General features: G+C 52.9%; 3 protein-coding genes across 30 annotated transcripts; 2 read left to right on the top strand and 1 right to left on the bottom strand.

The window, feature by feature from the left end:
• Positions 1–230: 230 nt before the first annotated feature.
• On the bottom strand, positions 231–2,758 carry NDUFB11 (NADH:ubiquinone oxidoreductase subunit B11). The gene is made up of 3 exons (XM_002719882.6): positions 2,540–2,758; positions 641–771; positions 231–455 (listed from the first exon to the last, which is right to left on the bottom strand). The coding sequence occupies exons 1-3, from the start codon at positions 2,744–2,746 to the stop codon at positions 329–331; spliced, it is 465 nt and encodes a 154-aa protein (XP_002719928.1). The 5' UTR covers positions 2,747–2,758; the 3' UTR covers positions 231–328.
• Positions 2,759–2,918: 160 nt separating this feature from the next.
• Positions 2,919–31,221, top strand: RBM10 (RNA binding motif protein 10). 21 transcript variants are annotated; one of them, XM_070066978.2, is made up of 24 exons: positions 2,919–3,534; positions 5,184–5,325; positions 15,366–15,549; positions 17,093–17,323; positions 19,229–19,298; positions 21,568–21,641; positions 23,090–23,176; positions 25,096–25,156; positions 25,318–25,494; positions 25,886–26,043; positions 26,220–26,317; positions 26,405–26,492; positions 27,252–27,438; positions 27,540–27,682; positions 27,777–27,894; positions 27,977–28,068; positions 28,167–28,331; positions 29,412–29,561; positions 29,654–29,719; positions 29,797–29,985; positions 30,074–30,148; positions 30,474–30,580; positions 30,656–30,785; positions 30,882–31,221. In XM_070066978.2, the coding sequence occupies exons 2-24, from the start codon at positions 5,309–5,311 to the stop codon at positions 31,005–31,007; spliced, it is 2,793 nt and encodes a 930-aa protein (XP_069923079.1). In that variant the 5' UTR covers positions 2,919–3,534; positions 5,184–5,308; the 3' UTR covers positions 31,008–31,221. The 21 variants fall into 21 exon arrangements, with proteins under 21 accessions (XP_069923079.1, XP_069923082.1, XP_089180550.1 ...); XM_008272539.5 differs by having other exon boundaries at positions 3,244–3,534; positions 25,886–26,046; XM_070066979.2 differs by having other exon boundaries at positions 3,263–3,534; positions 25,886–26,046; positions 27,324–27,438.
• A 6,377-nt stretch (positions 31,222–37,598) lies between these two features.
• Positions 37,599–60,489, top strand: UBA1 (ubiquitin like modifier activating enzyme 1). 8 transcript variants are annotated; one of them, XM_070066310.1, is made up of 27 exons: positions 37,599–37,780; positions 44,471–44,595; positions 44,752–44,868; positions 44,974–45,032; positions 45,135–45,303; positions 45,384–45,518; positions 46,484–46,590; positions 46,876–46,966; positions 47,071–47,203; positions 47,695–47,792; positions 47,911–48,057; positions 48,170–48,346; positions 48,447–48,551; positions 48,640–48,720; positions 49,048–49,203; positions 51,631–51,796; positions 51,914–52,110; positions 54,814–54,878; positions 55,116–55,311; positions 56,022–56,096; positions 56,217–56,406; positions 57,651–57,739; positions 58,040–58,132; positions 58,266–58,457; positions 59,688–59,789; positions 59,896–59,996; positions 60,163–60,489. In XM_070066310.1, the coding sequence occupies exons 3-27, from the start codon at positions 44,752–44,754 to the stop codon at positions 60,296–60,298; spliced, it is 3,177 nt and encodes a 1,058-aa protein (XP_069922411.1). In that variant the 5' UTR covers positions 37,599–37,780; positions 44,471–44,595; the 3' UTR covers positions 60,299–60,489.
• The last annotated feature ends 2,603 nt before the right edge of the window (positions 60,490–63,092 follow it).

Consider the following 63,092-nt stretch of genomic DNA (forward strand, 5'->3'; position numbering starts at 1 on the left):
ATTTAATCGCAACTACTTGGGAGCCCAAGAAGAACCACCTAGCTGAGCCCAGTCAACCCACAGGATAAAAGATAAAACTAAACTGAGGCTTTTAAGCCACCAAGTTTAAGGGTGTTTGTTACATGGCAATGGATAACTAAATCACCTAGGAAAGGCTGCAGCAGCCCTTGTAAGGTCTGTCACACCCCCACCCTCATATCCCCCTCAAAACAAAAGCAAACACTTGCCAATCAGACTTTCAGTCCCTTTAATTAGGAGCTCGGAGAAGACAGAACGGCAGGCGGGGGGAGGGCAGGGTGGTGTTTCTTGAGCCCCACTCAGCAACTGGTCAGTTCTCATCCTCTGGCAGCTGGATCTTGCTGGGATCGAAGCAGTTGGATTCCATAAGGGGGAGACCATTGGCCTCTCGGTATTTCACAAGCCTTTCTGCTTCCCGGCGCGCCCATTCTTGCATCCTGGAGGCAGCAGCAGTGGGGGAAGATGTGAGGAAGCCTCACTGGACACCAATCCCCCTTCTCACCTCCCCATTCCCCAGTGGCGCCGCGACAACAGGGTTCCTTGCAGACACCCTTTCACCCTCCACCCCTGCCTCTGCCTCTGCCTCCCTAGCCATCCCACTCTCTTGGCCCACCCTCTGTACCTGTAGTCTGGCAGATAAGCCACGAACGTGGTACCAAGGACCAGGACAATGGAGAAGCCAAAGAAAAAGACAGTCCGCATGTTCCAGAGGTCCACAACAGGGTCCTTGTCGTAACCGTGGGAGTCCGGGTTCTGTGGAGAAGGAAAGGTCAGAGGGCTTCTGCTGCTCCACAGAGCCTACACCGGCCCGCAGAACCTGCTCTCCCCTCTCACCCCAGCCCGAACCCTGCCTCCCCAGAGTCCTTCCTCATTCTCCTCTTGCTGCAAGACCTCTGTACTTGCTGTTCCCTCTGCCTGCAAAGCCTTTCCCCCAAATCTAGCCATGACTGGATCCATCTCCTCATTCAGGGCTTTGGGCTTCATCGTCACTTCCTTTAGGAGGCGTTCCCTAGTCACCCTATTACATTGACCCACAGGAAACCGAGAGTTTTATAGGTCAAAAGAGGTTAAATTGTGGCAATTCCCTCAGCTCAACCTAACAAAATAGTTGCTCTACCCCTCACAGTCACTCTGTATCCACTTACCCTGTTAAACCATGTTTCTAGCATTTAGTTACTAAAGTAGCACCACCCCAGATCCCTGGATCCCAATATCTTATATTACCCATCACATCCGTCTGCAGGACTGCTTTCTAATATATTACACATTTATTTTCTCTCTTCCTCATTATCTTGAAAGTTCTGAGAGGACAGGCTTTGCCTGACTTCCAGACTCCTGGATCCTTAGAGCCATGAACTGTGCCTGGTGTATGGCAAGGCCTCAGTACATAGTTACAGAATGAACGAATGAATGAGAATCCTATATACACAAGCTCCTAGACCAGAGGTTAGTACAGATGAGGTACTTATTATGTGCCAGGCCTTTTCTTTTACTTGTTTTTCCCCAAAGATTTATTTATGTATTTGAACGGCAGAGTTAAGAGAGGGAGAGAGATCCTTCATCCTGCTGGTTCACTTCCTAAATGGCCGCAATGGCAGGGGCCCAAATACTTGGGCCATCTTCAGCTGCCTTCCCAAACTCAATAGCAGGGAGCTGGATAGGAAGCAGAGCAGATGGCATTCGAATTGGCGCTCATATGGGATGCTAGCATCGCAAGCGGTCTTTCAACCCACTGCACCCATAAGGTGGGCCTGTGCCAGGTCTTTCACATACACAAACCTCCCAACAGCCCAGTGAAGTGAGCAGAAAGTGGCGATAATAATCCCCTAATGCTGAGAGATGACAGAGTGCCAACTGCTGTTCTGAGCATTTTGGACTCATTCCATTAGAGCAGACAGATGTAATGTTTCATTTTTTAAGAAGGTGTCCTATGAATTTTCCCATTTTACAGACAAAGAAACTGAGGTACCAAAGGATTAAATTATTTGCCCAAGGTCACACAGGTGAGTAACTGTCAGGGACCGTTCTGACTTCAGAGTCTCTGGTATTAATACAGCACAGCAGATCTGCTAATCCAGTTATTTGAGCTTGGGCAAGCCGTGTATCTCTGTGTTTCTATTTCCTCATCTGTAGAATGGGTGTTAATCAAAAGTGCCTACCTCAAGATTGGGTGGTTTTGAGGATTAGATGAGTTAATGTATCTAAAGTGCTTAGACATAGACTGGCACCGGGCAAGCACCACCTCGGGGCTTTTAGTATTAGCATGGTTACCCTACTATATTGCTTCCAGAGTGTTTACGGCATTTCCGACTTTAGGTTTGCAAAATAAGGCCAACCCTGCCTCTGGCCCCAGACCGTAGGTATCAGGGGACAAAGGAAGAAAATAAGTAACCAAAATTCCCACGTCTTTAAGGATTTCGCCAGCTGCGCAATCCGCAGCTGCCTCAGAACGTCCTCTGCGGCGCCCCGTCCGCCAGTCCCCAATTGGCCCTTTCGGCGTTCCGTCCTCCCTCCCTCTCACCTTCTCATAGAGGTTGTCGTCCTCGGGATCTGGGTCCTCCTGCCAGCGTATGGTCGGTTCTGCAGGCCGCTTTCCCGCCACAGCGGACGGGGCGACCACAGCCCTGGAGGAGCTGGATTGCCAGCGAGCGCGGACAGCCGGGAGCGCTCGCGTAGCCGCTGCGGCCCAAAAGCGGCGAGCGCACAAACCTAACATCCCGGCCGCCATGACGAAGAGTGCGGCAGGGTCTCAGGGGCGGAACGGAAATGCGACTGTGCGCAGCTGCAGTTGGTCCGAGCGCGATAATTGTCGCTCCACCCCGCCACACTAAATAGGTCCCAGGTCCGATTTTGTTTGCAAGTGAGGCGGGGCGTCGAGGAAGAGCCCCCTTACCCTCCTGTTGTCATGGCCTCTTGAGAAATTTGCTATTGCTAGGTCTGCACATAACTTGATAGGAAGGAAACAGTGACATTTGGGTGGCCACGGCTTCCAGCCAATCGCCCAGAGAGTTCCCTTGCCCTTTAGGGAAAGAGGTGGAGCTTCCGCCTGCCTTTCATCTTCAAAGGAAGCCAAGCTTCTAAAAAGCGGGCCTCGCTGGATTGGCCAATAGCGACTTTTTCTCGACTTGTGGGGCGTTCTCACGGGGAGTGGGGAGGTGGCCTACGCGTGCCAATCAGAGGCGGCCAGGGCTGGCCGACGGCGAGCGGCGACCAATAGAAGAGGCCGGCCAGAGCGCGCTCCCTTAGTAGGTGGATGGTGGTCGGAGCGCCGGCTGCCTTCTTGTCGTCGCCATTTTGTGCTGCTGATTGCGGCCGGCTGGGAGTAGGCGGCCGTGAGTTTCCCTGGGAGGGCAGCGCACTTGGCGCTTCTCCCTTCTCCTGCCCCTCCTTTCTGCCTCCAGCTTTGGACTTGATTGTTGCGCGCTCCGGCTCCGACTGAGCTGGGAGACTTGGAGGAGGTGGCGGCGGGCCGAGGTGATGCCTGGGAGCCCTCCCTTGACAGCCCGGGCCGAGAAGGTGAGCGTCGACGCTGGTCGTGGGGGCGGAGGTAAGGGGTCCCGGGCGGGGGGTTGCACAGATGAGGCGTTGAGGGCGGACTGCGGGCTCGGGGCACGCGTGGATCGCAGGGATGCGTGCACGGTCAGAATCCGGGAGGGGGTGTCTTCCCCCCCCCTCCTTGTGAAATCTAGGGCGCGTGCGCGATTGGGACACGGGATGGGTGCACGCGGGCTGGGGGAAGGGAGGGACGGATGGGAGTGGGTTACTGTAGCTGTGTTTGCTTGCAGAACTTTATGCAGGTGTCTGCGACTTGGGTGTTTATCCATAGGGGAAGAGGTGTGCTGGCTGCTCTCTGTGATACTTTGGCACTTACCGATCCATGGGGAAGTGCTCGGCGGCTCTGGTCCTTATTCATGGGGCGGGCACTGAGGGGAAAATGTGCAACTCTGGCCTTTATCCTTGGCGGGGCGAGGGGCGACTCTGGTCCTTATCCGTGTGGGGGGGGGGCTACCCTGTGACGGGCCCTTACTCATTGGATGGGAGAGGGGTGCAGAAAGCGTGTGTGTGTGGTGGTGGGGGGGGGAGAGACTTACCTCCCGTTCTTTTGAGGAGTTCATACCATTGAAACGGGGCTCTGTGTGTGATTAAGGCCCTCGCAGTGGGGTCTGGCTGTGATTTTGGCCAGTATCTGTTGTGGATGCCAGAGTCTGTTGAGGATTTCCCATCTGCCTTGCAATCGCCGGGGCCCCTGGTTGTGATTCTGACTTTACCCATTGGGAGCAGGTAACTCTGGTTCCCTGTGGTTTGGGGAGGAAGAGAAGATTGGTGTGTGTACATGGAGGAAAGGTGTGGTGGCGACGACCTCGTGTTGAGCAGGTGCTGTTACCCGCCTGGCTTCACCCGATTCCTGTTGAGAGGGAGGAGCCTGGAGATTGTGGGATACATTCCGACCCCTGCCTATGTTGTCACATAGTTATCAGGAGTCTTAGACCTTGCACAATCCCAAGGGTTGTATGAAGTGACTGCTCCAGCCCAGTAGAAAGGGCCTCCTTTTGCTTCTGGAACACTTGGGCTCAGAGCCCTAGGGAGCCAGCCACCTTGGGACCCGGCTGCACATCAGAGACAGGGCTGGGGGCTGAGCCAGTTGCCGTGCAAGAGCCAGGAGCCCAGGGAGGTAGCAGTTGTCCTGTTGCCGAGGTAGTCCCCTTCACACACACCTCCAGAGCCTTTCAGGGTGTCTTGCTGCCTCGCAGGGGGCAGCCAACATCTTGTTGGGAGAATGAAATGGTACCTTGGGGCTCATGGACAGAGCCCAGTGCCTGCCCGGATCTCCCACTATTGTAAAGTTTTGCCTCTGTGCCTAGACTTGAACATGTCTACCATGCTCAGATGGCAAAACCCTGGCCACACAATGACTGGCCCCACCAGGTCTCTCTGCAAGATGTCCCCTGTCTGATGAAGGCCTTGTCTTCCAGGGCTGTGGGCTCCAGTTTTGTGTTTGTGGGTAAAGGAAGGAGCAGCCCAAGTTGGGGCTGCCTTCTTGTAGCCTGATCCACACAAGCACTGGGCGTTGAAAAACAATATCCGTGGGCTACGGGACAGTAGAGAGCCTTGATAATGAGGGTTTCTCACTGCCTTGACCCCTTTCTTCCCTCTACTCTCCCCAGAATCCCTGCAGGAGGCATCACCCAGGCTGGCAGATCATGGTGGCAGCAGCGGGGGTGGCTGGGAAGTGAAACGGAGCCAGCGGCAGAGGAGGGGCCCCAGCAGCCCCCGCAGGTCCTATCAGGACATGGAGTATGAAAGACGGTGAGTTTTCTGCCCCCCCCCCCCGCCCTCCGAGGAGCCTCGGCTTGTCCCGGTGTGAGGATCCATCCAGGAAGGTGTGTCAGTAGGGGCCTTCCAAGCGAAGGATACAGTACAACAGGTGATTGGTTTCTTTTCAGCCGACGTGTGTTTGGCACCTGTTGTGAGACAGGATCTGTGCTCGGCTGTGAGAGTGCACTGATGAATGAGACAAATAAGAACGGCATCCCCTGTGCTCAGGATGTCACAAGGGGTGTCACACAGTTCATAACAGTTACAAAACAACTTGATGGGTAGTGTAGTTGGAGGTAAGGGCGGGAAGGGATCAAAAGAAAGGAGAGAATCGAGGCTGATGCCAGGTTTGCAGCTTGCGTGACCCGGATAGGTGTGTGGCACCATTCACCAAGGTGAAGGCAGACTCTGCAGGGGGAGGGGGAGGAGAAGAGGCAGGAGGTCAGGTCTGTAGACTTGGGTTTGAGGAATGGATGGGAATGCTGCCTTGAGTTAGGAATTTGGTCAGGCAAGCCAGGTCAGATAATGGGAGACTCCAGGGACAGAGGGGGCTGCACTGGGCATGATATTTTTCTTGAAATGGATACATTCACATGGTTATTTTTGTCAGCTGTGGTATGTGCAAGAAACAGTTGGAATGCTGGGTAAAATCCAGAAATCCTGGGTAAAATTCCATAGTCCTTTGCTATCCTGGTGGGTCACCCCAGGTAATTGTGAGGCAGGTGATACACCCATGATATTTTAAGATTGCCTGAGAAACCAGATCTAACTCTCTCAGAAAGCCTCTATTAAGAATCAACGGATTTATAAAAGGGGTGAGGAGAATTGAAAGATAAAGCTTAAAATATTTTCAAAGGATTTCTTCTACCATTAGCCCTCTTAAAAATGGAAAACAATATTTTGCTCTCTAAAAAAGGAGCCCATATTTGAGATATGATCTTCATCTAGTATCACTCAGTCTTGACCATCTTTTAAAATGGCTTTTGAAAGGCCTTTGATTTCGGACAGTATTCATTAGAAGTGATGTGTGGTCATTTCTGGGCTGGAGTAAGCGACATGCTTCTTCAGACTTTATCACCAAGTAAAGTGCTGCCTTTCCCTCAGCTTTTAAAGCGCCTCCAGTGCAGAGGTTTGAGTTAATCACACTTTCCAGTTCAAGGTAGGTTCTTATTATAGATCAGCACAAGACCTCCTCTTGCTATGTTTATGTTTTCATTTTTATTTCCAATTCCCACCTCTGTGGGCAGCTGCTCTGTTGTGTTGGATAGGTATCCTTCAAAAATAGGTAGTGTTGTTTTGAGTGTCTGTTTTCAATTTACACAGACAGCATAGTGCTACAGCCTTCGGTCTGTTTGCTGAACTTTGTGTTACTCAGCGCTGTTTAAGATTTATCTATATGGCAATGTGGGGATGTTAGTGCTCTGCTTCCAGTTGCTGCCAAGGGCACCATGGGGTGTGCCTACTGCATTTCACTTAGCAGTTTCTCCAAGAAGAGCACCTGTCCTTAATTTTTTGGAGTAGGGGGGCTTGCCATTTATTTATGACAGATATTCCACATCACGATTCTCTCCAATCAGAAGTTCTTTGAGAAGATGCCATCGGCCTTGATCAATGGGAGAATGTAGTCATCTGACTCACCCATCCTGCGAATGGCCTCTACAGATCAGGAATGTTTTAAACTGGCCATTAAGCCCGCCTGTGACCTTGTCAACCTCTGCTGCGTTCATCTGGATGGACGCATGGTCCTTGGCACAGATGATGTGTTTGCTGGTGGCACATTCCACCTGTTCTTAATTTTGATGTATTGAGATCATCCCTTTTTTGCCGTATGATGTATACTTTCACAGTCTTTCCTGCCTCAAATCACAATGATTCTTTCACTTTTAGTTTTACCTTTTGCATTCAGGTCTATAATCCAGCTAGAATCCACTTTTGAATGTGGCATAAGGTAGGTCCTGGTTTTGTTTTCCTCCATGTGGTAGACAGTTTTCCTGGTACCACCCCTCAATAGTCCATTCTTCTCTACTGATTTATAGTGCCTCACTGGATTTCAGGTTCCCCCTGTATGTACATAGATCTGTCTTGAGAGATCTGATTTGTTCCATTGCTCTGTTTGCTTATCCTTGTATCAGAACCTTACTGTTTTCATTATGATGGCTTTATATATTTTGTGTTAATGACTCCCTTTTTGCTCTTATTTTTCAAAGATGATTTAGCCCCTTGTGGAGCTTTATTCTACATAAAGTGTATGGAAACACTCAACAAGAATTTTGAACATGATTGCACTGGGGTTCTATATTAATTTGGAGAAAATGGTCAACTTTGTAAGTGGTCATCTCATCCAAGACCCGTATGGAGAATATTTTAAAATTTGTTTAGAGTGCATAAAAATCTGAATAAATCGAAGTACAGGTCTTGTGTATTTTTTGTCAAAGTAATCCCTAGGTACTGTAGTAGTTTTCATTGAAATCTCTATTTAAAATTATTTTCCCTGGAATTTGCTGGGACACACACACAAAAAAAATGTGCTGTGCTCCTTTGTTATTTATTTTTATTTATTTATTTATTTGAGACACAGAATGCCCCTGTCTTCTGGTTTACTCCCCAGATAGCTATAACTGCTGGCCAGGACTGGGCCAAGGCCAATGGCAGGAGCTGGGAATTCAGTCTAGGTCTCCCATGTGGGTGGCAGGAATCCAAGTATCTCCAGGGTACCCATTAGCTGGAGGCAAGTATCTTAACACCGGCACTCTGATGTGGGACATGGGGATCTTTACCTGGCACATTAACTTCGAGACCAAACACCTGTCTCACTCTTGTTATTTCTAGCAGTCCATTATTGGTTCCCACGGTGTTTCTAAATAGTTGGTCACATGTGCAAATCCATCCTGTCAGTGTTTCTTTCACTTACTTCATTCAAGACTTTAGCGCCATGGTAAATAGTGTCAGTGTTACTGGGTGCACACATTGATTCACTTCAGCTGGTTGTGACAGAAAATCTGAAGAACAGTGGCTTAAACAAAATGTCTGACTTTTCTTTTTCATAAAGGCAGTCTGCAGATAGGCGGTCAGTCCAAGGCTGATAGGTAGGCCTTTCTGCACAGCCACCCTCAGCACCAAGTACTTGAGGCAAAAGGAAAAAGGAAGGGGAATGAAAGGATGTGCCGCCTTATTCTAAGAACACTTCTTGGGAGTTTTATGTAATATTTCTATTTACTTCCCATTCCCCAGAATTCAGCCACATGATTTTTATTCTGGGTAGCCACATGTCCAGCTACCCACTGGGAATTCTGTGGTTGAGCATATCCAGGGCCAAGGGCAAGCTTTTGGTGCAGTGGTTAAGATGCCCCTTGGGATGCCCACCTCTCATATTGGAGTACCTAGGGTCAGGTCCCAGCTCAACTTCCGACACCAGTTTCTTGCTAATGTACAGCCTGGGAGGCAGCATGATATAGCACAAGTAGTTGAGTCCCTGACACCCATGTGAGAGATCTGGATTGAGTTCCCAGCTCCCCAGGCATTTGGGAAATGAACCAGCAGATGGGAGCCCTATCTGTATATCTGTCTGTCTGTGTCTCCCAAATAAAACAAATAAAGATTTAAAAAAGAATGTCCAAGGTCAGATACCATAGGTATCTTTATTTTGTCCCTGATCATAAAGAGAATGAGTCTAAATTTTCTCCATTAAGTGTGAATAGTACAGTAAGTTTTTTAATGTAGCCATTAATAAACCAAGAAAATTCTCTAATTTTAGCTAGCTAATATTGATCATATGTGAATATTGAACTTCATAATCGCATACTTTTTCTCCTTTTGTCTGTTAATTGATTACATAAATTGCATTAAATTACATCCTTGGCATTGAACTGTTCTTGATTGTGTGCGTGTGTGTCTCTGTGTGTGTGTATAACTTGTTTATTTAAAGATTGACTTATTTATTTGAAAGGCAGAATTACAGAGAGAGAGAAATTGATCTTCCTTCTGTTGATTTGATCCTCAAATGACCACAACAGCCAGGGCTAGGTCAGACCAAAATCAGGAACCTGGAACTTCATCTGGGACTCCTCCACTGGGGCCAGGGGCCCAAATACTTGGGCCATCTGCTGCTGCTTTCCCAGATGCCTTATCAGGGATCTAGAACAGAAGTGGAGCAGCTGGGACTTGTATGGAATGCTAGCCTCACAGATGGCAGCTCAGTAAGCTGCATCGTGTAGCTGGCCCTAACTCAGTTTCAAAAACATGTCAGATTTACAGAAAAGTTGCAAGAAAAAGTATAATGAGCTCTCATATATTCTCTACCGAGTCACTAATTCTAAATATTTTGCCACATGTGTTTATCACTCTTCTATACACATATACTCACATATATGTGACTTTTTTTGGAATCATTTGAGTTAATATAACCCTTTAAGTATGACAGCATGTACAAAGGATCTTCAAAAATCATAAAAGATGATACTGTGAAAAAACCATGCATATATATTTGAAAATCTTTTCAAAATAAAGTTACTCTCTTGAATTTTTATGTATTTGAGGCACAGGGAGAGAAAGACAGAACTTCAGTCCACTGGTTCACTCCTCACGATGGCTGGGGCTGAGCCAGGCTGGGAGCCAGAAACCAAGAGCCAGGGAATCAATCCAGGATGACAGGATTACTTGAGCCATCACTACTTCCTCCCAGAGTCTGCAGTATCAAGAAGCTAGGGTCAGAAGCCAGAGCCGGGAATTGAATCTAGGCACTCTGATGTGGGACGTGGGTGTCAAAACTGCTAGGCCGAAGTCCCACTTCAACTGGTCTTTTAATTCTGTTTCTCTATGAAAATTTTAAATACCCTCAGGAATGTCCTGAGAACAGAGTCTTTTTCTTTTACAGTAACATTATACTTACCAGTATCGGGAAATGTAACGATGATTTAAAAAAAAAAATTGATTCATTTATGTATTTGAAAGGCAGTTACAGAGAGTGAGGGAGAGACGGGTCTTCCAACTGCTGGTTCACTCACTGAAGGACCCAACTGCTGGGGCTGGCCCAGGCCCAGGCCCAAGGTTGAAGGCAGGAACCAGGAGCTTCATCTAGGTCTTCCACGTGGGTTGCAGGGACCCAAGGATTTGCGTGCACCATCTTCCGCTGCTTTCCCAGGCACATTAGCAGGAAGCTGAATCAGAAGTGGAGCAGTGGGACTCAACTTGCTGCTCAAAAGGGGTGCTCGGGGCTGGTGCTGTGGCACAGCGGGTTAAAGCCCTGGCCATATGGGTGCTGGTTTTAGTCCTGGCTGCTCCTCTTCCAATCCAACTCTCTGCTGATGGCCTGGGAAAGCAGTAGAAGATGGCCCATGTCCTTTGGCTCCTGCATCCACATGGGAGACCCGGAAGAAGCTCCTGACTTCAGATCAGCCCAGCTCCGGCCATTGCAACCAATTGGGGAGTGAACCAATGGATGGAAGACCTCTCTCTCTAACTCTGTCTTTCAAATAAGTAAAATAAATCTTTTTTTTTTTTTTAAAAAGAGGATGCTGGCGTTGCAGGCAGTGGCTTAACCTGAGCCACAATGCTGGCCCTGATATGATACTTTTATGCTTTCTTAATTATATTTTTAAATTTACTTTTAATTTGAAAATCAGGCAGACAGTTATCTTCCATCTGTTGTTTCATTCACCAAATGGCTACAGTAGGAAGGGCTGGGCCAGGCTGAGGCCAGGAACCTGGAACTCCATCCAGGTCTCCTCACACGAGTGGCAGGGATTTAAGTACTCAAGCCATCATCTGCTGCCTCCCAGGGTGCACATTATCAGGAAACTGGATGAGAAGCGAGTAACCGGAACTCAAACCAAGCACACCAATATGGGATGTAGGCAACCCAAGCAGCAACTTAATCATTGCCTCAAGCTCCCACCCTGACACTTTAAATGTACAAAGCCCATATTCAGATGTCCTCAGTTGTCTCAGTAATGTCCTTTATGGCTGGTTTTCCTCAACCCAGGATTCAGTTCACCATCACACATTGCATTGAGCTACTTTGTAATTTTGGCCTGTTTTAATCTTGAACAGTTATTCAGTCTTTGTCTTTTATGACTTTAACCTGTTTTAAGATATGTTGTTTTGTTGAATGTTTCTCAGTTTGGGTTTTATAATGTTTACTCAGAGATTTTTGACAGGTTATTTAAATGATTTGTGTGAATTTTTAAAACTGTTAGATTTGATTAGCTGTTATATTTTCTAAAATATTTGTGTCTGTGTTTTATCAGTGAAGTGGTCCTCTAATTTTATTTTCTGCTTTTATCTGACATTGGAATCAAGGTAGCCTTATGACATGAATTGAGCAGCCTTTGTTATTTATTTCTTTATTGGAGAAACTTGGATAAGAATTATCTGTACCTTGGGGCAGGTATTGTGGCTCAGTGAGATAAGCTGCCACTCAGGATGCCTGCATCTCAATATTGGGCCACCTGTTGGAGGCCCAGCCACTCCACTTCTGATCCAGTTTCCTGATAATGCATCCTGAGAGGCAGTGGATGATGGCCCAGTAATTGCATTCCTGTTGCAAGGAGACAGCAGGGTGGGAGACCTGGCTGGAGTTTCTGGCTCCTGGTTTCTGCCTGGCCCAGCACTGTCTGTTGGGTGCATTTGGGGAATCAACTGGTGGATGGAAAATCAATCCATCTCTGTTTCTGTCTCTGTCTCTCTCTCTACCTTTCAGGTAGACGAAAATAAATAACAAAATTTTCTTTAAAAAATATATCTGTACATTGAAAACTTTGGTGGAACTCACCCTTAATAGAACCCAGACCTGGGGTTTTTTATTACCATTTCGTCTCTTCTGCCAATTTTGGCATTTTATGTTTTTCTTAAATATACTCATTTTATGAGGGTCTCCATGTACTCATGTTGTGATTCAGTCAAACTTCCTAGAAGTGTATTATAAAAGGAGTCTCCCTTTGGAAGGTATTTGAATATTCACAGTGCCTTGTGGCCAATTATCTCTCACTACCTAAGTGTGTTCTCTTCCTGAGTCTTAGGTAGCAAGAATTCAGTAAATAAAATTCATTTGGCTCAGATCCTAGGTGTCAGAGAGTTCAGGATTTCATCTGCAATTAATGTCTGTTCAGTTCTTGAATTCTGATGACTGGAGTTCAAGTGACAAGGGATACCTATAGTAAACATACATAAAAAAAATCCTGAGTATCAGAAACCTTAAAGTTACTCATGCTGCTGATGGTGACTTCTTGTCTAGGTATTATCATATAGAAACAATATTTGGGTTCCAAGGCAAGCTCATGAGGCCAAGGACTTAATTTTGTTCATAGCAGCATCCCCAGTGCCCAGAACAGTGCCTAACGCATAGGAAATGTTATTTTGATATTTGTTTGCATGAATAAATGAATGAGAAGACAATTTTTAAACAATGGAAACCAGCAAAAGTGTCTGGGACACTTTAAAAGCTATTTCCCAGAGCAGGCCTTTAGCCTGGCTATTAAGAAGCCAATTGAGTTGCGTGGTGTCCCACATCAGAGTACCTGGGTTCAAGTACTGGCCTCTGGTTCCTGACTCCAGCTTCCTGCTAATGCAGACCCTGGGAGGCAACAGTGATGGCTCAAATGATTGGATCCCTGAGTTCCTGGCTTTGACTAGCCTCTGTGGGCATTTGGGGAATGTACCGACATGGAGTCCTCTTGCGTGTTTGTTCTCTCTCTCTCTCTCTGCCTCTCAAATAATAAACAGATTTTTTAAAAGAAGATATGTTCCTCATTTGTTACTTATCTTTTGACTTTACGGTGTTTTCTCAATATTTTAGTATGAAATTTCAAACATACAGTAAAGTTGAGAGAATTAGAGTGAATGTCTGTCTACCTATCCACTAGATTCTCCCATTAACATTTTACCATACTTGCTTTATCACATGTTTATTTCTGTTTATAGTCCTTTTTTCTGAAGATTTATTCATTTATTTAAAAGAGTGACAGAGAAAGGGAGGGGAGACAGAGAGAGAGATCCTCTGTTCTCTGGTTTACTCCCCAAATGGCCACTACAGCCAAGGCTGGACCAGGCCAAAGCCAGGAGCCTAGAACTCCATCCAGGTCTCCCAAGTGGGTGGCAGGGGCCCAAATACTTGGCCACCATCTTCTGCCTTCCAAGGTGCATTAGCAGAGATCTGGATCAGAAGTAGAACAGTTGGGACTTGAACTGGCACTCTGATATGCAGTGCCAACAAGCAGCATCTTAACCTGCTATGCCACATCACTGGCCACTGTTTATAGTATTTTTTTGATACTGTAGATATTTTTAAAATTTACTAAGGCACATGTACCCGCTTCTTCCCCTTTATGACTTCTGGGTTTTGTCTCACTGAGAATAGGCCTTACCCATTCTTACGGTGATAGATTTTGTTCCTAGGTTTTCTAATATTTTTATGATTTCTATTGGGGAATTAAATTTTTTTTACCCTTCTGAAATTTATTGAGTGAAAGAAGTAAGATAAACAACTTTATTTTCTTGGGAGTCAACACATTTTTTTTCCTGTAAAGGACCAGGTAGTAAATATTTTAGTGAATGATGTCTTTGCAAACATACAAGTATATCTGTGCATCAGATTCCCAGAACTAGGATTGTGAATCAGTGTACAGATTTAATTTTGCCGGCCATTGCCAAAGTCCCCTCTGTAAGGATTGTTCTACTTTTATTTCTACAGCAGTACAAATATGCTTATTTCTCATACCACCTTACCAGTGGAATTTGTTGTCAAACATTTGGACTTTGCAAATCTCTTGGGTTAAAAATGCTGTAACACAAATGAAGAATTCCAGATGATATATGCAGATACTTCCCCACCCAAGAAGTAGAGAAATTTTACGGGAGAGAAACCCAGCAGACAACTACCAAACCGGATCAAAGTGAACCTCACCAGTGATAAGTCATGTTGATACCATGTACTCCCTGCTAGGACACAGTCAGAAGGGTATCACACTTCTCTTGTGTGCTTCTCCAAACAAAAGCCCGTAATCCAAAGTCCAATCATACGAACACATTAGACAAAACCAATTTGAGGGGCATTCTACAGGCATTAGGGGGAAAAAAGCAGACATTTGGTATAGCAATTAAGACACCCACATCCTGCATGGGGGTTCCAGGTTCAGTTTGGGGAATATGGTGGTAAGCCAAGCAGATGTGGTCCCCTCATTTCCTGGAACTCACAGGCTAGAAACTTTTGGTCTCATCAAAGAAATGCTCCTGGCTTTGGCCTGGTCCAGGCTTGGCTGTAAACCAACTTTTTTTTTTTTTTTTTTTTTTTTTTTTTAAGAAAAAGATCTATTCGTTTGAAAGGCAGAGTGAGCCAGAGAGAGATCTTACATGCACTGGTTCACTCCCAAAATGCTTTCAACAACCAGTTCTGAACCAGGCTGAAGCCAGGAACCTGAAACTCTATCCGGGTCTCCCACGTGGGTGGTTGGGGCCCAGGGCCATCCTCCACTGCTTTCCCAGTGCATTATCCGGGAGCTGGATTCAACACTGATACGGGATGCCATTGTTGCAAGCAGTAGCTTAACCCAGTGTGCCACAATACCAGCCCCCTGAACCAACTAGGAGGTAATTATTTTACGATTATTGCAGTAGGAGAGAATTTAACAAAGGTGCTGCTGATGCTACTAGGTGACTGAAACCAAGGAGCAGGATGGCACAGCATACTGTGGGGGCAGGGAGAGAGGTGGGCAGGGACCAACCCTGTCAGCCTTGCAGGACCTTAGTGAGCATGTGGGTGTTTTATGAAGGCTAAGAGGGAGCCCCTGAAGGGAGCGATGTGATTGGGTTTGATTGGCTTTGCCTTAGAGAACACACAGGGACTTGGGGATTTGGAATGTAAAGCCTGAACTAGGGGTGGCCTGGGTGGATGTGAGGAAGCCAGGGGAGGGCTTTTGCACTGTCAGAGGTGGGAGTGAGGGCCTCAGTGACGTGAGTTGCCAGGACAGGGTCGCACCTGCCTCGTGCGCCTTTCAGAACAGGCGGCCCTCTAATGCCTCTCCGTCCTCCCTCCCCAGAGGTGGTCGGGGTGACAGGACTGGGCGCTATGGAGCCACTGACCGCTCACAGGATGATGGTGGGGAGAACCGCAGCCGAGACCACGACTACCGGGACATGGACTACCGCTCGTACCCTCGCGAGTACGGCGGCCAGGAGGGCAAGCACGACTACGACGACTCGTCTGAGGAGCAGAGTGCAGAGGTGAGGGCCGGCCGGGCCTGGGGCAGGGCTGCCACAGGGCCTTGGCATCTGGCTGCAGCACTTTGTGCGGGCAGCTCTCTGCTCCCGTGCCTTCAGACTCTGCTCAGTGGCTTTGCCTCACCCACAGGGTCTCTGCCCACTCCCTTCTCTGAGGACTCCTCTCCCAAGTAGGGTCTCCCTGGCTTCCACATGCTTGGCTCTGTACTTCCGAGGGCCCCTGGCCACTACCTCTTTCCCTTCTTCCTTGTTCAGTTTGGGCCCAGGGGTCATTGCAAGGCCGGTACTGCCTGCTCCCAGCCAGTTGGGGATACTTGAAGAGCTTCTTTGATGAGACCCGGCGTGTGGGGTTGGGAGGACAACTGGGAGATGGGATGTCACGAAACCGAGTAGCTCTGGGAGGCCAGTGGTGGGTACTCCCAGGGTCGACAGGACGCCCACACAGAAAGAAAGGACCCTTGCGGGAGCTAGTACCCTATTGGATAGTTGCCGTTAGCCTGACGGGCGAGGCGTGAGGCTCACCGTCAGGGAGCACCCAACCAGAGGTGAAGAAATGGCCTTGTGTTAGGGAAGCCCGTTTTAGGGGAGTGGTCAGGGTTGTGGCCTAAGCAAGCTGGCAGATCTCCCTGTCCAGCAGGATGGGAAGGATACGCTTGCAAGCCCAGCCCTGGGGGTTGGGTGGGGCAGGGTGTGAGCCCTTGGAGGGGTTCAGCGTAAAGACCCCCATGGTGGGGTCCAGAAGCAGAGCACAGCCAGGCTTCCCCTGTGGCGGCCATTGAGCTGTGCCTGCACGCCTGCAGGGGCCAAGTGGTCCCCGGGCAGACCTCTCGACAAGTGTGGCAATAAAGCACCCAGTTATCTGGCTCTGGCCCACTTGTGGGTAGGAGGGGCATAGCCCCTGGCCTGGCCTGCTTTAGTCCTGCAATGGATGCTTTGGGCAATAGCTAGGAACCTGGTAACCACACCCTGATCTGAAGGAGGCTGGTGGTGATAGGGCTGGCTAGGGGTGAGGAGCAGGAGCCAAGGGAGTGTGTCCATGACCCTCATGCCTTCACCAGCCCCTGCGGGCTGGCTCTAACCCGGATCTGAAGCTGTTCCTACACCCCCAGCTTGGTTGCAGGGCCCAGGCCGGGAATCCTAGGAAACTTGTGGCCTTCAGTGGCACAGGAAACCATTGTGCACATGCCCGCTGAGTTGGCGAGGGGGGGGGGGGGAGAAATCCAGGGTAGCGTCTGGTTGCCAACCCCAGCTGATCCACCCGAAGGAGGTTCAAGTTGTGTCTTAGCACCTTCCTTGGGGACTTCCTCCCCTTATGCCAATACTGTCATTCCTGTAGGCAGCTCCCCAAAAGTATCCCATGGAGAATTTCTAGCCCCAGAAGCATCGCAGGGCAGGGCCCTCCCACTCTGCCTGCCTGAGCCTTTAGCCGGAGCCCGCGCACCCCTGGCTTTCAGAGCCTGCCTGCCTCAGAGAGCCCGTGGCCAGCCCCTAGGCCCGCCCAGACTGACTGCCCGTCTGGTGTCTCTCGTCTCATTCTGTCGGCCAGGATTCCTACGAGGCCTCCCCGGGCTCCGAGACTCAGCGTAGGCGGCGGCGGCGGCACAGGCACAGCCCCACCGGCCCGCCAGGCTTCCCCCGAGACGGCGACTATCGGGACCAGGACTATCGGACCGAGCAAGGGGAGGAGGAGGAGGAGGAGGAGGATGAGGAGGAGGAGGAGAAGGCCAGTAACATCGTCATGCTGAGGATGCTGCCACAGGCAGCCACTGAGGATGACGTACGTGCCCCCCGTGGCCCCGGGCAGGCGGCAAAGCAGGAGGCCATGCTGGGTCTCCTCCAGGGCCCTTAATTTCTCCCCACCCCTCCCTCACCCCCAACCTCAGCACCTTTCATTCCTTCTCCCCCACCGGCTCCTGTCCCCAGCACTGATGCATCCCATGTGGGCAGGCCCCGTCAGCTCCTTGTCTTGAAGGAACAAGTGTCGTGTCAGCTAGGCCGGCTTGGCCCAGGGGCAGCGGCCGTGGGTTGTTCTGTTGATGATGCCTGTTGGGAGGACAAGGGCATTGTCCCTGCGCATTCCATTGACTTCCATCCATTCTGCATGTGTGGATCAAGGGCCAGATGCTCACCAGGCCCTGTGCTGGGTGTCGCTGGGTACAGAGATGATGCCTGGGCCCTGCAACCGTGGGAGTGGTGAGGGGGCATGAGATTTCCTGAAATTTCATTCTCATTTCTCTTGCTCTCCCTTTTTGTCAGCAGCATCAACACTCATCACTGGCCTGGCCACAGAGCCTTGGGCAGCTGCTCAAGGCCTCCACATCTGCTTTCCTGTGTGGCCTTCTCTCCCTTCCGTTTTTCTCCTGTTTCCTTCTCCTACAAACTTCTCAGAATGGGCTGCATTAAAACCCTGAGAAGGCTACTAGATTCACCTGCTGACCAGCCTCCTTAATTCTGGTCCTTCTTACAGTCCATTCCACCCTCCCATGAATTCTCCCATCGGCTTTCCTCTGAAATCTGCTGGCTGCCTGTTTTGTAGTGGAGAAAATCCCAGCTGTGTATGTGAGGGCCTCTGAACTGTGGCCCACCTGCTGTGCTAGGGTCAGATGCTGGCTGATTGCTGATATTTGTTGAGGATTGGTGGCAGAGCAGGCCACATGCCAGGTCTGACTTAATCTTCATAGCAGCCCTGCAGGGCAGGTGCTCTTTGTAGTATGAATGAGGAAACCAAGGCCCAAGCAGTGAGGTGACTTGCCCCAGGTCCCCATAGCCAGAGGAGTGGCCAAAAGGAGTTGGGGTCTGAGTCTGGGTAGCTGGGCCCCAGGGCCATGTTCTTGCTGCTTCCCGAACCCTCCAAGTGTTTGGAGTGCTGCTAAGCTCTTCTGTGTGTCTTTCCTTCTCATGTGTGTAGGGGGGTGCCGGGTGCTACCCTCCTGTCTTGTTCAACCTGATAGGATACTGAGGCCCAGGGGCGTGAAGCCTCCTTCCTGAGAATGCCCCGCATAGGCGCCCCGTCCTCTCCAAGAGGCTCCACTGGCCTAGAGACCGGGCTTCACCCAGTCCTAAGTCGCCTCTGCAGCTTCCCTCTGGCTTACTTCATCCAGGAAGCTTTGGGAACCCCAGGGCCCTGCTGCACTGCCTCCGCCCTAACTAACTGCTAAGCTCACAGTCTAGAGTTCTTGGCTGGGATTTGCATCCTCCAGTTCTCAGTATGGCATTCGTGTCACGGGTCTCTCTTGATGCAAGCTGGGGGGGTGGGGGTGGAGGTGGGGGAGGGGGCTGATCCCCTTATAATGGGCACAAGTTGCATTTCGACTTTTCCTTGCTTTGTGGCTGCCACTGAGCCTGTCGTCAGATCACCCTGCTCGCCATCCTTGAGTAGTTTGGCTTGCTTGCTCGGTCCCTGCTCTCTGTGCCCCTGGGGCTCATCTCGCTGCCATTCTTTACCTTGTCGAAGGCCCTTTGCTTCATTTGACTCATTTTCTGCAGATCTGGTGCTGAAAGCCAGGACTGGGTGCTGGTGCGGGCCTGGGGCTGTCACTCTGGAACTAGTTCCAAAAGCAGATGAGGAGACAGTGTGTGCACATCGCTGATGACTCCTCAGGGTCCAGAGGCCTCAGCCTGCCTGACATCCCCAGCAGCCTCCTTGTGCTGAGCCTACCCCATTCTGTATCTCCCCGTACAGATCCGTGGCCAGCTGCAGTCCCATGGCATCCAGGCACGGGAGGTCCGGTTGATGCGGAACAAATCCTCAGGTGAGCTCTTGTTCCCAGTGCCTTCCCCTTCCACTGGCCAGCCTGAGCCTCTGAGTCTCCCTCCACCTCTGCCTTTCCCCTCACCTTCCCTACCCTGCCTTTCTGCCACAGCTGGGAATGGGCAGCTTGGGGTGCCCTCTCTTCTTCTCTTCCCCTCCCCCCTGCTCTCCTCCCAGCTCCAGCCTCTGCGGGAGGCTGTTGGGGAGGGAGCACAGCTGAGAGCTGAGCTGAGTGCTCCCCGGGGCCAGGGCCAGGGCCAGGCTCTGGGGAACCTCCTCTTTGGGATTCTGAGTCTCTTGAGATGGTCAACCTCCCCAATATACTCCCTGCCCTCTCCTTCCTTGCCCCCACCCCCGCCCTTGCTCTCCCCCAGTGTTTTTCTGATAACCGCCTCTGACCAGAAAGTAGGTCTGACACAGCCCCACCTATGTGTCCCAAGAGGGGAGGCAGGGGCTGGCTCTTGTCTTAAGGGCACATCCCAAGGAACAGCCAGGACTTCCTGGCCTCCCGTTCCCTCCCTCCCTCTTGCAGGCTGCTTGGAGCTGGCCTGAAATTAGTGGGGTGGGGGGGAGTTGTCTCTGCAGGACCTCTGCCCAGGCTCCCCAAGGCAGGCACAGTGGGGCCTCACTCTGCCTGGGCTTCTTTTTTCCATCTCTCAGTCTCTTTCTTCCCCATACTTCCATACCTCCCCGCTTCCTTCCCCCAATCTCTATATAGTCAGTCAGTCTCTCCAGTCAGTCTCTCTCTCTCCCTCTCCCTCCCCTCCCTTCTCCCTCTTTTCTCTCTCCTCTCCTCTCCTCTCCTCTCCTCTCTCTCTCTCTCTCTCACTCTCTTGCTCTGGCTCCCTACACCCCTCCCACCCACCTGCCTCTTCCCTCCTCCCTCCTCTCCTCCCTCCCTCTCCTCTCTCCCTCTCTCCCTCTCTCCCTCTCTCCCTCTCTCCCTCTCTCTCCTCTCCTCTCTCCTCTCCTCTCTCCTCTCCTCCTCCTCCTCCTCCTCCTCCTCCTCCTTCTTTTTCTTCTTCTTCCTCCCTCCCCCCCCCCTCATTATCCCATTGCACTGTCCTGTGCATCCTAATGTTTATTCTTGAGATCAAGCATGCTCCACCAAAAACCCCGCCACACCCAAGCGCTGCCCGAGTATCTGCATATAAAGGAGATGCTTTCCCAAGGCCTTAAGCCCTGAATCCTTTCCCTAACACTGGCCAGGCTTGGCGTCTCTGTTGGCTGCATGTAGGTCTTGCTGTGCCACCCCAGCTAGACCACACACAATGACAGATTCTGGGTCTCAGCCCACCAAGGAAGCATCCCGCGTGCATCCCTCTCAATGGCCCTGAGCACTTTTCCCCCAGGCTCTACTAATTCTTGTCTCTAAGGTCCCACTGGCCAATCCCACTGCTGTTCTCTGTCTAGGACAGGGGTGGGGAACCTGTTTTCTGCCAAGGGCCATGTGGATAATTATGAAATAATTCATGGGCCCTATAAACAATTAGCCTGCTATAGAGATATATTGGATTTCAAGTCTCTTCAGTGGTTGCCTGGGCAGGGCCAGACCAAATGATGCCATGGAATTTATGTGGCCCACGGACCAGAGATTCCCCAGCCCTGATCTAGAAGGACCTGGACTGTTTGTGGCTGTAGTCTTCCCAAAATGGCCCTAAGCTGGCTCCATAGCAAGGCCTCCCTCCGCTGCACAGTGGTAGGGCTGAGATGAGATTTTTGTCTCTAACCTCCTACTCATCTCCCCCTCCTAACCTCCCAGCGCAGCCTGGCCGGGCTTCTCTTTTGCTCTTTTGATTAACCACCTGTTCCAGAACCCCTCCTAGTTGCCCTGGCTTTGTGAGTTCTTTCCTCTACCTCCTGTGGAGCCAGCAGCCCCACCCACCTTCCTTTTTTGGAGATAGATCTCTGCTCCCTCGCAGCTAGCTGACTCTCTCCTCTGTCACTCTGGCTGGGTGGGCTGGTCTGCCCAAGCCCAGTCTCTCTGTCTCTGTTCCTAGTTGATGTTTGTGTCTCTCCCCTGTCCAGCTTCTCCTACTCTGATTTCCTCCCTCCTCACTTCCCTCTTTCCTGCCCCTCCTGTCCATCGGCTTTGCTTCCCTTGCCTCCTGGCCCTTTTCTCTTGAGTGCTTCCTTCTCTTCCTTCTTTTCTCCTCTTCCCCCTTCCCTCTCTGCCCCGGTCCTCTCCCCTCGGGTCCCACCCCCGGGAACGCCGTGTGTCCAAAGCTGTTGACTAACCCACTGCGTCTGTATCTGAATGCTGTCTCCAGGTCAGAGCCGGGGCTTCGCCTTCGTCGAGTTTAGTCACTTGCAGGACGCTACACGATGGATGGAAGCCAATCAGGTTGCTTTGCCGCACTTGAACCCCCCCCCAAACAAATACTACTTTGTAATCGAGCGCTCCCCATCGCCTGATTCTTATGGACACAGTTCCCTGCCCTCCGGCCCTGTGTCCCATCCCCCCACCCTCTCTTTCCCCCTTCCTGACCCTCACTATCTCCTCTTCCCGTCTCTCGCTACCCACTGGGCTTCCCATCCAGAGCCCACTCACCACTGGCCCCTTCCTACCACCAGGCACTAGCTTTCAGAGAAAGAGCTGCTGGGGGAGGGGGGTTCCTTCCCTTAGCTTCCCACTCCTCAGGGAGTGGGGTGGGTCCCAGGGGGACCGCTCCACTCAGGTTAGCCAAAGCCAGAATTTCACTGCGTTCTCAGGACCACTGAGAGTGCTGCCACTGGGGAACTTAGCTGTTGGCACCATAACCAGCAAGACCCGTTTTGTCAGTCTTTCCTGGCATGTGGACTTGGCCCTTTGATTTCCATGCAAGGGGACAGCGCTGCTCTGTTGATCTAAAGTTCCAGTCAAGTGTGATGTAGTTCGCGTTGACATCCTGGACTCACTTCGCTCGGCCCTACCTTTCCCACTGCACCTCCCCATCCATAGGAGGCACCACCTCGGGCAGCTCCATCTTCTCCGTGAAGAGCCATGTGCAGTCAACTGTGGAGGGAGCCCACTCCCCCAGCCTGGCACGGGATCCCGGCCCTGCAGCTTTGGGACCTCCTGAGACCCAAGGATCTGCCGTGGCCACCCACCCCAGCCAGCCCAGATCCCTGGTGTAGGGCACGGAAGAAAAGCGTCAGGGGAGGAAGGACCAGCTGTGGTGAAGTGTGGGGTGGGGGTCCCGGCAGAGGCAACCCTGGGGCCGGCTCTGTGGAGCAGATAGGCTAGTGCGATGGGCCCAGGACCCAGCCATCCACGGGCAGGCGGCCTCATGGCGGGAACTTCCGTCTGTTCAATATGGCTCTTTCTTTCTCCCCTTCTCCAGCACTAGCGCGCGCGTGCGCTTGCTCTCTTTCTCTCTCTCTTTTTCTTTCTCTCTCCCCCCACACCCTCCACTCCCTCCCCTCCCCAGCTGCCCTCATCCCCGAGTGTAGCCTGTGTAGTGCTGGCCCTGGGTGTGGCCTGGCAGTGTCAGGGCCGAGTGGGGGTTTCTCCCCACCGTCCGGCAGGCGTCGGTCAGCCAAGCACCGTGTGCCTGATGGTGTGTGCTCACGTGTGTGCGTGCGTGTGCCCGGAAGAGCAGCAAGCAGCTGCGCCCGAGAGCTGTGGCGCCTTCCCTCCCTCCTTCCCTCCCTCCCTCCCTTCCTTCTTCCCTCCGTCCGTTCTCCGACCTCCCTCCGTTCCCTGTCCCTCATCCATCCAGCTGAAGGGCTCGCTCACTCTCTTCTCCTGTGCTGAAACGGTGCGTGGGGCACTGCTGCCCGGGCCTCACCGCACTCTGCTTTTTCCCGCAGCACTCCCTCAACATCCTGGGCCAGAAGGTGTCCATGCACTACAGTGACCCCAAGCCCAAGATCAATGAGGACTGGCTGTGTAATAAGGTACAGGGGTGGCGGGCAGCCGTGGCCAGGATTAGACGCAGCTCCGACAGAAGCAGCAGTACCCATCGTCTGGGGCCCATGAGGAGGTGGGGGTGTGGAGTGCTGGTGCTCCAGTCCTGGCCCCGGCTCCTAGCCTGCAGACTGAGCCTATACTCAGTGCCAGGCTCTGCCTGCCAAATGCATAACCCTGCCTGGGGTCCCAGTAGCTTTATAAAGACATATTTACGTAAGTGACTAATTAGCAACAGTATAGGCATGACGTGGTGTAGAACGTTGGCTTTGGAGTCAAAGCTGGCTGAAATTCGACTAGCCCTGCTATGCCTTGATTCTGGTCACAGTGCTTAGCCGCTGTGTGCCTCATTTTCCCCAAGTGTAACATGCACATACTGATGATAGCTCTCCCAAAAGGCTATTGGGAGGGTTCAGCCACGTTGGTGAGAGGATAACAGTTGGACAACACAAGCTGACCCAGAGCAAACAGGCTGAGCATTAACTGTTATCGTGATAGAAAAGCACGGAGTGTTCTGAGAGCCCCTGCCTAGTGACTCGAGCTTGATGAGACTGGAGGGTAGAACATGTAGGTTTTGTAGTCACTTCCCTCTCCCCTAAGAGGAAGCTGGGCTCGGCCAAGTGGGACCCGGGTCAGCCTTTAGCTGTGACTCGCTCCTGATGCCAAGGCCCCTGGGTGCCACAGTGGCGGCAGGTCCACCCTAGAGCCAGCTTTGGGATTCCACAGCTGTCTGTCCGTCTGAGGCCCAGTAGGAAGATGGAGAGCTGTTGCGACTCCTGCCCTCTTCTCAAGAAGTGCTGTGCCTAGTTGGGGGCGTGGCATCTATTGTTGTTGCAGGCCTATCAGAGGGCAGGCGCTCAGCGCCATCCCTCCTGTGTTTCCAGATGTTCCTTGAACCAGAGCGATCTCCTTGACGCCTTCCTCTCCTTTATCCCTCCCATCCCGTTGGGCACCAGGGCCCATTGCATCAAGCGATGGAAATTTCCCCTTTCCTCCCGTGCCATACCCACTCTCCTGCCCCGCTCCTGGAAACCAGCTCCAGCCACGCCACTCCTTCTCTTGCTCAAAACCCTCAACTTCAATTTGAAGCTGAAGATCCTCCATGACTTAGCCGTGTCTTCCCTCCCCAGCCCTCCCTTCCCCTCCTACATCAGCTATGGGAAATCCATTGTTTCCTCTGTTGGGTATCCCTTCCCAGCCAAACTAAAACTTATGGGCACCCCAGATCAGACATGCCTGCTTCTGTGCAGCCCTTCCTGACTGTCCCCAGGTGAGCAGCCTGTACCCCTCTCTTGGCTTAGTCTCCTCCTGAGCACCTCCCCAGCCCACCCTGGGTGGCAGTCTGTGATGACTGACCTGCCCCTCTGTGCTCCTTGGTCATGAGGGAGAGGCCCTGCCCTGTCCATGTGCGGCAAGGCCTGGCACAGAAGCAGTGCTGGGTACCTGATGCTGGAACAGATTTAGAATGTGGTGGAAGCCGGGAAGCCTCCGGAGGCCGAAATAGCCAAGGAAAGTTTCTCAGCAGTAGCAGGAGCCAGTGCGGCCCTGGAGATAGAGGAGGAGTTAGGGTCTGACAAGAGGTGTGAAACGTTGAAGGTTTCTGAATAGAGAAGCATGTTGCAGCAGCAGGAACCTACCGAAGGGACTGAGCAGTAGCCCCGAGGAGGCAACAGTTGTAACCAGTCGGGGAGCTGATGATTCCTGAGCTGGGACTGGCACTGAGGACAACTTTGAGATGTGTAAAGGGAAGATTCACAGGCCTGAGCGTGTGCCAGGAGGCTCCTGGCACCCCTAACTATAGGACCTTCCTGGGATGTTGCTGGGTTCCTTGGGGGAATCTCTGGATTCAAGTTTGGAGGGTGCAGTGCAAAGCCCTGCCTCCTCTGACGGCCTGGCCTATGCCTCACAGTGTGGTGTCCAGAACTTCAAACGCCGTGAGAAGTGCTTCAAATGTGGCGTGCCCAAGTCAGGTGAGGCCCACATACCTCTCCCCTCCCCCCCCAGGACTTGGGGTGAGTAGAGACTAAGGGGCCAGGGATCGATCGAGGGTTGGTTTGGGGAGGAAGGGGAGCCAAGGAGCCTCCCCATTTGTCAACAGCCCGTGTCCTACCTCCCCCCCATTCCTCGACAGAGGCAGAGCAGAAGCTGCCCCTCGGCACAAGGCTGGATCAGCAGACGCTACCCCTGGGTGGACGAGAGCTGAGCCAGGGCCTGCTCCCCCTGCCGCAGCCCTACCAGGCCCAGGGAGTGCTGGCCTCCCAAGCCCTGTCCCAAGGCTCTGAGCCAAGCTCCGAGAACGCCAATGACAGTGAGTCAGTTATTCTTCCCTTCTTTCTCTGTGCCCCAGGGTCTCTGGGCTGAGCCCATCAAGACCAGAGAAATGGTAGTGAGCAGAACGTGATCCTCACAAGAGTCGCTGGGTTGTCACCTGGTGGAGTGATAGGCCTGTGACATTGGATGAGCAAAGCGGTAGCAAGTTGGGGAGGGGGCAGAATGGTGGCCAGAAGTGTTGGGAAGATTTCTTGGTAGATGAACTTGGATCAAGCTGGTACCTGGACTGCTGGTCAATGTGTCCCCTAGGGGAAGCAGCAGGTGCACAGGGCTGGAGGCCAGGGAACAAGGCACAGTGGGGAGCCACCAAAGAGGGGCTGAAGCAGGCTGCCAGGGGTGCCCTCTAATGCTGAACCCCCTTCCCACAGCCATCATTTTGCGTAACCTGAATCCACACAGCACTATGGACTCCATCCTGGGGGCCCTGGCACCCTACGCGGTGCTGTCTTCCTCCAACGTGCGCGTCATCAAGGACAAGCAAACCCAACTGAACCGAGGCTTTGCCTTTATCCAGCTCTCCACCATCGTGGTGAGGGCGGCACAGGGGGGGGCCGGGCAGCCAGGGTCCCGGCCCCCGGGGGTGGGGAGGAGGGATCCTTCCCCTGCCTCCCACCGCGGTCCCAAGCCTGGAAATGGGGCAATGGAGCCGGGGGCCTCCCCGGGCCTGACCCTTCTGTCCCTGCCTCCCCTCCACCCGCACAGGAGGCTGCTCAGCTGCTGCAGATCCTGCAGGCCCTGCATCCACCACTCACCATCGACGGCAAGACCATCAATGTTGAATTTGCCAAGGGTTCTAAGAGGTCAGGACCCCACCCACGTCCTGCCCAGCTTATCCCAACTTGCGTGGAGCCTCCCATCTTACTCCCAGTCTCCACTGTCCTTCCCAGGGACATGGCCTCCAACGAAGGCAGTCGCATCAATGCTGCCTCTGTGGCCAGCACTGCCATTGCTGCGGCCCAGTGGGCCATCTCACAGGTACTCAGACCCCTCACCCCTCAGCATCCTGGCACCTGGGCTTTCTCAACTTTCCTGTGCCCTCTGCTCAAACGGAAGGGCTGACTTGCTGTCCATGGATGCAGAATGCTTTCACACTGGCTGGTGTGGGCCCCTCTCTACCTTGCTCTCGGCTCTCTAGACCCCACCCCTCATACGTTCCCTGTCCTCACCACAGCTGCTTCCCAGTCACCTCCTGGGCTGTCACTTCGAGCAGGGCCCTGGCTGCTGCTGTGTTCTATTGGGTGGGGCTTTTCATGTGTGTATATGTATGTACGTATGTATGTATATATATTCATTTATATTATTCTGGATTCATGCAATGTATTGCATACTCCATATTGAGGTTATATATATATGTATGTATGTATATATCAATGTTGCTGAATAAAGAGGAATTTATAAGTGATTGAGAAAAATTGGGAGAAAGAGAATAAAGGAGGATGGTGGCTTCCTTAGTCTAACACCCGACACTTGTACCGCACATACCAGTACCAGCACTGGAAGCACCTGGGTGTGCGTGGATTTTTTTTTTTTTTTTTTTTTTTTTTTTTTTTTTTTTGCAGTCTTGTTTTTGGTACTGCTCTGTTCTCTTGCGGCCAGTTATCTTAAGGCTGCATGTTTTACTGTCAAGTAGAAACACTAGCCCTATGTATGGGACAGCCGGCTTCTAGCAGGCTCCCCACCCCCACCTCCTGCGCCCCTTCCTATTCTAATGAGCCCCTCCCACCTGCCCCTCAGGCCTCCCAGGGTGGGGAGGGTGCCTGGGCCACCCCTGAGGAACCACCGGTCGACTACAGCTACTACCAACAGGATGAGGGCTATGGCAGCAGCCAGGGCACAGAGTCCTCCCTCTATGCCCATGGCTATCTCAAGGGCACCAAGGGCCCTGGCATCACTGGAACCAAAGGGGACCCAGCTGGAGCAGGTAAGCCCCAGCATCTCTTCCTGAGCTCATGGTGGGGGCCAGCAGGCAGGGGGTCTGGGCCCCAGCCTTCACAGGCATCCTCCTTCCCTGTGCATTTCCAGGTCCTGAGGCGTCCCTGGAACCTGGAGCAGACTCCATGTCACTGCAGGCTTTCTCCCGTGCCCAGGCTGGTGCGACCCCTGGCCTCTACCAACAGGCAGCAGCCGATGCCAGCAGTGGCCAGGGTGCTGCTGCCAACAGCCAGGTAAGTGGGCTCCAGGGGATCCCAGGGAGGCAACTGGGAAAGGGTGGCATTGGCAGACCCTGAGCCCTGTCCCCCTGTCTGGCCCCCTGACCAGTCATACACCATCATGTCACCTGCTGTGCTCAAATCGGAGCTCCAGAGCCCTACCCATCCCAGCTCTGCCCTGCCGCCGGCCACCAGCCCCACTGCCCAGGAGTCCTACAGCCAGTACCGTGAGTAGCCACAGCCTATGGGCGGGGTGGAGAGTTCTCGACACACCAGGGAAGAGCGTGATAACCCCCTCTCCCCCACCAGCTGTGCCTGACGTTTCCACCTACCAGTATGACGAGACATCTGGCTACTACTATGACCCTCAGACGGGCCTGTACTATGACCCCAACTCCCAGGTGATGGAGCAGACTGGGGAGGGCTGGGGTGAGACTGCGCAGCTCTCCCTGCAGGTCTCCTGGTCGGTCTTCCCTCATGCCCCCTCTGCCCCCCACAGTATTACTACAATGCTCAGAGCCAGCAGTACCTGTACTGGGATGGGGAGAGGCGGACCTACGTTCCTGCCCTGGAGCAGTCGGCTGACGGGCATAAGGAGACAGGGGCTCCCTCAAAGGAAGGCAAAGAGAAGAAGGAGAAGCACAAGACCAAGACAGCGCAGCAGGTGAACATCGGGCGACTGGCAGGCACCAGCTAGCTGGCAGGTGTCTTCTGACGACCACGTTCTTTCACCTCTGGCCTGCTGTCGCAGAGGGTGGTGGGCTGGTGACTGGGCAGGAGTAGTCACTAGGCCAGCTCTGCTCTTGGCCTGTTCAGTGCGTGGCAGGGCGGCCCACCCCCGGGAGGTGGCTCGCACTATCTCAATGAGCCCTGGCAGCTTTCCTCTGCCCCTGTGGGAAGCCTCGCACCACTCTTGCGGGGGTGTGTGTGTATAGGAGTGCGTCCTGCCGAGGACTTTCCACAGGCCCTGGAAGAAAGGCCTTGCTGTGTTTCGTAGTGGGCAGCGGGAGGGAGGCTCTGCGTCTGAGCAAATGGTCTGACAGTGGGGTGCAGCATGATGCTAAGTGCTGCCTCACCGACCTGGCGGCTTCTAAACATGGCGGTGAGCACAGGGGGCAACGTGGAATACAGCATTGCATCACGTGCGTAAATGGACAGTCTTGTGCTAACATGGAACAGCAAACGGGACAGTGTGGGTGCCTGTCGGGACATAGGAGCACACACAGAAAAGGGCTTGACGGAGCAGTGGTGACTGATGGCAGGGCAGTGGGAACTCAGCACCCCCAGCGTCTCCCACCTGTTGCTTACTCTGCCCCAGACTCCTGTTGTGTGCTGGGCCTGCCACTCTACCCAAACTGTTTCTATCACCTTGCCATTGCAAACCGGGGTGGGGTGGGGGGCACGCAGTTGGGGGTATTCAGAGATGAAATTGGTAGGGGCCAGGGAGCCAAGTGCTTCTCTGGCCCTGGTCACAATTTTGAGTTTGCTCTGGGTGTGAGGGGGGAACCGAGGAAGGGTTAAGAGGAAGTTATTTTAGGGGGAGGGCAAGTAGTTGATGAGAGTGTGGAGCTCAGAGCCACGGGCAGCCTGTTGCAGTGGTTCAGACCAGGGAGGCATGCTGGGTAGCTGGGCCCCAGGGTAGGAAGCAGCCGGGCTGCTGCAAGGGTTGTGGGTCCGTGGGTGCCATTGGTGGCCCCAGCAGCCTGAGGGTTCCTGGGAGCCTCACCCCTACCTTCATGCCCAGATTGCCAAGGATATGGAACGCTGGGCCCGCAGTCTCAACAAACAAAAAGAAAACTTCAAAAACAGCTTCCAGCCTATCAGCTCTCTGCGAGATGACGAAAGGCGGGAGTCAGCCACTGCGGATGCTGGCTATGCCATCCTGGAGAAGAAGGTGTGTTGTGGCTTCCCCACACCCCACCCTGCAATCCCGCCTTTCCTCCAGGGCCTCTGTGGAGTCCCTCGATATCTCTCCCTCCACTTCAGGGAGCACTGGCCGAGAGACAGCACACAAGCATGGATCTCCCGAAATTGGCCAGCGACGACCGCCCAGTGAGTGCCCTGGGCCCAGAGGGGCAAGGGAGTTTGTTCTTTGGCCAGGCCTGACTGCCCACCCTCACCCTCTGCAGAGCCCACCGCGGGGGCTAGTGGCAGCCTACAGCGGGGAGAGTGACAGTGAGGAGGAGCAGGAACGCGGGGGCCCTGAGCGCGAGGAGAAGCTCACAGACTGGCAGAAGCTGGCCTGTCTGCTCTGCCGGCGCCAGTTCCCCAGCAAGGAAGCACTCATCCGGCACCAGCAGCTCTCGGGGCTCCACAAGGTGACCAAGGGGAGGGTTGGGGGGGCATCTGGAGCCCGGTGCCCAGCCCAGTCCAGCCGCCTCACTCCGTGTCCCATCCTCTCTGCAGCAAAACCTTGAGATTCATCGGCGAGCCCATTTGTCGGAAAACGAGCTGGAAGCGCTAGAGAAGAACGACATGGAGGTGAGTTGCGACCCACTCCTGGGCCCCGCCTCCTCCATCCTTCCGAGTCTCCATCCCCTCAAGTTCTTTAGCCAGGTGTGATGCCTTGACTGCCATCAGCCATCTCACGCCCTTGTCCCTGCAAGGCTTCTTTCCCACCCAGCTCGCCCTCCCCCAACCTGCCACTTGGACCCGCGCTGTCCTGACCCTTAGGACCTGCGAGCCAGATGGAGCTCCCCGTGAGGCCCCCCACCCCCACCCCACCCCAGCAACCCCTGCCCAGGTCTCCCAAAAGCAGCGGCCAGCTCCCCAGCATGCACACACACAAACGCACACACACTTGCAGCAAATGAAGTACCGGGACCGTGCCGCTGAACGCAGAGAGAAGTACGGCATCCCCGAGCCCCCCGAGCCCAAGAGGAGGAAGTACGGCGGCATAGCGGCAGCCTCCGTGTGAGTGTGTGGGGCTGGGCAAGGGGGCCCGCGGCTTGCAGGCCAGCCGCTCACACTGCACACTGTCCCCTGCAGGGACTTTGAGCAGCCCACTCGGGATGGGCTGGGCAGTGACAACATCGGCAGTCGCATGCTCCAGGCCATGGGCTGGAAAGAGGGCAGCGGCCTGGGCCGTAAGAAGCAGGGCATCGTAACACCCATTGAGGTGAGTCTCCAGTGCTCCCAGCCCTGTCCCCCAGGGTCCCCCGCTGCATCCCTCAGCCAGCCTGACAGAACCTGCCTCCCTTCTTCCCTCACACAGGCCCAAACACGGGTGCGGGGCTCCGGCCTGGGTGCCCGGGGCAGCTCCTATGGGGTCACCTCCACCGAGTCCTACAAGGAGACACTGCACAAGACAATGGTGACCCGCTTCAACGAGGCCCAGTGAGCAGCTGCAAGAACATCTTCTTACATTATTGCGTTTCCATCCTGGGGCAGGGGATGATGATGTGTGGGTGGTTAGAGGGAGATCCTGCTCCCATCTACCAGCCTGCTCCTCCGCCAGAGCAGCCCTGACCAAATCAAAGTTGGAGTTGGTGACTTTTGTTGGAAAATTGGGCTGGGGTCATGTTCTTTTTGTAATAAAACTTGAAAAGTCTGCATCTTGCGGCTCTTCTTTCTCATGCCCTAGAACCAGGGACACAGACGTAGATGGACAGGAAGGGCATTGTGGTGCAGTGGCTTAAGCCGCCATTTGGGATGCTGCCTTCCATACCTGAGCACGTGAGATGAAGTCCCGCCTCTGCTTTCTGTTCAGCTTCCTGCTGAGGCGCACCCTGGGAGGCAGCGGATGATGACCCAAGTACTTGGGTCCCTGCCACCCACGAGAGAGACTGCGATGGAGTTCTGGGCTTCTGGCTCAGCCCCAGCCCCAGCCATTGCAGGCATCTGGGAAGTAAGCAAGTGGGTGGAAGTTTTGTCTCTCTTGGGCTCTGACTTTTAAATAAATAAAAAGAAAAAAAAGTGAGATATTTGACAGGCCAACATCAGTGGCCATGATAGCATTCAGTATCTGGCACATGCTGGCTGCTACAGAATGGGGTTCTGGCCTGTCCCCCAACCCACAAGATCTTAGGCATGGCCCCTCTCTCTCATCAGGGTCCAGCAGGTCATGCTCTACCAGGAAGTCCAGCACCACCAGGTTTGAAGTCCCCCTAGGTCAGAACCAGTACTGGGTACCCCCTCTTCCACCCCCTGTCCTCACTTGCTGTCCCCAGATTATACTTGGCCTATGATCCCCAGACTAAACTGTATTTTGCCATCTCTGGATCTGGGGACAGTGCCCTTAGCACTTCCATAAAGAAAACAAGCAGTCAGGCCCCAGGGACATGCTGACTGGAGGGGTAGATTGAGGAGGCCCAGCCTGCAAATCCCAGGTCCCAGGAATACCTTTGGGGGAACCATTCAAATCCACTAGGTCCCCATCCTCTGAAGAGATTGCCACAGCACCCCGCGCCCTCTGCTCTGCATCCTAATTCTCCAACATGTGCAGTGGCTGCCTTCTGCCAGACCTTAGCAGGCTGGGCTGTGAATTGGGTCCAGGAACCCACCCCCAGGCACATACACAGGCTTATGAGATGAGGGTGGGAAAGAGGTGGTACCAGAGGAGCAGTCCCTCCCCCATTATACATTGTGACTTGACCCTGTGTCAGTTGTGAGGGGTGGGGCTAGAAAGTAGGGGGGCCCTAGGGGTGGGATGGTGCTGATCGGATATGGAAGTGCTGCCCAGTGAGGGGAGGGGAGAGGAAATAGAAAAAGAGGCAGCCTGAGCCTGAGTCTCAGGATGAGTGTGCCTTTAAGCCAAGACGCCCCCACATTCCACTCTCAGTCTTGTAACAACCTTCATACCTCACTGGCAGTGGTAGACAATGGTACAGCCACCGGAGAACTGCCTGTTTTCTATGAAGTTCTACACACACTCACCTCGTGACCCAGAAATTCCACTCCCAGGCACTTACCCAAAATCAATGTGAAGGTGTCAATCAAAAGACTTGTGGGGGGTGGGTGTGACTTGAGCATCTTGCAGCTCTTGGTATTTGTGGGGGCCCTGGAACCAATACCCTTCAGATATGAGGGACAATTCTGTTTTCTTCCTTCTTACTTGAGAATTGCTTTGGTGATCTTTTCCTAACTTGTTATACATTTGATGAAAAACAGATTTTAATTATACAGCTTGTTGAATTTTTTTTTTACCTAAGAACCCATTTGATCAGCACTCCATCAAGAATCCTTTCATCATTCCAGAAAACTGCCTTGCAACCCTTCCCAGTAGATAACACCAACCCAGTTTCAACCCGTCTCTGACCACTGTTCTGCTTGATGTAGAACTTCATATACATACAGTCATACAGTAGATGCACGTGTAGGTTCCACGCACATACTATGCCATTTTATACTCTTTTATGCCTGGTTTCTTTTATTCACTATGTTTGTGAGATTCATCCATGCTGCTCATTTTTTTAAGACTTATTTTATTTATTTATTTATTTATTCATTTTTGGTGAAAGAGTTAGATCTTCCATTTGCTCCCCAGATGGCCACAATAGCCAGGGCTGAACCAGGCCAAAGCCAGGAGCCAGGAGTTTCATCTGGGTCTCCTACATGGGTAGCAGGGGCCCAACACTTGGGCCATTTTCTACTGCTTTCCCAGGCCACAGCAGAGAGCTGGATTGGAAGTGGAGCAGCCGGGTCTCGAACCAGTGCTCAGATATGGGATGCCAGCTTAGCTCAGTGCCACAGCACCAGCCCCATTCTCTATATTTTGAATCATCTCAAGGTTACTTACAATGCTTAATACATTGTAAATGCTTTGTAAATATGTGTTACACACTATTGCTTAGGGAATAATGACAAGAAAAAATCTGTACATGTTCAGTACAGATGCAGGGTTTTTTTTCTGAATATTTTCAATCCATGGTTGGTTGAATCCACAGGATGCAGAACCCATAAATATAGAGGGCCAGTTCAATGAAGAGAAAAGCACTGATGAACTAAGGAGTAAAATATGACAGATCAATAAAATTAAAAGCAGAATCTTTGCAGTAGAGGGAAGATGCCTGGCAAAACCAATCAGTTAAAGAAACTAACGGTGCTGTTTTTTAATTTGAGAGGTAGAAAGACAGACAAAAAGCTCCCACCCACTGATTCACTCCTCAAATGCCTGCAACAGCCTGGCCTGGGTTGGGGAAGGGCTGAAGCCAGGAGCCCAGAACTCAATCCAGGCCTCCCACATGTGTGTCAGGAGCCAAGATGGTTTGAGCCATCACTGCTGTCTCCCAGGGTCTACATAGCTGGAAGCTGGAGTCAGGAGCTGCAGTGTTGGGTACTGAACCCAGGTGCTCCGATTTTGGACATGGCCATCCTTTTTTTGAAAGAGCACTCCCATCTGCTGGTTGGCTGGGGCTGGTCCAGGAAAGGAGCCAGGAGTCAAGAGCTGGGATTGCAATCCAGGTCTCCCAAGATTGTGGCAGGAACTCCATCACCTGCTGTCACCCAGAGTGTGCATTAGCAGGAAGCTGGAACTGGGAGCAGAGCCAGAACTCATACACAGGCACTACGATATGGGATACAGGCATCCCAAGTGGCATTTTTTACCACTGACCCAAATTCCTACCCTAAAACAGAATTTTTAAAAATGAAAAGAGAGCCAGTTTTGTGGTGCAGTGGGTTAAGCCACCACCTGCAATGCCAACATCCCATATGGGCTCCAGTTCGAATCTCCAGTGCTCCACTTCCAATCCAGCTCCCTGCTAGTACAACTGGAAAAAAAGTGGAATATGGCCCAAATACTTGGGCCGCTGCCACCCAGGTGGGGGAACCGGATGGAGTTCCTGGCTTCTGACTTTGGCTTGGCCCAGCCCTTGTCTTGACCATTGAGGAACAGTGGTTTTTCTTTTTTTCTTCATATTATTTGTTGAACTCTTAGTGTAGGATTAATCTTAGAAAATAGATCTTTGTAAAAAAAAAAAAAAAAGAAGGGAATAAGAGAGGGAGGAGGAAGAAAGGTGGGAGTGTGTGGGAGAGGGAAGGTAGGGAGGGAAGAATCGCTCTGTTGCTAAATTTGTATATATGAAATGCATGAAGTTTGTATACCTTAAATAAAATGTTTCTAAGTTAAAAAATAAATTACTTGAAACTTACAAAAATTTCAAGTTGTTTCACTTATAGATGTAACAATGTTTAATAAAATGTTAGTGATGAGGCCAGCACCGCGGCTCAGTAGGCTAATCCTCCGCCTTGCAGCACCAGCACACCAGGTTCTAGTCCCGGTCGGGGCACCGGATTCTGTCCCGGTTGCCCCTCTTCCAGGCCAGCTCTCTGCTGTGGCCAGGGAGTGCAGTGGAGGATGGCCCAAGTGCTTGGGCCCTGCACCCCATGGGAGACCAGGATAAGTACCTGGCTCCTGCCATCGGATCAGTGCGGTGCGCTGGCCACAGCACGCCAGCCGCGGCGGCCATTGGAGGGTGAACCAACGGCAAAAGAAGACCTTTCTCTCTCTGTCTCTCTCTCACTGTCCACTCTGCCTGTCAAAAAAAAAAATGTTAGAGATGGAATTATAAAATTAACAGATGGGGTCGGCATTGTGGTGTAATAGGTTAAGCCTCTGCCTGCAGCCCTGGCATCGCATATGAGCACAGGTTCGAGTCCAGGCTGCTCCACTTCCAATCCAGCTCCCTGCAAACAGTCTGGGAAAGCACTGGAAGATGGCCCAAGTGCTTGGGCCCTGCACCCACGTGGGAAACCTGGAGGAATCTCCTGGCTCCTGGCTTTGGATAGGCCCAGCTCCGGTTGTTGCGACCTTTTGGGGCGTGAACCAGTGGATGGAAGACCTCTCTGTCTCTCTTTCTCTCCCCCCGCCTTCCTTTCAAATAAAAAATAAATGAATCTTTAAAAAAAGGGGGGGGGTTAATGTAGAAAGAGTTCCTAAACACCCAGCCCCTCTGAGAAGCTGTGGACAAACAGGCGCTTTCATATAGCACTGGGGCAATGATGAATGGTGCAACCCCTCACCCGTCCTCTCTCTCTTTCTGGCCCACTTTCCTACTGCCACACTTTTTGTCCAAATTGTTCTCTCCAACTGGAATGCCCTTCCCTTGCCCTGTGAAAGTCCAAATCCTGTCTCAGTGACTCTCATTTGGCGACAATCCATTCTTCAGAGAACTCAGCCACATGAATGGCTTCAGTGGTCACTTCTCATGTTCCCCAAATCCTTGTCTCCAGGGCAGACCTCCCTTACAGCCCCCGAATGTCAGACCTGCTCTCCAACTGTTCCCTCTCTACTTGGGGATGTCTAAGAAGCACCTTGAATGTAACAGCATCAACACCCAACTCCTGCTTTTGTTCCACACCTGCTCCCAATGGAGTATTTTCCATGCCAGTTCATGGCTACCCCATTCTTCCAGCTGCTCAGGCTGGGAACCTGGGGGTCAGCCAGGACTCCTCTTTTCTACACCCTGGTCTGCCCTCGGCAAACCCTGGCATCTTTATCTTCAGAACCAACCCAGAATTCAATCCCTCCTTAACTACTTTCATCACCTTGATCTGAACCTCCATCATCACTTCCTGGAATCTTGCAGGAGCCTTTCTGCTGGGTTTCTGGCATCCACTTTTCCCCCTAAACTCCATTCTCCAGGCGCTCCCATATAACATGTGGGCATACCAACCCCAGGTTCAGCCAGATGTCCCTGCTTAGATAGAAAAATCCTACCATTGCATTACAATTACTCATCATGATACAATTCAGCACAGGAACACGTGATAGGTATATTGTGGGCACTGTGCGGCTACATCCCATATCCAAGTGCTGGTTTGCAGCCAGGCTGCTTGGCTTCTGATCCAGCTCCCTGCTGATGCGCCTGGGAAGGCAGCAGCTGATGGCCCACGTGCTTGGGTCTCCACCCAAGTGGGAGACCCGGATGGAGTCCCAGGGGCAGGCGTTTGGAGAATGAACCAGGTGGATCACTCCTTGTGTCTCTGCCTCTCTCTCAATTATTCTGCCTTTCAAATACATATATACATACATAATGTTAAAAATGACGGATCCCCATTGTTAAGTGATGCACAACTATATACAACTTTATATACTCATACAATAAACACATTTCGATATTTAGTGACATTTATTATACACAAATATGTAAATTATTCACCATCAACAGTACCTATCGGTAGCTTTGGGATCTGCAAGGAGGAAGGCCTATACTTCCGGGAATGGAGAAGTCCCTGCCTGTACCTGCGGGGAAGAAAAGTCCTTGTCAAGGTCCCTGCGGGTGCCTAAAGGTCAACCAATGAGGATCAGACCCGCCTCAACCTTTAACCCGTATGCCCTGAATCTATAAAAGGAGCTCTCCCAATCTCTGACGTGCGACTTCCCCGCCCCCCGCTCTGTTGCTCTGTTGGGGCCTTGGAACCTCGCCCGGGTGCGTCTGCCTGGGAAGATTTGTTACGCGCTGGACACCTTGCACCTATCATGTTATATAGGATGTAGTCGTTATATGTATGCTTTATCACATATAATTTATGTCATATAGCCATAGATATCATTATAATATACTTAAATGTGGGACCATAATTTTTACTTATTTGATACGTTTATAGTCTATCTCTCACGCTGGAATGTCCGCTGCATAACGGCAAGGAAGACGAGCCAGCACCTGGCCCACAGCCATAAATGTCACATGAACAAACTTCGTTGGTCACCTAAGCCTCAACCTTTCCATCTGCAGGATGGGTGTGTCTTTCCATCTGGGGGCACCTCTACGTTCCATTCCCTCTTCCCATCGCCTCAGAGCAGGGATCCAGGAATTCCACAGCCCAGGCTTAAATTTTCTCATAGTCGGGGCGCTGATGCCCACCACGTGCACCAAGCACTAGCCAGAGGGGACTACCAACCCCAGCATGCCTCGCGCACTGGGGCTGTACCACAAGCTGTAGGGGTATCTGGAACTGAAACTTGAGCCGGCGGCACGGGAGCACGCGCGCTCGCCCCTCTAGCAATGCGTCGGTGGTACATCCCAGGCCCGGGGCCCTCTAAGGCCCCGCGCTTCCGAGCTCCGCGCAAACTCTGGCTCTCTAGTACACCGGAGGTGGTTTTCTCTTCCGTTGCCCCGTGGCTTCGGCTCATCTCCAGCAGGAAGGCGAGGCTTCCGCCCGGCGTAGGGGGTGAGCTGGAGCACCATGCCCCCAAGCCCCTGGACAGCATTTGGAGAAGGGTGCTCCCCTAAACCCCAACTTCGGGGGTCCCCTAATGGGTGTATTTGGAGCCTCTGGGCCCGGGATGGTATTTAGAGGTGTCTGCTTCTGAGGAGACCCTTCCGAGATGGCGTTTGGGAACTCTGGGGCGGGATTAGGGAGTCTGTTTTGGAAGTACCCCCTCGGACGCTGGTTTACGCAGGTAGAGGCTGGGGGGAGGTGTTTGGGTCCGTGCATGGGTGCCCTATCTGTGGGCAGCATACGGGCTCTTCCGCAAGGGGAGAGTGGAAGTTTGAGGTTACTTAAGTCAAGGCGGGATTTGGGCAGGGTTTGCTTGTTTCGGGACGGGTTCAGGACCAACGTGGCATTGTGGGGGTGTCTGTGGTCTTTGTGACTTCTGGGTCTCTGTTGAAGTCCTTGAGCTTGGCTCCTCGGGACGGTGAGCCTGGACACACCAGGGGCCCAGACCCCGGGAGAGGACCCCCTCCAGCTCAGGCTGGGAAAGGAACTGTCTGCCAGGCTTCTCCTGAGCGGACGTAATGCCACCGGGCCTTCTTTGGCTGCGGCTTCATTCATTATTCATGAGGAGGAGGGGCTGTGGTGGGAAGCTGATTGCCTTCTTCGCACCTGGTGTCCCCTGGAGGTCTGGGCTGTGAATTGTTCACGAAGCGGCGGATCAGGGTGCCGAAAGGGAGTGCTGAAAGGGTGTTCTGATTTTGCCGCCCAAGCTAGAGTTTACTGATCATTCACAGAGGTGAGTAAGTAGCGCCCGGAGTTTTCTGTGGCTTTTCTAGGGGTATTGTGCATAATTCACAAGGGGCGTGGCTTCCACCCGCCTCTTCTGCCTGTTCCGTGGTTAGCTTTCCCTTATAGGTTCCAGGGTTTAAGCCTTGCCTCTAGCGAAGGGATGAGGCTTCGTGCACTGGACATTTTTTATGGGGCAGCCATCGCATATTACCAGCGGAGGCTCTGAATTCAAATCAGTCCTTGCCAGTGGTGTGATGTTTGGCAAATCTTTCTGTGAACCTAAAAAAGGTATGAGGATAATGATTCGCTTCCACTCATTTAGCTACTTTATTAGCCTAGTTAATCTTCACAACAATCCTAGGAGGTAGGTTATTATTAGCCCACTTCATAGATGAGAAAACTGGGGCACAGTGATACTAATTTGTCTTAATGTTACACGGGCAGTGAGTGGCTAAGCCACAATTCAAACCCGAGGAGAAGTCTACGTCTAACGTCCGTAGTCTTGGCAACGCAGCGTCATAATGCGTCCCCCGCCCTATATAAGAGCGCTCCTCCTAATGCTAGTCCTATACCACTTAACTATGTGTCAAGCACCGTTTTGAGTCCTTTCTACACATTAACTGATTTAAACATCCATCTCAAGGTAAGTTACCGCTGTAATTCCCATCTTATAGATAAACAATAGCCCAAGTTGAGAATTTCTCTACTGGCTGGGTGTATATACTTACACATAACTAATTTTATGCTAACAGGAATAAATATTTGCCTCTTAGCTTTATATTAATATATCTATATTTTAAAACGCAACAGTGCCTCAAGCCAGCACTGTTCTAAGGTTCGTTCTGTAATTCACGGTCGCTGCTTTCCGTAATAGCTCATTTTATCTCTATGAGGTGCATGCGTTCTGCTACTGTCCCCATCTTAAGACTCTGGAAACTGAGGCACCTGCCAAAGACCTGTGAGTCTGGATTTGGTTGGACTAAGGCAGCCCTGGTTCCTGAGCAGTTAGTCGGGGAGTGTTGAGGCTACACTCCCCCTGGGTTTTCCCTGTGGCTCTGTGGTGTCTTCTATTGCTCGCGAACGGGAAGGCGTGGCCATGTTGCCCTGACTATAGTATCTTAATCCCTATTTGCTGGTTGGCGCTGTCTCGAGTGTTTCTGTCCGCCTAGTCTCATGCATAATTCATGAAGTGGGTGGGACCTTTCTTGACCTCTCAGTCTCCAGGTTGAGCTGCTGCAGTAGCAGTATTCATTATTCAGGAGCAGAGGGAGTAGGTGCTCCCTGCGGTAGCCCAATTTAGATGCAGCAATAGGCGGGCCCGCCCCTTTTGTTCCAGCCCACTGGGCCTCATGCATTATTCATGATTAAGCTGTAGCTTTGGTCTCCTTGGCTTCCGGGCTGCTGCAAGATCATTCATTATTCATGAGCAGTGGGGGTGTGACTTCCATGTTGTAACGTCGGCTTTCTGGCTTCTGGGTGTTAGTCTACCATCTACTCGGCTGCAGTTACGACTTGTGATCAGAAAGCATGGCCTTGAGGGCCTTTCTTGGTTTCTGTTGCAGCGTGGTGGCAGCAATTCAGTCCTTCGCGTTCCATGGGGCGTGGCCTCTGTTTTACCTGTTTTCCTAGTTATTGCTGCCGTAGCCACCAGGTGGAGCCGTTCCTCTTCTAAACGAATGAGTAACAACCTGCCAGGGAAGATTATACATGATTCATGAACGGGCGCGGCGTTCTTGCATCCGGGTTTCTGGGGGTGGGACCCAAGGTTTTGTTCCGGCCCTGGGCTTCGTGGCCGCCATCTTGTGTCGGCGGGTGAGGTGAAGGAGGTAGCAGGGACGACCACAACCACAACGGCCGGGGGAGGAGGCAGCGGCGGCGGCGGCGATTCTAGGCGGCCCAGGCGGTGGGGAGAAGGAGGAGGGTGGCGGCCGGGCTTGGCTTCGGCTCCTTGAGGAGTTGGCGGCGGCACGACCCGGGGAACCGGCATTGGTAAAAAACAGCCTATCTCAGTGCAGGGGCAAGGGTGTCGGGAGGCATTGGAGGGGCATGAACCGGCAGCGTGCTAGGCTGATGTCGGGGCGGGCCATGGTGATTTGGACACCGAGGATCGGTGGCAGGATGGGGTGTGTGCGTGGTGGGGGTGCAGATTCTGGGGCGGGGCAGGTATTTCCCTTCCAGGACCACCCCATTCCCTCGGGCTCTCAAATCTGACCTTGGGGTCAGTTGCAGGATCTGCTTTTATAGACTTGGGCCCAATATCCTTAGTTGGGGACCCGATCCTGTCCGGAACCTGGTACTGCAGATCACAGCACCCCCCCACCTCCCATTACCCAAAGGAGACTCTGGGATCAGCATTTGCTGATCAAAGCCGCGTGCCATTGGATGCATTAAAGACCTGCTCCCAGAATCTCCCTTGCAATATCTCACGAGCGCTTCAGGGTTTGCCTTTGTGGCTTTCAAGAGAGGCTAGACCTTGGAGAGAGACTACATGGCCTTCATTTTTGAGAATCTTCTTTAGCATTTTCTTTCAGGACCCTCCCCCACCCCCACCCATCCCCGGGCCCCTAAGCACACACCAGCTGCTCTGAGAGCTTCCCTGGGGGCTTACACCCTGAGAAAGGCCATTTGGTCCTGGCTTTCCTATCAGAGTCTCCCTTGTGGCATCTCATGGATCTCCCGGCAGGGGTGTCTCCATTGCTGTTCAGAGGCTCCTTCCAAGCCCAGAGTCTGCCCTTAGAGACCTCTGCTTGCAGGCAACACCCCCCCCCTTTTTTTTTTTTGCCGTGTTTCTGGTATTCAGAGATTACCCCTCGCAGACCTTAGCATCTTCCCCATCAGTCTTAACATCCCCCCCCCCACCGCAGTGTCTTTGCAGGGGCCCAGACCCCCTGGGGAGGGACTGTAGAGACAACAGCAGTCCTCCATCAGGGGTCCCCCGTGACCATCTGCTCGTGCAGGCCCCTTCCCTTGGGGACTTGGCTCCCCAGACCCGAGCGCTGCCTTAGTTTCAGCTGCTTCTCATGGATCTCTCAACCTCACATCAGGCCCCAGCTTTTTCAGCCCGAGGCATGCAAGCTTGGACATTCCAAGCCCCTCAGCCTCCCAGGGACCCCAGTGTCCCTGGCAGATGTCCCTTCCCTCCAGCAGGCTCTCTTGTTCTCCGGACAGAGTAGAACCGCCCCCCACCCCCACCCCCTTTCTCAGCATCTACTCAGCGTGCACCGGGTGGGGTGTAGAGATGCCTGACCCCAGCTGGAGACCTAGGCGTGACCGGTGTGTGTCCGCTCAGCTTCTCCTCTCCCTTTGATGCCGCCAGAGCCCAGCCAGCCCCTTTGTGCTCCATCAGAGATCCTGCCTCGGAGGCCTGTCCGCAGGGACCTCTCCCAGCTCCTCAGCATCCACCCTCTCCCCCGCCTGCTGGCACTCGGGCATCCGTGTCCGAGACACCTCTTGCCCTGCAAGTCCCTGGCAGTTTTTGCTCAAAGGTTTCTTTTCTGCCGCCTGCAGCTGTCCCCCAGAGTCCCTCGGAGCTGCAGTGTTCCCTGGCGGAGCATGTCTCTCCCTGCAGGCCCCAGCAGCTTCCTGCAGCTTCTTGAGGTTCAGCGAGCCCCTACCCATTCCCTGGGCAGCCTCCGTGAGCTCCAGCAGCGTCCCTCCCACCTCCCTGCAGCCTCTGGAGGCCTCCATTGCAACTGCCCTGCCCTTCCCCGAAGATCCTTTTGCAGAGACCCAGACTGATCGGATCTTTCTCACCACCCTTCCCTAGCTGCCCTCCTGCCTGCCTTCTAACACCCCCTAGTCCTTCTCTCTGAGAGCCTCCTCGTGCACAGACAGCCGCTTCCTGAGGCCCTTCTCTCGCTTTCCCAACGGGCTTCGCGGTTGTTCTCTCTCTGGGAAACTTTGACAGGCCCCAGCCTCCCTTCTCCTGCCTTGGCTCCTCTCTCCTGGTTGGGTGGCCCCGGGCATGCTGCCTCAAACCTACTCGAGGACTCCTCCCTCGAACCTTCTCTGCTTTGGGGATGGAGTAAGCTCAGGCTTCAGAATGATGGTTTGGAGACCCTCGGTTAAGTCTTGAAGATCTATGAAGTCCCAGGCCAGCTTTGCCAAATGATCCCCAGTATATGTGCCTTCTGGGGAATCTGGGCGAATGCTGCCAGAGTAAGGCTTGAGACTGTCTTCTCCTTTTTCTGACCTTGGGGATGTTTGGCTACTCTGCAGGGGTTTTTGCCCTAGGCCCCTTTGACTTGGCCTTGAGACTAGGGCAGTTCCAAACCTTTGCAATTGGACTCTACGTGGGAGCAGCCCTTTAAGCCTCCCAGCAGCCCCTTCAGGACAGTCCTTTTGTCTCAGCTGTTAGAGGTGATGGGGCTCCGCAGAAATGAGCTCCTTGCCCAGATGTGGGACGTGTGGAATTGCCTTTGTCTCTCTGCTGACCCATCAAGGCTCTTCCTACCTAAGCTGGCTCTTAGCACTGGCAGACTCAGAGGCTCTAGCCAGCCTCCTGCCTCCCCTCATGTCCTTAGCCCTTGGGGGTTGGGAAGGTGGGCTCTGAGCCGAGTCCCGACTCCATTCTCCCAGGACGCGTTCAGCAAACTCCCTACCAGCTAACTGCCTGACTGTGGGTGAGTGAATGGGTTCTCAGAGCCCTTGCTTTTCCCACTTGTGGTATGGGCATAAGGCTGTGTAGTTCATGGGCACTGTCAGGGTTAGACCAAACCGTTTACCCTGTGGTTGACAGGCAGTAAGCTCTTGGTAGGTGGTAGGAAGCTCTTGTCGTTGTGGTCAGTGCAGAGGTATGACAGGTGGAATCTCAGGTAGACTGATGGCCCTGGGTGTGATCAGGGGTCACCAGGGGCTCAGTGTAGGAGGACATGGGTGTGAGTGAAAGGCTCAGTGCTCAGCGGAGCAGTGGGGCTGAGGGGAGATGTTTCTGGATCCAGTGACACACACGCACTCCACCACCACCAGATTTCTCTTCCAGGGCACACTTGTTCTGTCTCTGGGAGCTGGCACGTGACCTTCAGCAAGTTACTTGACCTCATGAGCTCAGGGTTTCTCATTTGTGCGGTGAGGACGCTAAACCATGCCCTGCAGGGTCAGGGCCATTGGGATGAAATGTGATAATACCGGGAGGTAGCCTGGGCTTCGGAGTCAGCAGATCCTAGTCTGTTCCCAGCTTAGCTACACTCTGGGAATTTTGATCAAGTCACTAACGTGTCTGAATGCAACTTTTTTTCCTTCACAGTGTGAGTTGGGGGCTATTAATAGTAGTCTAAAGCTGGTGGGGAGGCCCCCTGAGGACAGACAGAGCAGGCAAGGTTCATGAAGTGTTAGTTTGTATCAGGGGCTCCCTCCACTTGTAGCCAAGACTTCAAAGTGTGTGTTTGCATTTGCTTTTCCTTTCTTCCTGCAACATTGTGTTTTCTTTTGTTTTGTTTTCCTTTTTTAACCTGGGCCGACTCTCTAGCAAAGCTGGGGTTAGGGGGTTGGACTCTGCAAAACTCCTGCCAGAGCCACTCTGGAGAGTAGGTTCTCAGCAAGGTGTCTCCTGCCATCATGCCACCCTGCTGGATGTCCAGGCCTCCTTTCCCTCTCCCACCCTCCTCCCCTTTCCTCCCCCTGCCGTCCGTGGGATGGAGGGAGAGGAGAATGGTTGCTTATTACTGCTTGCCTACTCCGTGCCAGGCTCCTCGGTCTGTGTTTTTTCTCACCTCAGCCCCATGGGTAAGGTAAGTGGTAGTATCGCCTCCCCCTGCCCCCATTTTACAAATGAGGAAACTGAGGCCCATAAGAGTTTGATTACAGCTGCCAAGGAGTAGCTGGCTAGAGACTTGAAAACTGGAGCTGTCCTGAAGCCACATACGTTTGCTGACTTCTCCACAATGTGTTCTTGTTACTCCCGTCATCCTGCAGGATTGGAGTCTGTCCGTCACTACGCTGGGCTGGGGCGAGGCAGCTGGCTCAGTGGTGAGCTGCATGGATCTGCCAGCCACACCACCTGGGTTCAGCTCTTACCTCTGACGGCTGAGTGACCTTGGGCAAGTCACCTCACCAATCTGCCTGTCTCCTCTTGTGTAAAATGGGGGGACTCATGTGGGACTCATGTTGAAGTCGTCCCCTGCAGTTCCCACTGACCAATCAAGTAATGTCCTCGCGGGCACCAGGCTCACTCCTGCCTTCCTCTTGCCCTCCAGATGTCCAGCTCGCCGCTGTCCAAGAAACGTCGCGTGTCCGGGCCTGATCCAAAGCCGGGTTCTAACTGCTCCCCTGCCCAGTCCGTGTTGCCCCAAGTGCCCTCGGCGCCAACCAACGTGAGTGTCTTCTCTCTGGAGACTGGCAGGTGGGAAGGTACCCCTGTTTGTCCGTGCCCCGCTCCTGCCTGTCTTCCTGACCCGGCGCGTCCTCTCCCTCCCTAGGGAATGGCGAAGAACGGCAGTGAAGCAGACATCGATGAGGGCCTTTACTCCCGGCAGCTGTAAGCGGGGCCGAGGCTGGGCTGAGAGGTGGGAGGCGGGGTACTGCGAAGGGAGGGTTGGGTGGGCCGGGTCCTGACTTGGAGTGCCCCTTAACCTGACAGGTATGTGTTGGGCCATGAGGCGATGAAGCGGCTCCAGACATCCAGCGTTCTGGTGTCAGGCCTGCGGGGCCTGGGGGTAGAGATCGCGAAGAACATCATCCTTGGCGGGGTCAAGGCCGTGACCCTCCATGACCAGGGCACGGCCCAGTGGGCTGACCTCTCCTCCCAGGTACCTCCTTGCCCCCTCGCCTGCTGCTGAGAGACCAGCTCCTCTGGATGCCATCTCCCTTGACCTTTCTGCCGTTGCAGTTCTACCTGCGAGAGGAGGACATAGGGAAAAACCGCGCTGAGGTGTCACAGCCCCGCCTCGCTGAACTCAACAGCTACGTGCCTGTCACCGCCTACACTGGGCCGCTGGTTGAGGACTTCCTCAGTGGCTTCCAGGTACCTTGGGGGTACCACACAGCCTCTTGCCCCATGTGCAGATCCCATCTCTGGGTGCTCAGCACTTGCTTAATGGGCTGACCCTGTGTGCCAGGTTTTGTCCTGGGGGAGCCTAGAGGGTGCCAGCAGGATGAGATTTGGGACTGGCCTTTCTGGGAGGAGGATGCGTGCAGGCAGACAGTGCAGCTTAGGGGCCTGAGCACAGGCGCCAGGGCCACACTGCCCTGCCAGGAGCCTCTCGCTCTCCTGGTAGGGTTTGGGCAGGTCCCTTAGTCTCTGGCTCTTGGTTTTCCCTCTTTGTAGTCTGGGCATGGGAGCAGTACTGACCTCAGAGTTTTGGTGAGGGTTAAGCAGCTGCCACGTGGTAAGGGTTCCATGGGTATTCATTAAAATGTCTGGACTGCAAAGAGGAGCTGTGGAAGCTGAGAGTCAGTCCTGAGGTGTCCCAGGAAGCCAAGGGCACCACAGCTGAATCCCGATGTGGCTAAGTAGGAGCTCACCCTGGCGGGTCAGGATGGACGTATGAGGCAGAGAGCAAAGTCCCCAGGACGGGGCCGGGCAGGCGTTGTCCTGAGAATCGGGAGCAGGTGGGTGTGGTAGGAGTGAGCTCAGACGCTGGCTGCCTCTCCCAGGGCACGGCAGGGTTGTAGGCAGGCAGCAGTGGGTGTTTGTCAAACAAGTGAGTCAGCTGTTCTGCATACTCCATCCTCCCGGCTGCCTCTGCGCCTTTCCAGGCATGCTTTAGGGATTCGGTTTTCTCTTTGCCAAGGCTCACCCTGGTGGAGTCTGACACACAGTAGGTACTTTGCCTTTGTGAAAGAGGACTGAAGTGGCAAAAAGCCCAGCACCTGGGCCTTAAGGACACTTTAGCCCTCTGCACAACCTCCCTTCATTGTTCTCCCCGCTTCGCCCCAGTGCCAGGCCCCCGGCCTGGGCCTCCCTGCTGAGCCGCTCCATCCCTGCAGGTGGTGGTCCTCACTAACAGCCCCCTGGAGGACCAGCTGCGCGTGGGCGAGTTCTGTCATAGCCGTGGCATCAAGCTGGTAGTGGCAGACACGAGAGGCTTGTTTGGGTGAGTGCTGCCCCCCACTCTCTTTGTCCCTGACCTCTGTCAGGCCCAGACTGAGACCCCCAGGCTCCTGTGCCCTCATCCCTCCCCAGCCACCTGAGTTTTGGATTATTTTGTGTTCCTCTGTCCTCCTGTGGCCTGAGTGCCGTCTGGTTCCTGCGGTGATTCCAGCAGTGATGGACTGAGAATTTGCTCAGCAAGTACTCACTGCGTTTTGAGGGATGCATGGGTCTTGGGCGGGGGGCGGGGAGGGGACTTTGGCATCAGCCCTGTTGTCTCTCCCTACAGGCAACTCTTCTGCGACTTTGGAGAGGAAATGATCCTCACAGATTCCAACGGGGAGCAGCCCCTCAGCGCCATGGTTTCTATGGTCACCAAGGTAAGGACCAGACTTGGCTCCTGGCAGGTAGATGGGCAGTGGCAGTCCTTGTGTGCTCCTGGTACCCTCAGCCTGCCTCTGAGGCTCACTCCTTCTTTAACTAGGACAACCCTGGTGTGGTTACCTGCCTGGATGAGGCCCGACATGGGTTTGAGAGTGGCGATTTTGTTTCCTTCTCCGAAGTACAGGGCATGACTGAGCTCAATGGAAACCAGCCCATAGAGATCAAAGTCCTGGGTGAGCCGAGGCCATGGGGGACTCAGGGGAGCCAGGAGCGCAGTGAAGGGGGGATGATGTCCCTGGGTTCCCGGTGAGGGGAGACAGACACATCCTGGGTGTCTGAGATGAACCAGAGACAGAGTCCCCTGGTCCAAGCAGAGCCGGCGGGCATGGGGGAGAGATGCCGTCTGTGTCAGAGCTATTGCTAGGGGAATGGCTCTTGGAGTCTGAACGGGGAGGTCTCTGGTGTTTGAACGAGGCAGATCAGGATGTACTCATACTTCAGCTGATTGGGATGGGGAGCAGAGACGCAGGCTGTTGTGGGGTTTAAGTTGGGTCTGGGGCAGACCAGAGATAGTTTCTGATCCCCAAGTGGAACTTGTCGGGGGAAGAGGGGAGATAGTTCTTGGTGTCTGAGCTGGGGGAAAACAATTATTTCTCATACCTTGTGGGTGTGGAGGATTTTTAGGGAGGGTGGGTAGACTTGACAACTTCCCCATCCATCATAGGTCCTTACACCTTTAGCATCTGTGACACCTCCAACTTCTCCGATTACATCCGTGGAGGCATTGTCAGCCAGGTCAAAGTACCTAAGAAGATAAGCTTTGTGAGTGTGTTGGAGAGGGCAGTGGGCTTGGGGGCGGGGGGTGGGGGGGCTGGCTTGAGGCGTTTCCCCCTCTTCTGTTCCTCTCTTCTGGTTCCCATGCCCTGTCTCTCTCCAACAGAAATCCTTGTCAGCCTCGCTGGCAGAGCCTGACTTTGTGATGACGGACTTCGCCAAGTTTTCTCGCCCCGCTCAGCTTCACATTGGCTTCCAGGCCTTGCACAAGTTCTGTGCACAGCACAGCCGGCCACCTAGACCCCGGAACGAGGTGGGACGGTGGGTGGGGGAACCACGCCTCTACCTGTTTGCTCTTTTTCCTCCCATGGTGGCCTGACAGAGCCTCTCTCTTTTTTTTTTCTTTTGTTCCCCTGGCCCACCAGGAGGATGCAGCAGAGCTGGTGACCCTAGCACGCGCTGTGAACTCTAAAGCCTCGTCGGCAGTGCAGCAAGATAGCCTGGATGAGGACCTCATCCGGAACCTGGCCTTTGTGGCAGCCGGGGACCTGGCGCCCATCAATGCCTTCATTGGGGGCCTGGCTGCCCAGGAAGTCATGAAGGTCAGTGGGAGTGGAGAATTAGGGTCCACCACTTGGCCGTCCACCTGTGTCAGGCCCCAGTTAATCGCTGGCCACCTCCTGTCTCCTTCCCCATCCCCAGGCCTGCTCTGGAAAGTTTATGCCCATCATGCAGTGGCTGTACTTTGATGCCCTTGAGTGTCTCCCGGAGGACAAAGAATCCCTCACAGAGGACAAGTGCCTCCCGGTAAGTGAGTAGGGCCTGTGGGGAAGGCATCATTGGGGACGTTTCTGAAGAGGGCCCTCTCTCAACCTCCTCCCTTCATGCTCCTCAGCGCCAGAACCGTTATGATGGGCAGGTGGCTGTGTTTGGCTCAGACCTGCAAGAGAAGCTGGGCAGGCAGAAGTACTTCCTGGTGAGTGATCCCATTGGACACCTGCTACCTTCACCTCCCCTGGCTTCAGGCCCTATCTCTTCCAAGGCCACCTCCTGCATCCTGAGGGAAGAGGGAGGGTCTTTTGTTTCTTGTACTCATATCACATCTCTTCAAGGAAAGTTGTGTGTCCTTGTCTGCCTATCTGGTGCCTCCTTCCTCAAATGACTAGGTTTGGGGACCTGAAGATGTACTACTAGACCTTCTTCCTCTCTCCTGCTGGCTCGGGGGGACTAAGGAGTGATGGGTGGTTTTGCACTAACCTTCATCACCCTGATCAGCCTCTCTGTCTTCTTGGCTGCCTCTTAGGTGGGTGCAGGGGCTATTGGCTGTGAGCTGCTCAAGAACTTTGCCATGATTGGGCTGGGCTGTGGTGAGAACGGAGAAATAATTGTCACAGACATGGACACCATTGAGAAATCTAATCTGAACCGACAGTTTCTATTCCGGCCCTGGGATGTCACGGTGAGTACAATGGGGTCCAAGGTGTTCTTTCATCCCTCTGTCCCTCACTTTCTCTTGTCATTCATTCGAGAAACCTCCACCCTGTTTTCTTTGATCTCTTATCAGTGCTGGTTGTGACTGTGTTGAGGGCCTCTAAAACTACTCCAGGCTTGATGATTCACTGGGAGAACTCACAGGACTCGGCGTGTATACAAGCTGTGGTGGTTTTTTTTTTTTTTTAATGATTTATTTATTTATTTGAAAGGCAAAGTTACAGAGAGGCAGAGACAGAGAGGTCTTCCATCTGCTGGTTTACTGCCCAAATGGCCAAAGCCAGGAGTTTCTTCCGGGTCTCCTACATGGGTGCAAGGCCCAAGTACTTGGGCCATCTTCTACTGCTTTCCCAGGCCACAGCAGAGAGTTGGATCAGAAGTGGAACAGCCGGGACTCAAACCGGTGTCCATATAAGGTGCCGGCACTGCAGGTGGCAACTTTACCCACTATGTCACAGCGCCAGTCCCAAGGCTGTGGGTTTTTGTTTTTGTTTTTGTTTTTTTTTTTTTAAGATATATTTACGGGGCCAGTGCTGTGGTGCAGTGGGTTAACGCCCTGGCCTGAAGAGCCGGCATCCCATGTGGGCGCTGGTTCGAGACTCGGCTGCTCCACTTCTGATCCAACTCTCTGATGTGGCCTGGGAAAGCAGTAGAAGATGGCCCAAGTGCTTGGGCCCTGCACCCATGTGGGAGACCCAGAAGAAGCTTTGGCTCTCAGCTTCGGATTGGCGCAGCTCCGGCCATTGCAGCCAATTGGGGAATCGGCAGATGGAAGACCTCTCTCGCTCTCGCTCTGCCTCTCTGCTCTCTGTGTAATTCTGCCTTTCAAGTAAGTATGAAAGGCAGAATTACACAGAGAGAGGGAGAGATAGATTTTCCATTCATTGGTTCACTCCCCAGATGACTGCAGTGGGACAGGCTGAAACCAGGAGCCAGCAACTCTACCCAGGTCTCCCACGTGGGCCATCTTCTGCTGTTTTCCCAGGTGCATTAGCAGGGAGCTGGATTGGAACTGGAGCAGCCAGGACTGTAACTAGTGTTTTTATGGGATGCCAGTGGCGTCACAGGTGCTGGCTTAACACACTGTGCCACAACATGGGCCCCAAGGCTGTAATTGATTATAGTGAAAGGATACAGACCCAAATCAGCAAAGGTTAGAGGCCCATGGAATGAAGTCAGGTTCTAGTTTGTAAGAGTTGTCTCCTAGTGGAGTTGCACAGGACATGCTTAGTTTCTCCATTCAGGGATTTGTGAGAAGCTTATTAGATACCTAGTACTCAGGGATTTTACTGGAGGCTGGTCCTATAGCAAAATTCCAGATTCCCGGAGGGAATGAACCACATTGTTTGGGGGCACAGTTGAGGCTCATTGGACCATCGTGACCTGGTAGAGAATCATGGGCACCTTGCAGACATCCAGGGTCCCAGACCGCAGCCAAGGACTAACCTTTCTAAGGACTGTGGTTTAAATCAGTTGGGTTCACAGATCTTGGCACAGGTGGAAACTGGGTTATACAGGGATCTCTGGGAGGCCTTCCACAGGACTGTCATTTTTGCTTGCCCAGAATCTAGTTCCCTTTTCATTCATTCACCAAATAGTTAGGTATAGGTGCTGCTCTAGGCCCTCGGGGTACACCAAGGAAGAAGTAGATATGTACAGTACATACAGTATCATAGTGAGGTCTGTGGTTAGGTGGTAATGAATGCTCTGCAAAGGAAAAAGGGAAAAGAAGGAAAGCTGGGTGTGCCAAGGAAGTTGGTTTGCAGTTTTGAGTACAGTGGTTAAGGAAGACCTCCTTTCTGCAAAGACTTAGATGTGAAGGACTAGAGCGCCCTCTTCTGGGGAAGAGTGCTGCAGGCCAAGACAGGAACCCATGCAAAGATCCTGCACTGGGAGAGTGTGGTAGGAGATGAGGGTTTGGGAGCCAGGGAAGGGTTCTGAGCAAAGAGGGGCCCTGACTTGGCCTTTACAAGGATCCTGCCCGTCTGTGTGTTAGCATTCCTTTTTTTTTTTGAGGGATGAGGAAGGATCTATTCCAATCCTGGGTGCTGTTGTTGCCTAAAAGATCAATAGATGTTCGGTAGACAGAAGAACCAGTGTCTGGCCCGTCGTCTCCAGTCTGTCTGTGTCCCCTGTTTTCCCTCTGCACTGAGCCCCAGCCACATATGCCACAGCCCTGGACATGTAGTATTGTCACAGAGTGTCTCTCACTGAACCAAGGAACCTCTTGAACTTGGTCTGAACTTCCCTAGCATTAAGTAAATCAGTCCTTAGGAGGTCAGCTCCCTACAGACATTTGTTGAGTGAATGAACAGATAACTGAGTTCTCTTCCCCTATCTCCTCCCTGGAACTGTGCTCCCTCGCCTCCCCGCACCCCCTCCCCACACCTCGCAGAAGTTAAAATCTGACACAGCTGCTGCAGCTGTGCACCAGATGAATCCACATATCCGGGTGACAAGCCACCAGAACCGTGTGGGTCCTGACACTGAACGTATCTACGACGACGATTTCTTCCAAACTCTGGATGGCGTGGCCAACGCCTTAGACAACGTGGATGCCCGTGAGTTGGGAGGCGGGTGAGGAGGTCAAGGGCAGAGTTGTGTGCGTTTGCGGGTCTGTGTTGTGGAGTACCTGCCTCTGTTCTCTCCTGACATTCCATTCCCCGCCCTCCCCACAGGCATGTACATGGACCGCCGCTGCGTGTACTACCGGAAGCCGCTGCTCGAATCAGGCACCCTGGGCACCAAGGGCAACGTCCAGGTGGTGATCCCCTTCCTGACAGAGTCCTACAGCTCCAGCCAAGACCCACCTGAGAAGTCCATCCCCATCTGTACCCTGAAGAACTTCCCCAACGCCATCGAACACACTCTTCAGGTGAGCAGCTCTGGGAGGAGGGGGAAGGGGAAGGGGGAGGCACCCAGCTTGCCTCCCTGCCACCATCCATGGAACACATGCAGTGATGCACGTGGGAGTGTGAGATGTGCTTTTTCTCCAAACCACTGCCACCTCACTTCGACCTGGCAGCATAGGTTTCTGGAATGACTCATTCACTTTCACCGTGGATTCGTTTCTGAATTCAGACAAGCAGAAAGGGTACTGTGGCGAATACCCAAATACCACTCTTTGCCAAGATTTAGCAGTTGGCAATGATTTGCCACCTTTTCTTCTTCATTTCCTATAGTTTTTTGCTTCTTTCTGGTAGAGCCCATCTTGGCCATCACAACCCTCTGCTCGCCATTGTTTGTGTGTGCCTGTGCAAAGGACCTGTTCCTGCAGAATAGGGTTTTTCCACCTCGGCACTGTTGACCTCTGGGATGGGAGAGGTATAGGATGTCTCACAGCATCCCTGGCTTTGTCCACTAGATGCTTGCAGCGAACCTTCATCCTCCCCCGCTCCATTGTAACAACTGAAAATGTCCCCACACAGTGCCAGCTGTTGGCTAGGGGTGAGAGGGAGTGACAAAGCATTCCTAATAGGGAACTGCTGATGTGGAACCGAAACAACCGTTTTCATGCTCAACAAAACGTACCAGTCATTTCTTAACATCTTTTCCAGTTACTTGTCTCTAAGACTCAGGCCATACTCAGGTGTTCCAGCTGTTGTTTGAAATGAGTTTAACAGCTGGCTTGTCAGGATGACTCTGTGTGTGTGTGTGTGTGTGTGATGTACATATGTGCCAAACAGTGTATGTATCATTTAGCTGAAGTTTTCCAAAGTGAGAACAGCCCTAGGTGACCAGCACCCAGGCCACAAAATAGAACCTCAGCAAGCAGGGTGGGCGTTGTGGGGCAGTAGGTGAAGCCACAGCTTGGGATACCTGTATACCACAATGGAGTGCCTGGGATCAAATCGCGCCTCCGTTTCTGATCCAGCATCTTGTTAATGTGCCTGGGAGGCATCTGATGATGGCCCAAGTACTTGGGTTCCTGCCACCCACGTGGGAGACCCGGATGGGGTTTCTGGCTCTTGGCTTTGGCCTGACCCAGCCCTCTGGCTGTTGTTGGCATTGTTGGGAGTGAACCAGCAGATGGAAGATCTGTATCTCTCTGTTTCTCTCCCTCTCCTTCTCTGTTACTCTGCCTTTCAAATAAATCAGTAAAAAAGAAAGTAGGACCCGAGGATTATCATGGTGCCATCAGAATGATTCTTAGGGCTGTGTTTGAAGCCAGACCATTCAGAATGTTTTGTGAGTAGTGTGAGAGGGTGGGACTGAAATAGGGAGGGGAAGAATCCATTCCATCTATCACTTTGCCTTCTGATCCTGCAGTTCCAGAGTGGGTGTGTTTGTGCAACCACCACAGTCTCACTAGACCATGTGTGACTTTGACTTAACCTCTCCATGCAGCTTCTCACATTCCTCCTCTGTCGAATCTGGAGGTAATGATAGCGTCTACCGCACAGGGCTGTTGTAAAGCACTTTGCACTTACTGTGTGAACTCACACTATTTTGTCACCTTTAAATATATACTGTTGGAGATGAGAACACAAAGTTAGGGGTGTTAGGTGTCCTGAAGTCACAAAATTAAGTCCTAGGTGGCAGAGCTGGAGTTTGAACTTGGATCTCTACTCTTCGTATGTGTATACTCCAGACGACATAGCTAATGATTACATTTACTCCCCCAGTAATCCTCAGAGGACAGAGCCCCTCTGTCTTGTGTTCTGCTGAGACCGCAGGGCCTGGATAGGAATGGTTTGGGTCTGATTTTTTAAAAAAAATATTTTAACACCTTTCTTCCAATACGTTTCATTGAGGTATAGCATACCTAGAGTGAGGTACACAGATGTAAATGGTAAATTTTGGGGCTGGCATTGTGGTACAGTGGATTAAGCTGCTGCCTACAGTGCTGGCAATCCCACAGGGGCATTGGTTCCAATGCCGGCTGCTCCACTTTTGTTCAGTGGAAGATAGCCCAATTGCTTGGGCCCTTGCACCCATGGCCACATGGGAGATGCTGATGATTCTCCTGGCTCCTGGAGTCAAGGGAGTGAACCGGCTCACTCACTGTCTCTGTCTCTCTCTCTCTCTCTGTAACTTTGCCTTTCAAATAAATAACTAAATCTTTAAAAAAAAATGGTAAATTTTTTTGGAGCAGTGGTTTAGGGGCTCCTCTCTCCAAGGGAAGTTGTGCAATTCCCTACTTACTTTATTTTACTGATGGCCTTTCTCTCTCTCTTTTTTTAAGGTTGATTTATTTATTTGAAAGAACTACAGAGGGGCAGAAGCAGAGAGAGGGAGAGGTCTTCCACCCACTAGTTCACTCCGCAAATGGCTGCAATGGCCGGAGTTGGGCTGACCCAAAGCCGGGAGCTTCTTTTGGGTCTCCCATGTGGGTGCAGGGGCCCAAGCACTTGGGCCATCTTCTACTGCTTTCCCAGGCACATTAGCAGGGAGCTTGATTGGAAGTGGAGCAGCTAGGATTTGAACCGGGCACCCATATGTGATGCTAGCACTGCAGATGGCAGTGGCTTTACTCACTACTCCTCAGCGCTGGCCCCTATTGATGGCCTTTCTGATGCCTGTGAAACCTCATGCTATCACCTGTGGGCCCATTGTAATCCATGTGCTCTGTCTGCAGTGGGCTCGGGATGAATTTGAAGGCCTCTTCAAGCAGCCAGCGGAAAATGTCAACCAGTACCTCACGTGAGTAACTCACCTGCCTGCTTACCCTGTCCCCTGCCTGCCAATCAGGGCAGCCTGGCTGCTCCTCACCACTTGCACTCAGCACCAGACACACTTTTTAAATGAATCAGTGACTGCTCTGGCCTCAGACTGTTGGTGGTCAGAACTAGCCTTCCATGGAGAAAGTGGGATTGCGCTGGAGCCCACTCCTGGGGCTGCTGCGTAATGTGCCCCTCTATCCCCTCTGCTTCCTGATAGAGACCCTAAGTTTGTGGAGCGGACATTGCGGCTGGCGGGTACCCAGCCACTGGAGGTGCTGGAGGCTGTGCAGCGCAGCCTGGTGCTGCAGCGACCGCAGAGCTGGGCAGACTGTGTGACCTGGGCCTGCCACCACTGGCACACCCAGTATTCTAACAATATCCGGCAGCTGTTGCACAACTTCCCTCCCGACCAGGTATCACCCTCTTGCTGGCTTCCCTTGGCAGAACGCATGCCCCTGACACGGGGGCCTGCTGTGGGCTCTCCAGGTGGTGCCGCCCACTCATTAGTCTAGCTGCAGCTGGTGCCCTGAGGCGTGGGGGTATCGCAGAAGAATGATTAACCCTGACCTGTTTTTTCTCATTCCTGCTTCTTGGAGCAGGAGATTTGATTTCTATTTCCCTTCCCTGTGGTATGGGCAGGGTCACACCCAACTCCCAGTCAGGGCTGCAGGGACTGTGGGGAAGAAATTGAGTTACCAGCACAAGAATCAGTGTGGATTCAAATCCTAGCCTCATTTGAACTTGGGCAAGTCACATAACTTCTCTCTGCACTTCCGTGTCCTCGCCTGTGAAGTAGAAATAATAGGGGGTGATTGTGAGAATTAACTGGTATTTATCAACGTTTGGTTAGTACAGTGCCTGGGAAGCCCACAAGAGTCTGTTAAACGGCCACGTGTCTTACACAGAGTGGGTGCCCAGGAATCGGTAGTGCTCCCTGGTTCAGTGTGGCTTTGGAACTTCCCTCGACAGGACCCTGCAGTGTGGGTCTTTCGTGATTGACCCCCTTTTAGAGCCTCGCCAGGGGTAGTGAGTTGGGGCATGTCTGGGGCCAAGGTGAGGAGTCAGGATTGGCAGAATGGCCCCCACTCTCAGGTCCTATTCTTCAAAAATATCTATTCCTTAGCTCACAAGCTCGGGAGCTCCCTTCTGGTCTGGGCCCAAACGTTGTCCTCACCCACTCACCTTTGATGTTAGCAACGTAAGTCTCCTCCTCCCTGGGAGTCCCCTGTGGTCAGATGGAGGGCAGGTGGCTGGGAAGGTGGTGGTAGCTGCCCACTCAAGGGCTGCCATGCTCACTCTTCTCTGTCCTTTTTCCCAGCCTCTGCATCTGGACTATGTGATGGCTGCTGCCAACCTGTTTGCCCAGACCTACGGGCTGGCAGGCTCTCAGGACCGAGCTGCTGTGGCCACACTCCTGCAGTCTGTACAGGTCCCCGAGTTTACCCCCAAGTCTGGCGTCAAAATCCACGTTTCTGACCAGGAGCTGCAGAGCGCCAATGCTTCTGTTGGTGAGGGTGCTTGGCCAGTTAGCCAGAAGTCAACTCCTTGTTTGTCCCTGTCCTCGTCCATCTTCCCCACCAGTCCTGTGCTCCTGGCTCTGTGGCCCCAGGCCCCCACAGACCTGCAGCTTACCCACACCTTCCTTCCATCCTCCTGTCCTCTTGGACGTGAAGAGTCAGTTGAGGGCAAATTGATCTCCCACCTTCTCCTTCCCACTTTCTTTGACCCTCAGAGCTGTTTGCTTCTCTTGCTCTACACGAATCTGACTTGATGTAGTTCTTTGCTTCTTACCTGTTCAACTAAGAGACGTGACCTCCAGCAGTGGTCTGTCTCCCTTGATACCTGCCTGCTTTGTCTCCTTCCAGATCTCCTCCCATCTCCCCATCTGCACCTCTGCCTCTGTTTCCCTAATGCACCTTCAGCCCACTAGTGCTGTCTATAATTTGGGGCCATAGCTTACTGGCCACTGGTATCTTAAAAAAGAGAAATTGAAAGATAAGCTTATTTTGGTGTGAAAAGTTTTGAAAGCCATGCAGCTTTTGTCACAGTAAGCATTATCTGAACTCTGGGATGACTGCTCGGATTTGTCCACGTCCCTTCCCTCCTGCGTGTCTGTAGTGCACCTTAACTCCCCCTAAGTTGCCCCCTTTCTTATATCTCCTCCCAGTGCCCTTCCTGTGACCCCGTCTTCCTGTGGAAATGGCTGTCCCTTCATGTTCCTCTCTGTGTATTTCTTCAAGTTTTTTTCCTTCTACATTTCCTCCCACCTATCTCACCCTAGCGTGTATTCCTGTTCCCACTTTGCCTGTCTGCTCTGTCTCCCCCTCCATATCCTCTGGATCCACATCTTTGTATTTTCCCCCAGCTTTTTCTACATGTGTCTTTTTCATTTCTCCTTTTCCCATATATCATGTGCTGTGCCCCCCCCCACCTCTCTGTGCACCGTTCTCCCCGGCATCCACAGCTCTCCTGCCTCGAACTCTTCATCTCTGCCTCCTAATGTCATTTTCCCTCTTCATTGTCTCTAGAGAGATCCCTCTTGATAGCCTCTGCCTCTTTCTGTCTGTCTTTCCCAGATGTGTACTCCATCCTCCTGCTCTGCTTCTCCCCTTGCCCTGTTTGCTCCCAGGATGTCACTGCTCTCCAAGTCCTGTACCACCTGAATGCCCTTTGCCCCAGCCCGAGCTCCCATCTCCACCCAGACCCTGGCCTGGAATCTAAAGGCTGATGGTGTCCCTCTCTCTTTGTGCAGACGACAGCCGTTTAGAGGAGCTCAAGGCTACGCTGCCTAGCCCCGACAAGCTCCCTGGATTCAAGATGTACCCCATTGACTTTGAGAAGGTGACGGGCAGGGGCCTGGAGAGGGCGGGAGGGCGGGGTAAACACGGATGGCCTGGAGAGAACGGGTCTCTGAGCATCTGGAGCCAGCCCCCAGGCCTTTGTGGGGATCAGCTCATGGGCCCGCCTCACGGCTCTGAGTGAGTAGGTGTTCCCAGCTATCCCCTTGTGAGCTAGCAGAGTCCAAGCCGGTAATTGCAGTGGGAAATACCTGTGTCCCTAGAGGGAGGCCAGAACACATCTTCTTCATCTCATCCTCTTCCTACTATCTTCCTGTCTTTCCACCCTTCCTACTCATACCAGGATGATGATAGTAACTTTCACATGGACTTCATTGTGGCCGCATCCAACCTCCGGGCCGAAAACTATGACATTCCCCCTGCAGACCGGCACAAGGTGAGGGGAATCTAGACTGATGTCCCTCTCCCTCTACCTGGGCTTGACTTGCTCTGTTTGGCCTCTCCTGTAGACCCAGAGCCTCTTGCAACAGCAATAGCTATCGCCTTCGTGGTCCCGTCCTGTCTTGTAGAGCAAGCTGATTGCAGGGAAGATCATCCCAGCCATTGCCACGACCACAGCAGCTGTCGTTGGCCTTGTGTGTCTGGAGCTGTACAAGGTAGTGCAGGGACACCGACACCTCGACTCCTACAAGAATGGTTTCCTCAACCTGGCCCTGCCGTTTTTCGGTTTCTCTGAACCTCTGGCTGCACCACGTCACCAGGTATGGGCCTGCATCATCAGCAGGTGGGTTTGTGGGTGGGATGTGTCTCTGGAGAGCTGGCTCTGGTTTGCCGTTATATCTTGTTGTCAGGTGAGTTACTGTTGAGGGATACCTGTTCCTTTAGTGTGTGCCTTATTTATTTATTTGTTAATCACATTGTTTAAGACTTGCCATGTGGCCGGCGCTGCGGCGCAATAGGCTAATCCTCCACTTGCGGCGCCAGCACACCGGGTTCTAGTCCTGGTCAGGGCGCCGGATTCTGTCCCGGTTGCCCCTCTTCCAGGCCAGCTCTCTGCTGTGGCCAGGGAGTGCAGTGGAGGATGGCCCAAGTGCTTGGGCCCTGCACCCCATGGGAGACCAGGAGAAGCACCTGGCTCCTGCCATCGGATCAGCGCAGTGCGCCGGCCACATCGCATTGGGCGCAGCGGCCATTGGAGGGTGAACCAACGGTAAAGGAAGACCTTTCTCTCTGTCTCTCTCTCTCACTGTCTAACTCTGCCTGTCAAAAAAAAAAAAAAAAAAAGAAGACTTGCCACGTGCTAGGCACCAGTATGATTCTGCCTGTAAGAAACAAGAAACCCACAGGAGAACATGGGATGTTTGAATGTGAGCTGGGGGATTATTTATAACCTTACAGTAATAGCAGCCAGCATCTTGTGGATGCTTACCCCTGTGCTTATTGCTTTACTCGCTTCACTCATTAAGTCACTCAAATATTTGCTGAGCACCTACTCTGCACAGGTAGGTACCCCTCTAGGTGCTAAGGTCATGTTCATCCAATAGAGTATAAATAACATGATAAGTGAAAGGCCTCACGGAAGAGATGACGTTTGAGCTCTGACTTGGAGGAGGTGCTGGGACAAGCCACGCGGGCTTTGGTTGCTGGGGGTACATTCCAGGCCAAAGGACTCAGTCCTTGCAAGGGTCCTGAGGTAGGAGTAGGAGTGTGTCTGGCATTTTCAAGGAATAAAATGTTGGTAGAGCAAAGTGAGTGAGAGCACTAGGCAGGTAGGAGAAGAGAAGAAACTAGGATTCCAATGGCATGGGGCCTTCTCAGTCATCAAAAGGGTTTCAGTGATGAGTGAGAGTGTGAAGGAAACCACGGGAAGATTTGGAACAAGAGAGTTTGATCTGCTGTGACGTGTGTGCGTGAGTGGGGAGTGATGGAGGCAGATGAGCCTGGACCCTCTCGGGTAGCCCCTGTCCTACCGTGCCCTCCTTGTCCCGCAGTACTATAACCAAGAGTGGACATTGTGGGATCGCTTTGAGGTTCAGGGACTGCAGCCCAACGGTGAGGAGATGACCCTCAAACAATTCCTCGACTACTTTAAGGTAAGCTCCCCTTCCCACTCACCCTACCTGGGAGGCAAGGCATGCAGGTGACTTGCTGGTCTGTCCACTCCCATGACACTGGTGTCCCCTGTCCTCCCCTCTGCAGACAGAGCACAAATTGGAGATTACCATGCTGTCCCAGGGTGTGTCCATGCTCTATTCCTTCTTTATGCCAGCTGCGAAGCTCAAGGAACGGTTGGACCAGCCGTGAGTTGGCTACAGGGCATGCTGGGGAGGCCCTGTGTGGGTGGGGACGCCTCCCCGTGGCAGCTATCCCATTCCTGCCTTTTCCCTCCTGTGCCCCCTACCTCCCTGCCCTCGTTTCTTGCTGTCTGCCTCTCTGACCCCACCCCCGATTCCCCCAACGCCTTAGGATGACAGAGATTGTAAGCCGTGTGTCGAAGCGAAAGCTGGGCCGCCACGTGCGGGCGCTGGTGCTTGAGCTGTGCTGCAACGACGAGAGCGGCGAGGACGTCGAAGTCCCCTACGTCCGATATACCATCCGTTAACCCTCGGCCGCTCCCCTAGGCCAGCCCCGATCCACCCACCCCAGGCCCCTTTCAGCCCCGGGTTCCCATTTGGCCTCCGGCAGTGGCCCACCTAGCCAGGCCTGGTGTTCCCTTGTTACCCCCTGAACCCTTCTTGCCACTGCTTTTTACCTTGTTTGGAACCTGAATCCTAATAAAAAACTATTAACCCAGATGTGGCCTGCCCTGCTGGTTCCAGGGAAGAAAAGAGGCTTCCTGGAGCTGCCTGGTTCAGATGGTAACCCACAGGGCTCAGCCCCTCCCCAGCTGCCAGTTCCCTGGACAGAGAAAATATGGGAATTGTCACTTCTTCCTGCCCTCTCTGCTCACAAAGAAATGAAGGCACTGGTGAGGCTAGAGAGAGCGGGTACCTGGGTCCATGTGAGTTTGTTTTTGAGCCGCGTGCAATTTCCACCTTCCCTGGGTTGTGACTTCCTCCTCTGTGAGGAAAACTCTGGTTTCCATGCTGCCGAGGCCTGGCCAGCATGCCTGATGTCCTTGAGGCAGAGCCCTCCGCTCAGACCCCGGACAGGCATTGACCGTCATGGCTGCCAGCACCGGAAATACCTGTGGTGCTACCTAGTTCACCTTGTCTGCCATAGGGGTCCCTGAACAGCTCAGCTGACCTCAGGAATGCCAGTGCTCACCTCAGGCATGCTTTGCAGTTTTTAATGGGAATATTTGGCTGAGAACATCCATAGAGGAAAGCCCCTTTTCTGCCTCACCCTGTCCCTCTTGGCTCCTGGTCTGTGTGTCCTGACTGCCCTTGATGGTCCTCAGGCCTCCTGCGTTGAAGGAGAGAGCTGGCGAAGGGGTGTAGAGTGTTCACTGGCTACAGCGGGAGACTCGCCCCCACCCCCATCAGGACTATAGAGCTGCCATCCTCTATCCTTGGTCTTGGCTGAGCACTGGAGACAGTTCCCAGCAGCAGCCTGACTGGCTACTTCCACATCTGTTCCTTCCTTCGTTAGCTTCTGGCCCCCCAGGATACCACCTATACGTCTGTCCCTTAACCTAGCAAGACACCAGTTTCTGTGTCCTACCCATTATCAAGGCCCCTTACTGCACTCAACCCTGACTATAGGGAATAGCTCAATCTGTTCCAGAACCTCACCTGACTCCCATTGCAACCTGGCCCTGTATCTGCTGCCTCCTGGGCCAGCTCTGAGCCCCTGGCACGGTGTATGCCCTTGCCCTCCTTCTTGGCACCATTTTTTTTTCTTGGCCCATTCTGCTTGGGTGACCTCATCCTTCTACAGTTCCTTTCGATTCCCTACCAGAACAATGAAGACAAAAGGACTCAACCCCCGGTATCTGTATGGTGATGCTGGCTGTCTATCTAAGCTAAGTGTAGAAGTTTTCCCACCACAGGCACTTCTCCATTATTACTGTTCCAGGGTACACCAGACAGACACTTCACAGCTCTGTCCACAGTCTCCACCATTATAGCAGCCGAGGCTTGCCCACAAACTACTACTCTGTCCCCCTTTCTCCACTATCCCAGCTCCCTGACAGGTACTCCACACCGCCTCCGCTGACTGTCTCCCCTGTTACAGCTTCTGAGTCTCCGGCTACCCCTCTGCACCCCCACAGCACTTGGATCCCATTTCACTTTATTTGTAAGCTGACATCCTTCTCCATCAAAGCCAGCTTCTGGGTCCCTGTGAATCCTGGCTCCTGGTTCCGTCTTAGTCCCTGCCTTCCTCCCCATGCCATTTTGCTTGTCTGTTGTGTTTGTCTACCGTTATAACACCAGCCAGATTAGGAGACCAGGGCTCAGCAAGCAGTGGTTGGTGACGTCACTGAGCCCCCGGTACCCGGCAGGCACAAAGGACAAGGTGGCACAGGAAGTCTCTTGGTTTTTGGAGCTGTTTGCCATTTGGGTATTCCAACAAACATCTGTTCACGGCTGACTGTGTGCCAGGCACCATTGTAGGCACCAGGGACACAGTATGGGATAAAAGAAAAAATTCCTGTCCTCCTGGATCTTATGTTCTTCTAGGCAAAGACCCAGGTTAGACAATAAACACAATAAATTGTATGTTAGGGAGTGGATCAATGCTGTTTGAAGGGTGAAGAAGAGAGCCAGATCTGGGGATCTGGAATGACTGGGGTGCAGGTAGGAACTTTTAAATAGGGCAGTCAGGGAAGGCTTCCTGCAGCAAGTGGCAGTGACTCAGGGAATTGGAATAAGTGAGGGAACAAGGCATGTGGGTATGCGACAAGAACATTACAGTCAAGTGCAAAGTCCGCAAGGCTGGATGGTGCCTGAGTTAATCAGGAAGAGCTAGGAGGAGGCTAGTGTGCCTGGAGTTAGCAGGGTAGGAGGTAAGGGATGGACCTGATGTCTAGCTGATGGTGAGGACTTTTGTCTTTGAACTATTTCCACTCCCATCATGGCCGGGAACATGGGCCTTAACTTACTGAAAATTCTAACTGGTTAAACCAAGGCTGCCCGAAAAGGGAAGCCCAGAAGAGGTAGGGGAGGGTGCTTTTGTGCAGCATAAGGATGTCTCAAAAGGCTGCCACCATCTCAGCTGAACGTGGGGATGTTGTGGGGCTTTCCAGGCAGAGAGGAGCAACGGATTAGGTCTGTCTGGTAGTGCTTGGCACACAACCGGCACCCAATAGATAAAAATAAAAACCGCAGAGTGAGGGGAACCGTGGGCAGGGCTGCGGCGGCCAAGTAGTGGTGGATGAGAGGTGCAGGAAAACTCAGTTCAGCGTGCATACGCAGATACTCTGGTGAGCCGAAAGAGGCCCCGCCCCTCTCAAA

This window comes from Oryctolagus cuniculus, chromosome X (genome assembly GCF_051225735.1).
Source record: "Oryctolagus cuniculus isolate XC-2025 breed Fujian yellow rabbit chromosome X, ASM5122573v1, whole genome shotgun sequence".
NCBI lineage: Eukaryota > Metazoa > Chordata > Mammalia > Lagomorpha > Leporidae > Oryctolagus > Oryctolagus cuniculus.

Coding starts and splice junctions, on each gene's coding strand:
- UBA1 (XM_070066310.1), top strand. CDS start 44,752: ATGTCCAGCTCGCCGCTGTCCAAGAAACGTCGCGTGTCCGGGCCTGAT. Junction 48,058..48,169: donor CACCTAGACCCCGGAACGAG/GTGGGACGGTGG, acceptor CTGGCCCACCAG/GAGGATGCAGCAGAGCTGGT. Junction 54,879..55,115: donor AATGTCAACCAGTACCTCAC/GTGAGTAACTCA, acceptor GCTTCCTGATAG/AGACCCTAAGTTTGTGGAGC.
- NDUFB11 (XM_002719882.6), bottom strand. CDS start 2,746: ATGGCGGCCGGGATGTTAGGTTTGTGCGCTCGCCGCTTTTGGGCCGCA. Junction 772..2,539: donor ACGACAACCTCTATGAGAAG/GTGAGAGGGAGG, acceptor CCTTCTCCACAG/AACCCGGACTCCCACGGTTA. Junction 456..640: donor GCTTATCTGCCAGACTACAG/GTACAGAGGGTG, acceptor TGCTGCCTCCAG/GATGCAAGAATGGGCGCGCC.
- RBM10 (XM_002719883.6), top strand. CDS start 3,496: ATGCCTGGGAGCCCTCCCTTGACAGCCCGGGCCGAGAAGGTGAGCGTC. Junction 28,069..28,166: donor ACTATGACCCCAACTCCCAG/GTGATGGAGCAG, acceptor TGCCCCCCACAG/TATTACTACAATGCTCAGAG. Junction 30,149..30,473: donor TAGAGAAGAACGACATGGAG/GTGAGTTGCGAC, acceptor ACACACTTGCAG/CAAATGAAGTACCGGGACCG.